Source organism: Scomber japonicus, chromosome 7 (genome assembly GCF_027409825.1).
Source record: "Scomber japonicus isolate fScoJap1 chromosome 7, fScoJap1.pri, whole genome shotgun sequence".
Classification (NCBI taxonomy): domain Eukaryota; kingdom Metazoa; phylum Chordata; class Actinopteri; order Scombriformes; family Scombridae; genus Scomber; species Scomber japonicus.
Genome location: NC_070584.1, coordinates 21130408 through 21202496, shown reverse-complemented (window position 1 = coordinate 21202496; position 72089 = coordinate 21130408). Strand labels below are relative to the sequence as shown.

At 39.2% G+C, this 72089-nt stretch overlaps 3 protein-coding genes across 3 annotated transcripts; all 3 read right to left on the bottom strand.

Annotated features, from left to right (window-relative positions):
* Nucleotides 1-29131: 29131 nt before the first annotated feature.
* Nucleotides 29132-37095, bottom strand: ankle1 (ankyrin repeat and LEM domain containing 1). The gene is made up of 9 exons (XM_053322988.1): nucleotides 37031-37095; nucleotides 36366-36518; nucleotides 35728-35833; nucleotides 35265-35388; nucleotides 31497-33866; nucleotides 31151-31319; nucleotides 30629-30791; nucleotides 30418-30550; nucleotides 29132-29490 (listed from the first exon to the last, which is right to left on the bottom strand). Exons 1-9 carry the CDS (start codon nucleotides 37093-37095, stop codon nucleotides 29324-29326), a joined length of 3450 nt encoding a protein of 1149 aa, XP_053178963.1. The 3' UTR covers nucleotides 29132-29323.
* A 1424-nt stretch (nucleotides 37096-38519) lies between these two features.
* Nucleotides 38520-45516, bottom strand: LOC128361454 (alkaline phosphatase-like). Its single transcript, XM_053321924.1, has 11 exons — nucleotides 45438-45516; nucleotides 44665-44781; nucleotides 43173-43288; nucleotides 42017-42191; nucleotides 41345-41517; nucleotides 40953-41078; nucleotides 40783-40852; nucleotides 40147-40285; nucleotides 39568-39758; nucleotides 39320-39436; nucleotides 38520-38788 (listed from the first exon to the last, which is right to left on the bottom strand). Exons 1-11 carry the CDS (start codon nucleotides 45511-45513, stop codon nucleotides 38520-38522), a joined length of 1569 nt encoding a protein of 522 aa, XP_053177899.1. The 5' UTR covers nucleotides 45514-45516.
* Nucleotides 45517-55587: 10071 nt separating this feature from the next.
* On the bottom strand, nucleotides 55588-66643 carry alpi.1 (alkaline phosphatase, intestinal, tandem duplicate 1). Its single transcript, XM_053321938.1, has 11 exons — nucleotides 66580-66643; nucleotides 65774-65899; nucleotides 63860-63975; nucleotides 62646-62820; nucleotides 61748-61920; nucleotides 58703-58837; nucleotides 58530-58605; nucleotides 57798-57932; nucleotides 57434-57625; nucleotides 57058-57174; nucleotides 55588-55856 (listed from the first exon to the last, which is right to left on the bottom strand). The coding sequence occupies exons 3-11, from the start codon at nucleotides 63971-63973 to the stop codon at nucleotides 55588-55590; spliced, it is 1386 nt and encodes a 461-aa protein (XP_053177913.1). The 5' UTR covers nucleotides 63974-63975; nucleotides 65774-65899; nucleotides 66580-66643.
* Between the last annotated feature and the right edge of the window lie 5446 nt (nucleotides 66644-72089).

The following is a 72089-nucleotide window of genomic DNA, read 5'->3' as shown; positions in this document are numbered from 1 at the left end:
ACCCCTCTGTTGTCCTCCATGGATGATGGCTTTTACCTCATTCTTCACTTACATGATTTAAAGAAAATAAAATCACCCCGGTTTTGGTTTGACAATGTGTCAGAGCTGGTGCGAGTGTTCGTCTCAGATTAGCTCTTTGTGCCGTGAGGAGAGAGGAAAGACGGGGTGAGGAGGGGGGGTTGGGGATGGGGGAACAATACCGCCGCGATCCAAGTTGAAAGAAATCATTTGCACAATTTTATGAAAGCGGTATTTGTCCGGTTGGATGGTTCTATCAAAGCTTAACAGCCACGGTGGAACGTGATTTAAATGACGGGGTGAGCTACAAAGCTGGCAAGATGTCGGGTTAGAGTCATTTCTCAGCTGAACGCTCTCCAGGTAAAATGCAGATAATGCGCTCTCGAGTTTTTCTTTCTCTTTCTTAAAGAAGTCTCATTTCTACAGACGGTTCTGAGATGACACCAGAGCTGTAGAGCCTCTGTTCTCAGAGCTAAGCTTGTACAACATTTATGTGAAGAAGATGAAAAGACATCATGACTACACTTCATGTCTTTAAATTCATCCCTGAAAAACAGCTTCACTAAAGCACTTAGTTTCTTGTACTTCTTAAAGTATTATCTTTTTTTATTTATTTATAACTTCACCCCAAACTATCTTCTCTTAAAAACTCCCAATTGTGACTTTTAAAACTTTAAATACCAGTTTTGTAAACTGGCATAGGATGAGAGTTCAGGTAAGTGAACAGAAGAAGTAATAAGAGGATGAGTGTGATTGCTGGGGTTGAAACATGCTGTTCACATGCAGATAAAAGGACATGATTTGCCTCAACCCATATCTGTTGTTGACTTAAGTTTCACAACCCCCGACAGTATTTCCTGGCGACTCACTTCTTTTCGAGCCATTTATACTTGAAAACGTCCTAAGGATAAACCACACATATTCACAGTTTTATTGTCAATGAGGGACCATTGGGCATAATGAAGTTCTGTGTCCCAGCGTGAGTTAGGGAGGCTCATGATTACAAATGCTCCTCTCATTGTCTCCCATCATCTCCTGCCTAATTGAAGACAATATAACGAGACAATGTGTTCCCGCTCATCATTCTGCATCAATGGCATGCTCTATGGAACGTGCCAGTCTGTTAAAAGTAGGGTGGTGTTGGGGAGGGGTTTTGTGTTCAGATACTGGAATGCGCTCGGGATTGTTTAATTTGGACCAAGAAGATGGACAATTATACTACAGCTCCCGGGGGAGCTGTTCATTTTGGTCAGCTTCCCCATTTCATGACCGCCCGCCCTTGTAAACGCTCCTGGATGTGTCTGGGTCATGCGTTAGGGGGTGGAGTGGGGTTTGTTGGCGGGAAGGGATTGGGTGGGGGTCTGCCTCTGGAGGGGTTGTCTCAGATGATTAGGACAGCCAAGTGGGGAGAGTCCCTCAGTGCCTGGCCTCCTTCACCTCCCTAATATGCTCTGAATAAGTCCCCCTCCGCTGTGCGTTTGTTGTGGGGTTTGGCGGGAGGGGAGGGGGGTGGGATTATGTCTGGCCATGGTTTAGGAGTGTTTGTCATCTGCCCCCTCGAGACCTGCACCGGCTCCTTTGTCTGAGCGTCAGGCGTCGGTACAATGTCAAACAACACAATGTGCCTATGCAATCAGGGCATCTTGGGTTAGAAACTGACACAGGATTTCATGTCTGGATTTTTTCTTTCTTCTTTTTCAGGACCATCACTTTAGGGTTGAGAAATTGGACAAGCAATCTATTCGTTATGCAAAAAAAAAAAAAACACCAGTCGCATAGATAGATAGATAGATAGATAGATACTTAATTCATGCAAATTTCAGCAGATGTTTTTTTTTTCTTTTTCATTCCAGTAAGTGACTTTGCTAGATGCAAGATGATTTTCTCAGAATATTATCAGATAGAAGCACATTGCATCTATGAGTTCTTATGTTATGAGTCGCCCAAAATCAAAACAAGGTCTCTGCCATTTTGCACTGTCGTTCAACAGTCGTGTAACGAGGAATCAATCACAGAGGTGAAAGAAATGCTCATTACAGTGACATCAGGAAACCACAATGCAATGTAGCCACAGCTTGCATCTATGATTGCTTAGTGTGAAATCCATCAAACTTCTTAACAGCTTTTTTCCAATTTGAACAATATATCAGTATGGCATTATTTGTTCCACTGTCTAACTTAATCTTGAACTTAAACAAAAAAACAGACGCAGTGGTGCAATGCAACTAATGTGCTCTCCTCCATATGTGAGGGCTGTTGAAAAGCATATTAAAAGATGTAGAAAAAATAACACTAACTGAAGCTAGTACCTTAAATCAAGGGTTAACACTTTCTTTAGTTTATTCATACAGTACTATTTCTGGTGCCTATATATACAGTCAGGAGTTATGTGTAATGGACTCAAATGTGTTTTCTTAGTTTGAAACAGTGCATCTCTGTATGAAATGTGGAAGAAAGATTCATTCATCATGTCCACACAATGGCTAACAAAGCGACTACTGAGCCCTGGCCAAATATCACAAGTTACACTGAAAACAAACAAAATAGTCTTGCTGTACACTGAGGAGGCATAATCGCCCAATGACTTGTAACAGTTTAAGGTTTGGTTGCTGTGGGAGAAATGGCTCCTGTGGCATTGGATTCAAGTCGTTGAGCCATTTGGAGCACCAGGAAATGACATGCATTCCTTCTGCGCAATAACAAAATAAACCAAAATCTAGCTTCCTACTATTTCTGCACAATTATGCCTAAAATGTCACTGTTAATTGCTTTGCTAAAAATCGTGTAATTGATTTGTGGTCTTGATTTTGTCGCACGTGAGGGACCATTTACTAAATTTTGACTTCAAATACAAGTGGACCATGTGTTTTTAAAATCAGAGATTACATTAAGAATAGCATGCCATTGTTCTTTGACTATGAGCATTTGTGGAAAATATTTATAACCAATTAAACTAAGTTATTCTTTAGTCTTTAAGATTTTTAAAAATGTATTTAGTGATTTGTGAGAGATAAATACAGACAAACTTCCACAATATATCCTGCCAGGAACAAAGGAACAAAGCTCTTCTAGCTGAACTATATTTTTCAGTTAATCTATGGTTATTAAGAAATGGGTTTTTTTTCTTAAGTTGAACTTGCCTCTAATTCTGACTCAAAGCTACATGGCAATGACTAATTGTATTACATATCTGTGTTACAGTTCACAGTACTTACAATGTGAATTATTCAAAGGCGTAGTCCTTCGTTTCAGATGAGTAAATACACCATATAGATGAGTATTGATGACACCCAAGGAGCTATTTTGGATCACTTAGACTTCTTAAGAGTGGCAGTTTTAGGTGTTTCCGTTACACCTCACATGTTCACAGAAACTCACAGGCTTTTTAATTGACAGAAAAGGTTTCAAACAATGAAAGTATCAGAAGTTCACTTGATCTGACTTGCAGGCTAGTCGTGGAAGTTTTTTTTTTTTTTTCTTTTTTTTTTTTACTTCTAAGTAGTTTCCATTTCATTTGACTGTGCCTGAAGGTAACCATTTATATAAAGATTTGTGAAAAAGCCCTTGAGATGTTTTTTTTTTTTTTTTTTTATAGCCGGGTTGAGTGTAGATAGACACATCAATACAGTGTGTGTGTGAGTGTGTGTTTGTGTTGGGAATGAGGAAGCAAGTAATTACATTCATATGTATAATTGAGTTTTTTCCTGGATTCGGGTGAAAGTCTCATCTGACCAACAGAAATCTGTTCTTTGGGGCTTTTTTCAGTCTGGTGTCTCATTGTGATATAGTTGTACCTTCAAAACAGCCTTACACGCAGTGAATTTTTGCAGATATTAAATACTTTTAAAATTAGTTACTTCACAAGGTGAGAAAATGATGGAATTTAATTAAAATTAGCTTGCACATAAGCACACACATGCAAAAACTCCATTGTCTTTCTTGGAGACGTGAAAGGAGTTGCTGTAGGATAGGGTTAACACACTGGCAAATATATCAGTCTATGGAAATTATATATCAAATTGTGCCTGACTTATTTCTGGTGGTACAAGATAGAAAATCTAGTGCAGATTATCTCTGTGTAGGCAGGAAGCCTTGAAGGTTGGCATCATGTCTGCCACATTCTCTCTGAGGGCATTCTAGCCTCCTTACATGCAGAAACGCACACACAGACACACACACTCATTCACACAAGCTACTGTTTTTCCTCACAGCACGGCAGGAGTCTGTCTTCATCTGTCCTATTGATTAATGAAGCAGACGCAGCAGGGTGTCCGAGAGAAGCAGGATTCTAGATCAAGGCTGTGAGCTGCATCATTGACACACGCATAAACATTCAAGCTCATGCACTCTCTCACTGTCATGTTCTCTCTGTGTCTGTCACAGCAGACACTGTAGACACAGGCAGCGATGACACACAAGTGTACACACATGCATACTGAGAGACATGACACACACAGCAGCACTGACAGACACGTGTCGTCATAGCTTGCAAATACAACATATCACACTTGCATACTTACATGCACACTCAGAATGAATTAGCATGGCTTGGCTACGTGGGTGCTTAAGCTGGAAAGGCGTTTCTATAAACATAATGTTTGTAGATTAGTTGGGGTTAATGATCCGATTGCCTTGGAGCTGCCACGGCGCCTCTGTGTGTGTATATGTGCACACATTTGTGTTTTTGGCTAAGGGGAAAAGGCACTGCTCTACTGTTCTGTCTCCCTCATTTCCAAATGAGACATGCCCCAGGCACCATTACAAGAGCAGAATTTATGCTATTAGGGAACTGGGTCTGCTGTGCTAGCAGTGGTACCAAAAAGAAATGACTAAAATTATGTATTGACTAACCTCAATGGGCAGGTCCAGTATTTTCTTTGCATAAATGAGAAATTACAAGTTGTGTATTTAAAGGCTATTTTTACACATTGCCTGTTGGAATATTGTGCACATTATTTCAGAACGATATAAAAAAAGCCAAGGAATACAGCTGGGGTTTTTTTTTTCCAAAGTTCTTTCAGAGCAAAAATAAAAATTCAGAGTTAGAGTTTTTTCTTCTCTTCCCCATCTTTGCTTTGCTGTTTAAAATTAGCTTTGCAAGTCCCAACCAGAAATAGCCCTCTGCAAACGACTTAATGCAACTCTTAGTCAAACTGGAGTCGGTGGGTTCAGTGAGGGTGTAGTCCCTCCAAACCTACCTTCCTCCTCCCCATAAACACACTGAGAAATCTCTCTCACGTAATGCTTTATGGACAGGAAGGTGCTGGAATGAAAGGCAGGAGAGAGAAAAATGAGTTGCAAGGAGCAAAAGACTGAAAAAATACTGTAAGACCCTTACTCTTTTTTTTTAAGCCCTCAAACATTTTTTCTCTTCTATCGCACCCTCCCTCCATCCTTCATACCCTCCCTTCCTCTCCTCCGGCGTTCCTGTCGAGGCATGCCTCCATCCCCGCCAACCAGCATCGTCCAGGGCAGGGCGAGGGGGCAAGAAGAAAGGAGGGGAGGGTGAGGGGTGCAAACAAAGAAGCACTGTTGCTGCCTCGCTGGGGTTTTGGGGAGGGTCTATACCGGGGTGGGGGTGGGTGGTTGCATGGGGGATGTACAGACGGAGAGAGAGTGTGACTGAGGAGGTTTATCATTAAGAATAGAGATTAAAATGAATGGGAGGAGAGCAGGGGTGTCTGCTCTGTTAATAAAGAGGACAAGCAGTGCCAGTCATTTTTTCACACACATCCAGACACACACATACACACACACACACACACACACACACACACACACACACACACACACACACAAAGTTGGCACAGTCTTACCAATGCTGCAGTCAGTGTGAGTGTGAGAGATAGGGGAGGGATGGGGGTGGTTTATTGTTTCCTGGCCATTGTATAATATTTGCTTAACCTGCGTGCTTTATCTGTGCAGCTGTATGCTACAAATGAGATGGTGAAAAGTGTTTGCGTGTGTGTGTGTGTGTGTGTGTGTATGTGTGATGGCGGCTGTCACAGCTGTTAGCAATTTCATGAGTGCACTGTAAGACCCCTACATACACATCCAGTACATATATACTATACACACACAACTGTCAACTGACAAAGCAGTCTGGCTACGATAAAATCATTCCACGAACAACATAATTACTTGTCAACTTACAGTCTATACAAACAAAAGATGAACGATTAAACTGACACAGTGAAAAGCCAAGGCAGGTATGCAAACTGTAAATGGCAACCATGTTGAAACATAATGATAATCATCATATTCCTCTTTTTTTTCTTTTTTGCAACTGGTTGCCAGTCAGTGCTTCCTAACCTCAACTTGAACCTCATTTTTTGGTTACATTGAGCAATCTTGGTCTACTTTGCAAATACAACACTGGCAGTTATTGGTGTTATCTCAGCATTGCTCAGGCATTTATAGCTGCAAAAAAGTTACCTAGCTCTTGCAATAGAATAGAATACAATACAACACAATATATCTTGACTTTAGACTTTAATGTAAGCAGATTCTACTATCAGTCATGAACAGCATCGATTTGCAATTTCTGGGCCTGCTCGTAGATTCTTTCCAAGCATAGAGTTAGGAACGTTTTTTTAAAGATAACAGAATTTTAAAGGCAATATCTGGAATCCCTTAAGGCTCAACTATATGAATGGAGTGTTTTATGTATTTATTTTTTTTGATAGAAATCTATCTGTGGGGTTAGTTACGCTCAAACAGTTTCTTAATCATTCACTTCCTCTCTCTGCCACTTTTCTGTTTCAGGTCATGAAAGGAGCTGGCACAAGAAGAAACCAAACTAGTACTTGCAGCATTAGCCTTCACCACAGAGGGAAGGAGAGGAAGCAGGAAACCCCCAGAGCAGAGTGCAACGAGGAAAAGACAAGAGTGATGAAAGAGAGGTAAGAAGGCCCACTTTGCCCCGGGGATATACATTGTCTTGTTTGTGTGTGTGTGTGGGTCTGTCTGTCTGTCTTCCGTTGCCCTTACACCTGGTTGCCTGACTCAGCTGTATACCTGGTGTGGGTCTGGTGTTTGCATTGGTGTATGTTTTTGTTATGAGTTTGAGTGTGTGCGTTTTTTCGTTATGTGTGTGTGTGTGTGTGTGTGTGTGTGTGTGTGTGTGTCTGTGTGTTTGTCCCTGGCATTGTGCCACAGCCGCCAGGTGAAGAACGTACCATCCTGTCTGAGTCACCTCCTGCATCCTCATCTTCTCTTTTGTCTTTATCTCTCCATCTTTTTGCTTTTTTCCCCACTATCATAATGTTTTCTCACTGAACACAGCCACGGAAGAACAGTTTGAAATTACATTTGTTTGAAAATTGTAATAAATAAATAAAATAATCAAGTGTTTTAATGAATTACATTTAGAATTTATTAAGAATATTTTTAAGTTTTTATCAACATTAAATACACATTGTGTGTCACTTTGCATTATTTTTATTGTATTGTATTGTATTTCATGTATTGCCCACTTGTGTTATCACAAATATGTAGCCCTTTCCTGTTTTCTGTCACAGCATTGAGAATCTGGTTTATGTTGTCAGGATTTTACCTTTTCACCACAGCAACCATTAGACTTTTAACAAAATCCAACATTTCAGGGACAGAAGAAAGAAAAACATTACTTTAGAGAGCAGCATAGCCAAAAGGTAAAACACAAGAGTGAAACTGGGAGAAGAGCCACTTTATTGTCTTAACTGTGTTTCAGCAGTTCCCAAAGTGAGCAGTCTCTCTGAGTAATCTTCTCACTCTCTCTGTGTGAGACTGAAAGCAGCAGTAAATAATTTTCCACCGTGCGGGCATGGTCAGAATGGCTTCCCTGTACATGGGTAGGGGGGGCGTTAAAAAGGAGAGGCAGCATGAGGGAAAGAAAATGTTGTTTTTCTCCGTTCTTGTCATCCTTCCTTCTGATGAGACTCTCCTCCACCTCAGCCTTCCACCCAGAGGTTATAATAGCAATGATGTGATTTTTCTCTGTCCAGGGTGTTAATAGCTTTGGACACAGAAGTTAGAATGTACTACATTGCATGTTATTATTTGTTTTGTTTTTTGAACATTCTAATATCCACAGTTCTTATATTACATTATTCCCATTATATCATAGTTTTGCAAAGTGGTAATGTTCATTCTTTCATCTATGGTTAATGGTTTTGCTGGGGTTTTTTTCATTTCCTACTTATGAAAATTGACTTTACTCTTCTTTTTTCACTCTTTAAAATACCAAATATAAAAACCTTAAATCAGATTTCGATTCACATACTATCATGATATAACAACGGTTTATAAGAGGCCAGTAAAAATGTCCATTTCCCTCTCTTTGTTTTACTTCTGTCCTGCACTCTATGCAATATTTTCAATATGAACAGCACCTCACAATCATCTTCCGCACAAGACAATAATTCCATTCATCTTATTTCTGTTCAGTTCAACTCAACTCACTTCATATCAGTCCAGTCAAACTCAATTCTCCCTTTTTGTTCCTCATGCTTTGTACTCTCGCTCACTTATTTTCAGTCTGATGGAGCCTTGCAATCTTCTGTCTTTTCTCACATTTTCAACTCCCTTCTGTTCTGTTTCTCAAGTGAGCATAGGTTCATGGTCTCCCATTTCCTTTTATGTAATGTATTCACACACAAGTACTCTCTCTATTAACATCTTTCCATCACTGTCTTTATTTCTTTAATTTAAGACAAACCAAACAACCCTCCAAGGGATTGTCCGGTGCCGATCATAATCCCTAGAAATTATTTAAATTATTACAAAGCTATTTTAAATCAAAGTAGTTTTGAACTCGTTTGAGAAAGAAGTGCAATGTCCTTCTTCTTTCATCATTGGATGGATGTCTTTCAACCAACTGGGATTGGCGGGATCACAAGTTGTCCAACTACACACAACCCCATTGTTTTAGGAACTGGTGAAATGATGCAGTGTAGTCTGGGGAAGAAAGAAAGGAAAAAGGTGGAGGATGTTGTAAGCAAATATCCAGACGTGTCAATGCTCCCCCCTCCTCCCTTTCCTCTCAAGTGTGTCAGCCTTTGCTTCGGTGGAAGAAGGTCTTTCAGGAGCAGCGAAGTCTGTCTAAGATGGCTTTAGAAGCTGCAGGACTCAAGAAGCAGTATCGTTTTCTTTTGGTGGCCATTTGTGTATGTGGAGGCGGGGTTGCATAGCTCACACCACAGTGTGTCACACAGTTTCATATTTCAAAAAATGCATTTGGCAGGCAAATGAGTCACTCCGTCAAGTCATATTGATTCACTGCAGGACTGGGGGACAGAGCGAGTAATTGTCACTTTCACGCTCAAGCAAAATAACCAGAAAATGATGGACGATGGTTTACAATGGTAAGGAGAGAAAAACATACTCAGCTGGCGAACGGGCATAAAAACCTGATGGACAGGTGTTGAAAATGGTAACATTTGTGTCCGCACAAAGGGGGAAGCGTGGGACAACACAGTGCTATTTCATCAAAGCCCTTTCCCCCCCATCAGCAGAGACACCCTACAACCACCAGGGGATTAAAGATTAGAATGAGAGCTTTTATTGCGTTTGAAGCCACAGCAATTTCAAAAGTACTGAAGGGATGGATGGTTGGAGGAATGGAAAAAAGATTGATGGATATGAGGTTAAAGAGACAGAAAAATAGAAAGAAAGAAAGAGGGAGGTGGGTAGTGAAGAAGCAAAGAAGGAAAGAAAAAGAAAATGAAAGTGATGTTGGTGTAGAAAATTTGAGTAAGCGTGAGAATAATGAGAGAGATCCAAAAATGGGAACGATAGAACTGGTAAATGGAGGTGTGTGTGTGTGTGTGTGTGTGTGTGTGGGGGGGGGGGGGGGGGGGTGCCTCTAATGTCTTTATAAGGCCATAAAATACTGCACTTCCTGGCCTCTCTCTAATTGCTGTGAGGGATGGGACCGGGGGGGGGAGACTCGACTCTACCTGCCTACTAAATGAGGCCTCTATATCCCTACTACCTGGCCTTGGGGGCTTTCTTTTGAATTTTTTGGGGGATTTCTGGGAAGCAATAATCAGTGTAAGACATTTGAGGAAGGTCTATGTTTGAAGATTCTTTGTTATTTTGCTTGGAATTAAAGTTGATGAAGAGATATGTGAAGAAAGGAGAGAGGAAAGTTACATTTTTATTGATCCCCAAAAAGTGAATGGAGTATGACAGAAAGGGATCTAAGAGAAAAATCTAGAAAGCTATTAAGCTAAAGTTAAAAATGTAATGGACTTGTATGCTATTTCTAATAATAAGCACTTGAACATAAAGCTAATGAACACACAGAAATGAAGAGGTAGAGAGAGAGAAAGAATTTTATTGACTCAGCAGGAAACATCCGTAGAAATGGCTATGCTTCCCCAAGGAGCTGTATGCTGAACTCTTAAAAACGTGAAAAGTAACGCTTGCCATCATTGGAAAAGAAAACATTTTCATTTCATAAACTGCTTGTCTAAGGGACCCTGCCCCAACCTCTAGCCCTCAAATAAGCACAGAAACTAACAGACAGAGCCTTCAGAGGGAGAGATTTTTTTGACAGTCTGGAAGTGTGTGTGTGTGTGTGTGTGTGAAGAATGCACCCAGTACAGTGCAGATCTACACTACCTGTGCAATTTTTTTTTATAAAGCTGTATTCAAAATTTTTTGATTAAGTGTTTTTGTATAGTGTAATGTTATTAGGGCTTGCCTAACTGTATGCCTAACTTAATAAGGAAACATAAACAGGACGATAAGTCCAAACTTCTCAATTAAAATATTGTTATTTATGTACAACATTTTGTTGTAACACACCACACAGAATGCCACCCCTCTCTACCTTCCTCTCCTTTCCCACACAAAGAAGAGTTCACTTAATTGTCCATTCTGCCTTCCTGAGCTATGACAAAGTCCAAAATGTGGCCTGTAATAGAGTAGGTAAGGCTTGTTCTTAGCGTAGCCGATTGACTGAAATGCTTTTACCTATGTCGTAATGCATATAATAAAATGAAATGAATCAAATACAATGTTGAAAAGACAATATAGGGGAATCACATAATAAAATGGGCTTTTAAAAAATGATTAATTATTAAAAAGTTAATCACCACAACCATGAACATACAGTCATAAATGTGCACAAAAAATATAAAGCTGATGGGTGCAGTAGTATGTGAGATTATCTATGGACAGATAACGCACACAAGGACACATACACATGACCAAATGCATGATCTCCTTCCAGGCTTATACTTGGCGGCGATAACTATGCCCAACATATCTGGTGATGTGAATGAAAGAGCCATTGATCTTAATATTTATTCAAGAGGAGACTGCATCAATTTGAAAACAGTGACTTATCAAACGCCTTGAGCAAAATCCAAATAATTTATAGTTAGGGTGACTAGAAGTCCAGTTTTTCTTGTAATATTTGATGACATTTTTCATCAAATACCCAAATGAATTGACAACAATGCAAAATACAAGTGTAAACTAGTAATGCGTTAATTAATTTTAAATTATTTGTATTTTCATACAAATCATTTTAAGAATTATTGAATATTATTTGATGACTGAATATTTAACATTTGGCTTTAACATCATTCTGCACTACATCCCACACACTATTTCTTTCTATCACGTCACCCTATAAACTATAAATGAAAAGTAATTTCAGGCATTTTGTTTTCCAAAATATGAATTCCGATTGTACATTTTTTTCATTTTTTGACAGTGACTTATCCTAAGTTTCCGAGCCGTGCGCCTAACTTTTGCTTATTTTGATGATGAGGGTACAGGGGTGTGTTGTGTCTCAACTTGCCGTGCCACAGAAGCTGTATAACAGTTGCCTATTTTGTGCGGGGTTTTATCAGTGGGTGAGAGAATGAAAAGGAGTCAAATGCAGCCCCCTAAGCTTTCCATAATGCGTCCCGAGAGGAGACAAAGGCCTGCATTCACTGCTGGGTGTCGATAAGACCTATCATTAGTCTGCCATTGGAGGTATTACCGACACACACAAACACACTTTATATACACACACACATACACGAAGCAGTAGTACTTATTCCTGTACCCATTCTCTTTTTCCACATACACAGGCATATAAATATTAGTATGCGTGCCAGAGGAGTGAAAGAGGCAGCCAGGCTCGACTTGAATTGAATAAGTGGACCCCCTGCCGCCTTCCCATCACAGTAGAATTCACTCAGTCTCACATGACAGTGGTGTCCATGCGTAGCTATAACGTGTGTGTGTGTGTGTGTGTGTGTGTGTGTGTGTGTGTGTGTGTGTTCATGTGTATAAAACAGTGTATAGCTGCAACGATAACTCTAAGCAGCTGATGCCACAACCGACTCATGATAAATAATTCACAGTACCATGGAACTGATGTTTATATACTGTATACTCTGAATGGTCATTAAGGATGAAGAATCTTTAGATTAAGAAATGAATCTATTGAAAACATTTAAGATTGAACTTAAGCTTAATCTTTTAAACATTAATATAATATCATTGTTAAATTAATGGTGTTTTATTTCTTTAAAAGGGCAACCATTGTACAAATGACTAATGGATTTGCATTAATGCCATATTATTGCTTTATTGGTACTTGCTTTTTGTGCTGAAAGAACAGCACCTCTGTAAAATGTTGTGTATAGTAAATCCACCCAGCCGACAAAATCTAACCATGTGGTTAAATGAGGATGAAAGGGTTGTGGAAGCCGCCAGCCATCTTGATGATAGTCCTGCTTGTTTATAGTAATAATACTAATGTCTCAGAATTAATGTGATATTGACTTATTGATGATAAACTTCTACACATCATACATTCATTTAACAAGACAGTGGTAAAATTGGGTGCAAGAATAGGAGGATGCTTTGGTTTCCTATTACCGTTTTCCTGTACGTGTGTATATGTGAGTGTGTGTGTGTACAGTTCGGGTAGAGCGACGGCACTGCTGTCTAGTTCTTAAGTAGATGATGAACCGTAGCTCGAATTCCCATTGCCTCTCATTAGCTCAGCCCCCTGAGAATATATGAGGTTACTTACCTTCCCGGCCAAACGCCAAGCGTCGGCTCAGGGTCATTAGCCTCGCTGCTTGGAACAAATGGCCTTCGATAGCATCTCAGCTAAAATACAACAGAAGTTGATTAACCCCTTGATCCTTGGAGGATAGCATATTGAAAACATTAGGGAAGAAGGAATGGACAGGGATGATAATCATTTATCATTTTTGGCCTTTTCCATCTTAAATTAGAAATTTTTTGCTTGCCTTTTTTTGTTGTCTTTTCGTCTTTTTTTTTTTGTCTTTTTTTTTTTAACAGTTGTTTTTGAGAGTCCTCATCTTTTTAGTGTCTTGGAATCTCATTGCACTTCAGCTAAACATCACAGTTGTTTGCCTGAAAACAAAAACCACAGAGAGAGAAGTGGGCAGAGGATCAAAGCCCAGGGAGGATTTGTCTGGCAGATAGTCATTGGGGTCCTGTCTGTGTAGACTCATTCTCTCTGTGTGTCTTCATGTTGCTATGTCTCTGTACATGCACAGTGCTAGCTTGCCCCCTCACATTGCCAGCTTGAAAATTACAGATTGTGAAAAAGAACAGTGCAGTCACAACAACCTCCTCCCTGGAGCAGACGCCTCTGTATTCCAATGTTTGTGCGTGTGTGTGTGTGTGTGTGTGTGTGTGTGTGTACACGTGCTGTGTTGTCTTTTCCACCCTTTCATCTAAGTGTTGTGCAGGTTTTTATATTACTGGTATTTTATCCCACCTCCTTTGATATGGTAAATGATTCACCCACTTGAATTTAACATGCTACAGATTTTGTTATCAGGGACTCTGCGGGAACTTTTAAAGACTGCAATGATTTACAAGTCTTATGTACAGGAGGAGATAATCCAACAACAAACAATATAAAATCAGATTGTTTTTGTAACCTCTGTGAAAATAACTCCACACAGTACCAAATACATTTGTTTCCATCTAAGGTCAGCGTGTTCACCAAAAAGTTCTTTCCATAAGGCCTCGGTTAGGTTTGTGGCCTGATGGTTGGGGGGGTGGCTCAGATGTCTGTTTTGAGCAGAAAGACACGCCCAGAGGATGGATATAATTAAGACTAGTTTTTTCTTTTTTTGTGAGTAAAGAGGGTGTGTGAGTAACTGCTCTGGGTTGTCTAGCTCTACATGTCTCTACTAGTTTAATTACAAACAGCCACAATATGGTAGGAACACAGACACATCCTGACAAAGCACAAAGATCGGCACCTAGAGTGCATACAGACATAAACAGTGTAGAAATAGAAGAGTGCAGCCATGTCTCCTGTTTCCTACTCTGGTGCCCCTGTTGGTTGTTTGGACAAGACGTAGCAGATTTTTTCCTGAATTGATTAAAGCAGATGGCAGACATACCTGACATTCACAGATGTGCACTTGAAATGATTCTGTACTTGACAAAGAACAACTGTGAGCCTGTGCCCTCTGCTTTTCATCACAGAGCTAACTTTAGTATCTTGTAACATCAGGTCATCATGCATGTCGTTTCATGGCAAGCCTATATTTAAACATTGAACAGAAGCCAGATGAGGCAAAAAAGGGTTTACATTTATGTACATATAAATAACCATAAAGACTTGATTTTTTCTTTTATGAAATTACACAAACTTTTCCCCAGAAAGCATCTATTTATCGAGCATCTCAGATTTCAACCCTCAGTGGCCTGGTGAAAGTTGAACTGTTGGTCTTTGCCTGTTGAGCTGCGGGACCACAAGTAGTCCCCTTACTTAAATTGCAAAGAGAGTGTTCATTAATAACTTGAAGCTAGGTTTATTTGCTTGACCCTGCAGCAGTCAGAAGAGAAAAATGTCACCCGGATCACTAGAAATAACCTTTTAGAGTCTCATATAGCAGCATACAGTTTGAAAACTCTCAATCAAGTGAAAGGATCCAAATACAAGGATATGCAGTCGTTAATATTATATTAACAGCACCATTTGTCTTATGTATTTGTTAGTGCAAAGCGAGTGTGAGCTGGCTCACACAGATTATTTTGACACGTTTTGTTGCAAACTAATTTATACAAGGTTTCCTTACTTTGTGGAAAAAGAACAAAAACTGCATGGTCAGTCAATCCCACAACAAGGGCTTTTCAAGCAGTCAATCCTGATTAATAGCATCTCCTCGTTAACACATAAACACCCCGTGTATCATCAGACGCTGAAAAAGTCCCTTAATTTGCAACTTCTTTTTTCTCCTTTTCCGTGAATTGGTTCATTTAGCTGGCAGAGAGAACACAGATCTTTATTGTTGCATTTTGTTTTGAGGGGGCCTAAACACATGGGTGGTCCTAGGATTTTTTTTTAACGTACTGAGCAGCATGGATCAGTTAATGAGAGTATAAATTGGTGACTCCGTGCCAGGACCCTAATGACGGAGGTGCCCTCCCTGGTCTCGGGGAGTCTGCTTACTGGAGCAGAGAGAGAAAGAGATTGGAGTGGGAGAGAGAAAAGAAAAAAAACTATGAGATATGGAGAAGTGGCAGAGAACTAATGCAAAAGGGTTAAAATAACATGGTTATTTGAAAAGGAAAATGCCATATAGAAGAACAGTAACTGAAGGATACATTAGCAAGGCAAGACAGAAATAGTAAATTGCATGTATATTCTGGCAGATGGAGGCAATTGAACAGAGGGTAACTTTCGAAAGAGAACTGTAAGGGGGTGCAGGTCTTAAGCGGCATAAAAGGTTTAATTTCTCCTTCGGCTATGGCAAGCTGCTTTCCTGCGCTGCCCCGTTTCACTGTATTTAACATCAAAGTGAAGTAAGAACAATTGAGGCAATTTTTCATCTGGCCAAGGTCAATCATTGTTCTCTGTGGATGTAGATCTGGCTGAGAGGAATTCAGAGGAACCATATTTCACTGGCAAGTCTATTTTAGCAAGCCACCTTTGGACACTTTATATTGTTTTTTTTGGGTGGGGGGGGTGTATGTTTGTTTTCATTTGTAACTAGATTTTAAGGATTGATATATAATTTCAAGTCCATTTATTACAGCAGTGGTGTTATTTGTATAGTGTGGGATTCATTAAAGCCCTGTCTTTAATAATACATGTACTGCATGTAACATGAAAGAAAGCAGATTGATATGAGAGTAAAAAAGATTCCTTCTAAATATAATAAAATGTCAAGTTTGAAGTGGAGCCTCTGCACACAAATTTGTAGTTTAGGATCGGGGTCCTGGTCCTGGACTATAGTTAAGATCCAAAACTCCACTCCTGATGTTTACACAAACCAAAAATGGAACGAGTTAGGCCATATATAGCATGCTTAAACACTGCGCATGAACTGTAGATATATTTAGTAAAAAGCACTTGTACTTACCACATCTAACCATGACCTCTCACTGGAGTCTTTGCCAAGGAGCAAATGGCTCTTGAACTAAAGAAGACATGAGTAAGAAAGGAAGAAACGATAGTGTGCTCAAAAAAATCTATAATATGGTTAAAGTGGCTTTAAAACATTTATGAATATGTCTTTAACGGGAACATTAATGTAGTCATTGGCCACAAATGAAGCTGGAGCTTTCAGAGTACACAGTGTGACTCATTACTGGTCACAATGGGAGACTGAATAGCATTTGAATCAAATAAAACATCAGGGGATGTAGAGTATAACAATGACTGTCCAAAGTCAAGACTGAAAACTCTGTGATGTGATTCAGTACTCCCCTTCCTCCTCCACCCTCTCCTAGTACAACTACTACTATAATATTTATTTATTTATTTTTTAACCTGTGTTGGAAGTTGCATTTCAATTGGGACTGTCTTTTCACACTAGTCACTCTCAACTTCCCAACAGAGATCTACAGTAATAATCTTTTTATCTGCATTTTGATTTTCCAAACATTCACAAGTGATCCTTTTGAAATGTGGCAGTAAACCCAATTATTAGGAGGACCATGAGTGGCTTACACGGTTTTATAGTGGATTCATTAGTCAATTGACAGAAAATGAACAGGCAACTATTTTATTGTATTGTAATATTGGCTGGATTTCTTTTGTTCTTGGATGGTTGGTCGAGCAAAACAAGCAAGTTTTCACTATTTTCTGACCATTTATACAATGATTGATTAATCGATTAACCAGGAAAATAACTGGCAGATTTATTGGAAGAGAATAATACATAAAATTGCAGTATTAGTTCTATTTTCTATCTTTCTTTTCCTCCAATGTTCTTGTAGAGAAGAACAATATCAAAAAGAGCTTTTCAAAGAACAGTCAGGCTTTATACACATGAAAGGACAATATTATCATACTGATGACCTAATGGTATTTTTATGTCAAATACATGTTTTCCTGTTTGCTAATTATGTTTATGTATAGAATACCAGGACAGTTACATAGTCACCCCCCGCTGCATCTCCAGGTTGTACATATTTTTTTTCTCCCTTTCCATCTGGTCAACTTAAGATGTTTATACTCAGAAATTCCTTTTGATGATTCATTCTGTCTCAGTGCACATCACTCCTAGCCTCATCATGTCATGGGCATGTCAGACACCCAGGGCTATATAATTCATTACAGTCAATGCCGTCATTATCCTGAAATTCCTTTATTGTGTTTAGGGTAGCACATAAAAGTACATCAGTGACATTTCAGCCTTATTAGAAGAGACATAGTAGTCATTGCAACACACAATCACCAGTGTGTTTTATCCACATCTGATTTTACAGACTGCTAAATACTTCAAAGGCTGATTCCATATGTTTGCTTTAGTGGTTATCTATTCTTACTATTTTTTCCCCCCTTTAAACCACTAGCCTACGTCTAACGTTTTTTTTTTTTTTTTTTTTTTGAAGCTGAATCATGTGTTAATGTACACACAAGCTGACTCCTTGTCATTGTTTCTCAAGACCACCCAGAGTGTTTATAGAAATTGGGTTGTGAGTGGGCTCGTTGTACATTTAAAATCATGTGTGAGTTCTTTATAGGAGATGAAGTGCAGACTTATTACAGCTAATTGTGTTACACACATCAGTTGGTGCTGTTGATTAATTTAAGTGAATAATTTAAGACACATATATCACCACTACAAAATTGTTTTGAAAGGGAAGTTTTATAAATCAAGTTGTGTGAAAAGAAAACCAATAAAAAACATTTAGCTGCTTACAAGGGGTGTGTGTGTGTGTGTGTGTGTGTGTGTGTGTGTGTGTATAATCTGTGTATGTGAAGTCCTTCCTGTCTGTGTTTGTGTCTGTGTGTGTGCTTATTTCTGATCCATGCGCTTTGCCTGCACGTCACAGAGTGCATATTTTCTGTGGGTTTGTGTTGTATGACATTTTAATAACATGGTTTACCAAACAACACCTGAATTTATCCTGTGCTTTCTTCTCCTCTGTTTGTTTTCTGCCCAGGTCCAGACATGAAGGAGGCACGCACTCACACACACACACATACAACGGCACCTAGAGTCTGTCTGCGGTCTACCACCACCCTGCCACACACACACATGCCTTTTACGGTAAGAATCAGAGACCACCGAGTCAGGAGGATAATAATGGTGTGAATGCGAGAAACAAACTCATCCAGTGCTGTTCTCTGAATAATTCAAAGACAAATTGATGACTTGTCTTTTTAATTGCTCTAAATTCAGCAATTTAACACAGGGGAAGCAGAAAATATGTTTAGCCTTTCCTTTAACAGGAGATTTATGTTAAATTTAAATGATAAAATCTCCTTTTTAAAACAAAACTTTTCAGTTATTCAGTCATTTTGAATAAGGGGTGATTATATATTGTGCTGTCTTGCATGCTGTGCCCTTTGTAGTGTGTCTGCCTCCAATTTTTTTTCTATTTTCATCAGTCAAAACCAATCTCCACAAGTCAAGTTTAACAGCTGCACCACATATCCCACAAACACCCATATTCAACCCCCTGAAAGCACCATGTGCCCCTCCCAGGCTTCCCAGCATCCTGCACCCTCCCTCCAAAAAAACATGCGTGCTGAAATTACAGTGTGTGTGAGCCGGCATTGTGGGAAACCCCTCCCTCCCTCTTTGCTCTATTTGCCCTTCTGGTCCCTCCTTATTTCTCTCTCATTCCGTTAGTGTTTTAGATGCGTGCGGGCGGGGTGTATTTTGTTACTAAAGTTAATTTGCATCTACAATAACAGTGACTGAAGTTCAGTGAGGTTAACAAGGTATTAATTCAGTCCTAAATAAGATTGGCCACTTTGTGTTGGTTCATTTATTCGTTGGCTTTCGCAAATTACATTTAAGATGATACTGTTTGTCCTCATAGGATAGCTGAAAGGGAAGGTGTGTGTGTGTGTGTGTGTGTGTGAGTGTTTTATGACCTCTTTTGAACACAGCAGCTTATAAGTCAACAAAACTCCAAATTGTTTGCATTGATCGTGTTCAGTGTGTCTCCAGGTTATCACACTGAGACATGCTATCATAATGGATATAACTCTGGTATTTCATCATATGCACACTTCAGGTTTAAACACCTGATGACTTGCAGGTCTTTCCCACGAAAATGTCTCCCGCAGCTTTTGTTTGGAATAAACAAAAAAAGAATGGGGTTGATATCATGATGCAAGAAAAAAAAGACAAAAGAGCACCACCCAGAAAGGCTTAAACTTCATCAACATAAAATCATGTGAAGGTGTCATGATGAAACGGGTACTGTTTGAAAAGTATAATGAGAACATGGCAGCATTGCTGTTCATACACAAAGACATGAGCAAAATGAATAAATACATAATTAAAAAGAGGGGAGGTTGGAGGATTGCGGCTTCAAAGCTACTTAAATCAGAAAGCAGCACCATCCTCTTGGTTTCTAGCTCCAGGTTAACTGACGGCACCACCCTCACTGCGACCGTGTTACTAACCAGCTGTTATGACACACTCCATCAGTTTGGCTTTGCCTGCGCGGGGCTAGCTTGGTTAACAGTTGGACGAGGAGCGGAATGGAAGTGTGTGTGTGTGTGTGTGTGTGTGTGTGCGTGTGTGTGAATGTATGTGCCGGCTATTAAAACACTTGAGAATCAGAGAGGGAAGGACTCGTACAGCTAATGGATTGTGTCTATCGATGTTCCCATTTAACAGCACACTGTAAACGATAGGGCAATGATTGTGTTGAAGACGGAAGGAGGTGGAGGAGGAGTGGAAAGCGGTTTGGCTCGGCGATGATAATGACAAGGAAGGTTATTATTTGACGCCCCGCGGAGTCTCTCTCTCTACTTAGTGTTTGCGTGTGTGTGTGTGTCTGAATGAGTGAGAGAGAGAGAAAGAGAGAGAGAGGCACTGTTTTCTCTACCTCTCCCGCTTCTGTCACTACCAGGCTATGGGCTATTATTCACTTCTCGCTTTTTCTCCCCAGTCTGCTCCTCTCTCATGGCATTACTCACTAGTGCTAGTCTACATCCAATTGTGGCCGTCTCTCTCTCTCTCTCTTTCACATCCACCTCAATTTCTCTTCAATGGCTCTCCCTTTTTTAAATGTGCAGCGAAAATACCGTTAAATAAAACAGTAGAATATGTCTAAGACAGAATAATGCAGCAAAGGTGGCAACATAAATTACGGTTATAAAATATTGATTTACTCTCCAGTAAATATTTTTTCCCAGCTGTGTGTGTGTGTGTGTCTGTCCTGTCAGTTCCAATCAGTGTGTGTGTGATGAATATGAATACAGTCAGTTTCCCTGCAGGTTTGGCAGGAGATCACCTCCAGCTGGACTCAGACCACGACTCAAGTGTGTCTGTGTGTGTTTTCAGAGCGTGGTTGTGCACGTCAGCCTGTATCTGTCAACGCCGTGACAACCTGAGGATGAAATAACAAAAAGTATACAACATAATATGCCGCTTGGCACACAGTGCTGCCAGATACTCTCAACACAGAGGAATGCATCCAGTTCCCTCATTGGTCAACCCAGTGGGGATCAAACTCCTCACTTAGGAATATTGCCTTATTCTAATTGTTGAGATGTGCATAGAGCCTATACAGATAGAAATGTATTCCTGTTGTGTTTGTGTGTTTCCCAGAAGATTAACTGTGCTTAAATTTGTAAAAAAAAAATAAAAATAAAAATCATCAGTGTAGTAAAAGTCCATTTATCATTCTCTGTGTGTTTGTGTCTGTAATCGCAGGGCAGCAGATAAAGAAGGAGATGCCATTCCAGCTGTGAGGAGATGGAAGAAGTCAACACACACACACACATACACACAAACAGACCCGGAGGTGCATGTGCAGGTGAGCATTAAGTCAGGCAGCTAAACAGATCACGTCGCGGTATGATATCTGCAGACAGGCAGACAGAGGAGGCCGGTCTGTACCTGCAGGCAGAGAGCAACAACTCACAGCACCCTCGCCAGGAATTTCCCCCCCTCCTGAGAGAGAGAGAGAGACAGACCGACAGACAGACAGAGAGAGAAAGAGAAAGAGAGACAGGTACTGAAGATGAAGAACAGACAGTAAATGGGTTTTCTACTGAAGTGTTTATTGTGAAAACTGAAAGTGGTTTGACAAATCATCTTCACAATTATTACCTTCAGTGTCACAAAAGATTTCCTTTACTCTGACATGTAGCTACATTTTTAGTGTTGATAAAAGAAAAACATTTAACATCCAAATCATACTGTACCATAAAAAGTACATTACAAACTATGTGCTTAAAATTTCACCAATTAGATGGTGACATTAAATGATAATTCCTCTGTCCTCATATTTTGTTTATTTCTTTTTTTCTCCCTTTATCCGACCTCTTATTTTATTTCTTGTCACAGGATAAGAAATTTTCCAATAGTATTAATTTTCATTGAGTTATTTTATGTCTTTGTATTTCATTTCATTTTCGGTTAGTTTTCAAATAACGTGGATTAGTATTTACCTTTTGGAGATGCTTTTTTTTTAAACTCTTTTTTCCCCCAAGGTCTTTTATATTATAGAATAACAAAAATATTTTTATGTTTTCACTCATGCTTTTTTTCTGGCAAAGGTTCAACTTTTTCATGCCTAAAATTCTCAGAATACACATAAAGCTAACACTTTAAAACAGAGAGATTAACAAAAAGGCAGGGTGATGAAGTGCAGTGAAAAGATATTAATCCTGATTAGAGGAGTAGTGGAAAAACTGCCTCAAAATGTCCCAGCCTCCGCTTACCCACATTTTAAGTTCAACATACTCCCTTAACCTCAGTTGATGAAAGGATATACTTTGACATTAAAATAGAGCAGCACATTCACACGCTACTGTAATATCGAGCACAGATGGTTCTTTTGTTATTTCAGAGTAATTCGATCATCTGTATGATTTGTCTTTCTGGAATTACTATTGTGTTATGACATGGTCTGCAGTACTAATTGTGAAACTTTGACAGTATTTGTTACAGAAACTTGTTCGGCTAGTTTGCTATTGCGAGCACATCTAAATGCAGCTTTGACATCTTAATTTTTTTAACCAGTTTTTATGGCTGCTTGTCATTCATAATCCGCTAAGCATATGTGTTCTTAATCAGTGGCATCCTGTATCACATTCATAGTAATTCCCTGCTGGGAATGATGTTGGCCTCTGAGAAGCTCCATTGCACCAACTTGAATTTTATACAATTGCTCTAGAGCACCTCAACAGTATTTACTAAATAAAGGAGAGCTATCGATTCATTTCTCTTGAACATATATCAATTCACACCACTGATCCTCAAAGTCACAAACCTGCTTCTCTTCCCTTCAATCTGACCTTGTCCTTGAAGTGAAATTGTTTCACACATTAGACAGATTGTGCCATGTTCTGTGATTAGCTGTGCTTTCTTCGCTTTTTTTTTTCTTCTTTTTTTTTAAGCTCTATATTCAGCTGAAGAACGCCTCCTGAAATTTTTACAAGTCACAGCTCTTCCCACACAAACCACCGCATCCACTTATCTAAAAATGATTCAGTGGTTAAATGTCAGAGCTGTCCATGCCATTAAGGCCAGCATGTTTGAAGGAAGGACACCCTTGCCTACCCTCTCCCCCCTCCCTCCTCTGTCTCTTCTTATTCGTCTCTCTCTCAATCTCCCTTTGCCTTCCTCTCTCCTGTTAGCTCCCTCATCATCTACCCCCCCCCCCCCCCCCCCCCCATCATCCACCCAGGCTGGTTTGAGGGCTGATGTGCAGAACTTGTCATTCAGATTAGGGCCACATTGTCAGCTCAGGGCCATTCTCTCTCTCTAGTTGTGTGTCCCGGATCTTTCTTCCCACTATCACCCTTGTCCTGCGGCCAGAGAAGACCTTATAAAGCAACATTCCTTCTCATCCACTTCTGTCAATTCCAACACTGTCACTCAAATCACTTTTCGAGAGAGTGGAGAGGCCGAGTTAGCAATGTCCCTTGCAGCAAGGACTGTGCTTTTTGGTCCAAGCCTCGGTTGGTGACGTGTCAGCAGCAAGCAAACTGTTTCATGATTTGAGGTATTTTGAGTTAGGATTTTTCCTTTTTTCACAAGTGACAAGCTTCTCAGACGAATCTAACTGAGATGCACAGGAAATGACAAAGTAGGAGCAGCTTTTGAAAGCCAAAGGAGAGAAAAGAAGTAGCACACTCATTGCTGTCACATCTTTAAGTTTTTAGATGTTAATACTCATTGTGGTATTGTTCAATAGTAAAGACCACCAGAGTGTTTGCTTTTTTTTTTAACTCCGTCATCTGTGTGAAATGAGTATTTGGCAGATGAGAAGTCCACCACATCATCTTAGTTACGACTTATCCTGCTCTGTTTAAGGGTCCCAACACCATTATCATCCAACCACATCTTGACTCACTGCCACAGTTTTATTGTCACATTGTATCTAATTGCTACAGCAGCTCTGTGGCATTTGATTTTTGTCCTTCTCACAAACTGCTCTTTTCTTTCTCAGGATGAGCAACTATGATTCAGCAGTCTGCAATAAAACCTTTCATGCAAGATGGCGCATAGTTTCTTTACTGGTATCAGTGCAAGAAGGAAAAGGAAAAAAAAAACACCCTAGTTTTAGCCACAGCGCCACATCATAGCGAAAACAACAGGCGCTATTGATCTCGGGTGAGTCGACAGTTTCATACTTGTCTTCCTCATCCTCTACCTTGCATGTAGCTCTAGAGGCATGCTGGTGCCTCTCTGGAAGCCATGCCGTTGTTTATTAAAACCTGCTATGAGTCAGGAGTTTCAAGATTACTTCACTCTTGTGAGTGCTCTTGTGAGTGCTACACACAGTCAAAGAAATTGTTCCCATACATTTGAAGTCAGTCTTTGGAGTCATAATGACCATGTGTCACAGAAGTTAATAGTGCATAAAACACATGGCAATGGCACCATTTTGAGTCAAGCCTGATTTAAGAATAGGTGCACCTGATATACATCTCAGCATGTGTGTTCTTCCATATTAATCTGTTTTTCTGTGTAATCCTCAGGTACAGTAAGTAATCTACCAAAACCAGATGCAAAGAATGCATTGCAAAAAGGAGCTTGTTGTAAATTTGAATATTCATCAATACTAAAAAACTATTCAGAATGATTATTAAATCTAGACATGTATAGATATTTGATAAGCCAAAAAGATGGAGGAGATGGCATCTTCAAAGTATGCTAAAACAAGTCTGACTTTTTGAGTGTCCTTCCCTCTCAGGGAACAAAGGGACCTAGAGAGAGAGATAGTTAGCAGAAAAGACATGCTCCCTCTGCATCTCTAAGCAGACTGTCATCCCTGGTCACCATCAGGTCTGTGCTCGCCCCAGTGAACATTCAACGCTGTCGGTGAGTTTCAGCTAAATTGAAAAAACCATCGACCGTTGATTGTACCCTGTGGCCAGCCTTTGTCACTCAGTGTCTCAAAAAAGAAAGAAAAAGAAGAACAATACACTCAGAAACCTGCACATAGGCATGGCCAATGACTCCTTGAACCATCACAAGAAGAAAACTGCATCCCTCCTCAAGAAACAAACATCCTAAAAAAAAGTGGGGGGAATACTCTTCATAAAAGCTTCAAAAAACCACAGCAAAGGTCACAATCAACATTCATTGCTGTCGGTGGGTTTAACTGTGTGGTAGAGCTCACTGAACGATGAATGCAACTGTGTCCCAGATTTCAGCCGACCATCACAAGGAATAGCGTCACAATATGCTGATGATGGCATTATTTGTTTCTCTGCCTGCCTACCCCAATCGCCTGAATCGTCAATGTGAATTGACAGGCAGCTCAGATTGTATCTCTGTCACGCTGATTGCAGTGGGTAAGTCCGACTTTAGCTACAGCTTCAAAAATGACCTTTTGAAGAAAATTAAAGAATGTGCAGCTTGTATTGCATCTAGTGTCTCATGAATGTTTCAGTTACTGTAAATATTACTGGGATGGGGGCAAGAGTTTGTTGAAGATAAACATGTATATTCACCTTTCATCACAAAATGGTTTTGAAATATATATATATAGAATTTACTCATGAATAGTCATACTTGAATATCTTTCATATGATAACGTCATTTTGTAACAAACATTCATATTATGCAGAATAAAATGTTTTGTTTGAGTCACTGAGTTGTACTGTGTATTCATGATTGTTATAAAACCTTTGCTGGTTGGTCTGTTGTTTTTTATTAAATAAAGTTCATCAGTTGATCCCTAAGTGATGTTGCTCTTTCAGGTTACTTCCTTTACTTTGGTTGGAGCAGATATGAAGGTCATGAGATTGGATGTAACACAGAGTCAAAGCCAATTCCTTCAAGCTTTCAGGAAAAAATAAATACATTTAAAAATTAAAATATACTAATGTAACATGCCAGTGATCTTATTCATATTTCAAGCCAGTCACGACTCTGGCACTGAAATTTTTTTGGTAGATATAGTTTTGATGAATTGTTACATTTAACATTTTGTATAAAGATGAATGTATTCCCATCCGTCTCAAATTTTACAGCAAGGAACTTCAACAAAGGTATTTTATGTTGTTTGCATTGATTTTTCACATTTAAAACATTTCTCAATATAAACTATTGTTTACGAGGGAATAATGCATAACATACACATACTGTTAGTAGTCTGAAAATACTGTAAATGGTCCTGTGTATTTTTGTCCATTTTGATTATGTAAACCAAAAAGAAAAGTAGTTTGATTCAATAGATTAGTGACCAAGTTACATGCATACAAACAATAATAGTAGTTATGACATATACATGCACAACCTGAACAAGCCCTCTGAGCATCAGAAGTAGTTCAAATAAAAACACGTTGCAACAATGACTGCAATCGCTACAAAAACTGTAAGTGAACCTTACGCTTTTTTTCCTTGCCTCTTCATTTGTGCAAATTAATTTGGCCTCAATTTAGATTAGACTACTATGTGATCACAAGACTCCATATAAAAATATAAATGAATCAAATTTATATTAAAGTTCATGAGGGAGCATATAATGTAAATATAATAAGGTTTTTTCTGTAAAAGAAGATAAGTCGACTGCTTATCCAGCCGACCTAATTTAAAAAATACATATTTGACAAATTCTGTAATTACAGTTAATTAAACCTTAATCATTTGTATTATTTGTAGGAAAATATACTATATCTAGAGTGTGATTCTTCTTTGTGTGCACATCATTTTTCTTTTTCATTTGCATGATTAAAAAATAATCACAGTGACAGTTGGTTCTTCAATTTGTCCCTCTTTAACCCCTGATTGGAGATTCTGTGGTAGTTTCTGAAGGTCGCTGTCCCACCCATTAAGGAAAGTACCAGCACTGTATTACATTGAAAACTGCAGGGTGCTCATTCTGAGTTATAACCAATGTTTGACCAGCAGAGATACAGAGCAGTACAGGTGCAAAGGGGGAAAACCCAACTTTGTGTGGTCTTTTAGTTTCATTTACGCAACATATTATTGTAATCTGCAGCTTTCAAAAAAGCTGTGCAATACAGCAATGGAGATGTGCAAGATCAGCATTACTTTATGTTTTAATGTAATGTTATTTTCAGACTGTCTATATTGTACAATATTTATTCTACACATTTAACACCATTATCTCAAATTGTGAAATGTGTGCATAGGAGAGCAAATATGAAGATGAGATACGCAGCCCTGCTTGGGTAATTTAATGTCTCAGTAAGGTCACTGAGCCTCAGGGATGATGTTGACAAGAGTAGAGGACATTTGTGGTGTTTGTTGTAGAAACTATGATGATGCTCGGAAGAAAGCACTGGCTAACCACTAACAAGAAGCTGTAGACCTATGAAACTAAAATGAGTCATTATAACAGTAATTGAAGACCAATTCCTAAAATTAGATGTGCACCATTTTATCAAGAAAGAGAAGACTTACTAGCACACTATGAAAACCTGAATTTTGTAAGACTGATGCAACTGAAACTCTAAACTCAAAATGGTAGATGTGCACAAATGTGTTTACTCATTGACTCTCATATATTACAATACATTAATAGCAGTGAAAATAAATGTTCTTTAATCTCTTCTGTAAAAGGGGGTTTTAGACCCAATGCTTATGATAGTAAAACCAAACACTAATTTGAACATATCTTGTAGGAAAAAGGCTGCATGACTGCATTAGGAGAATAACTGAACAGAAAAAAAATAATGACTTCCTTTGTCCACTAGAGGGACACAACAGAACAGACATGACAAGAAATCACAAAGACCAGTTCAGGTTCATGTCACTTGTATTTTTTTCCACTACGTATACATGAATGCAAAGAAAAGGAGCTACAGAGAGAAAGATACAGCAGTAATAGCAGTATGTGATCATAAATGAAAAGAGCGCCACATTATTACATAGTTACACATAACTGATATGTCTTCTCTTCAATGGACAGGGCAATCATGAGACCATGTCAAACAGATTATAATCGAGGGGTGGTATACCTATTAATTTTTACACTGTACTATTCAATTATGTAATATTAATTTCAGTTAATGCAACAGGTAGTGTTTTACTCCACTCCATGATGATCTCATGTGTATATTCCTTTAACCCGGGGACGGAGAATGTAAAAAAATATATGCATATTTCTAAAACACAAGTTGTTTGCAACAGTTAGTATTAATGCATTTTTGTGATTAAAAAATAAAAAAAAGAGAGATGTACAGCTTCCATACAACTGATTAAGTATAATACCCTAAGGACACAATGGATGTTTTTAAAGTTTAGGTTATTAATGTAGAAAGGGGACTGAGAATGTATGCCAGTAGAAAAAATTACTTTGGCCTGATATCTTAGCATCTTAGCTGCTGATGTACTACAAACTGAGTTCCTACATAACTGCTGATTACACTGGCCTATCACTATCATATCATCAGCTTGCCTGCTAAGCATTTTTCTTTTACAGAAACAAAATGTCATAAAAAAATCAAATGGAAATCCAGCCATGTAAACAAATCATATAACATCAAACATTAAGTTTCTAAAACCATACACTTTATTATCCATGAATTCTATCATGATGAGTACCTCTGCTGATATTCATCTCCATCTGTTTTTTTTTTACACTACAAAAACAGTGATTAACTACCAGAGGCCAGATGTATAAACGATGAGTCCGTACAAATAACACGCGTATGCCATTTCCATCACATAAAGTGGTTTATAAAAATAGAATGTGTGCACCTCACACATACCTCAGACACGATTCACTCATTTTTTTTCCCCCTGAAGCAAGCCGCAGTATGAGTTGGAGAGAAAACTATAAATTGCTCCCTGCAATGTGGAACTAACTAATGTGATAATGCTGCATAAGACATTTGAATATTGTTGTGTATCAATTTGGAAAAGTCATTAGTAGTACAGAAGAAGAAAAATGTCCCACTGTGAATAATGTTTTTGAAAAATGATGTGCTTATTTTTCATGACATCTGTAACATATGCAGTTTCACAGTTTTGTTTTTCACATTATGTTATTCACTCACTGACTTTTCTGTGTGTGGAAAACTTAATTCATACAGGATGACATGATTCCACTTTAATTTTTAGTGGAATCAGCTTTTAGAAAAATCTAGACAGATTATAATCAATATATACAAAGAAATGAGGAAATCAGTCAGCTTTTCTGAATTGAAACATAAGACACTTGAATGAAAAAAGCACAAAGATATTAACTGACAAGCTCAAAGGTATGTGACTGTTACCAGAAGATATGTGACAAACTGTATATTGTGATGGGAAAGAGAAATTATATCAAGGACTGTTGTTGATGTTGTATACCATCACCCAACTCTTAAGTGCAAAATTGTTTGACCACGAATGGCTTTGGATTCCAAACTAGTGGTGTTCTCCCAGAGTTGGTTCTGTGTTGTACTTTAAGCCCCCCGTTCCAGTGGGGGCTGTTACTGTCTGATGTCTGCTGGTCTGAGCTGTCTCTCACCTTCAGCAAGGAAGATCTGCATGGCTCGGTAAAGTAGGTGGATACCTAGCTCACGCTTCCTCTTTACCTGCCAGTTGGACACCACACCATAGTAATCTCCCCGCTTCTGATTGGTGAGCATCTTTAACCCTGGGACATGATTGGAGAATGAAGTGGGTTATTGACAGGCTGAACGACAACATTTCCAACCACTTGATTGTTTAGTTTGTGCTTTTTTAGTTGTGTTCACAGCATTATTAACTCTACTAGCACTGTGAAGAAGAAAATAATCTAAAGTAAATAAAAGGAAGGACCAGTGAGATCAAAACAGACTCTAATTAAAAATATAACAGCCAAATTCAATATCATAAATGTTGACTAGAAAAATGACTAGATTGTACCTTATCAAAAATGAACAGAAACTATTGCAGGTACTTTTAAGTTGCCAGTGGTCACATGTTTGATGTTAGTCGTACTGAAGTTATGATATTATATCCAGTAATAAAGGCTTTAACATTTAATAATTACAGAAGTAAGGTAGCTACATATCGTATATCCAGTAAAATTACATGTGAGGAACAGTTGACAAGATAATAAAATGAGTGTGTATACTCTATGGATCATATGGATTGAACCAATACAAGTTTGGCCACAGCTTGTCTTTTCAAAAAGTCCTTATATTGGTTAAGTCAAATGAAATTTATATATATAGGCCATTAATATAATTCACAAATGTGTAAGTATACAACACCATTTATCCTTGTTCACAACCACATTACAACATCACATGCCCTGCATCTTACTTTCAAGCCCCCTGTTTATTACAACTATGAAAATACACTTATACAGTAATATTATGGCTCTGCTCACTCTCCTTAGACTAAAGCTACAACCTAAAAAAACTGAATCATATAAATATATATCTAATAAATGAGGAATGGTATCATAAAATAAGCGTTGAGACGGTGAATACCCAAATTAAAAGCAGATGGGTACTGAGTTTACACGTTATATTCATGAGTTTTCCAGTGGGATAGACAGAGAGAACTGGTTGAATTTCACCCCCCTTCTACTCACCCATGGCCTCCACCATGCAGGCCTCTCTTGTGTATGCCTCCACTGGAATGACGTTCTGGAAGCAGTGCAGTGAGATGACGCCCTGCTTGGAGTTCCATACCTGAAGGATGTGCTGCACTTTGCTACACAGTTTCTGTCACAGAGGAGAAACGGAAAAAAGTGTTTCAAATACAATTTCTACATCTAATTTAATTTAATTGATCTAACTTACCTTAGAGGTTTTGTCCCCTGTGTAGTACTCCAAAGCCTCATACAAGTGGCTGTAGGGACGGGAGCGTTTCCCCTTGCCCACATAAAATATAGCGTGGACAAATGTCTGGAAACACTCCTGTGGAGTCATAGTCTGACTCCTGAATGGGAGGTTGACAGTGACTCTGAGAGAGCAGAAAATTAAAGATCCAATTATGACACAATTATTACTTAATATTTTGTAGATTTTTTGTCCATGCATCTACTAACTTACAAGTCATTTAACTTGTTTTTTTAATGTAGTTTTAGCTCTGTGTACCAGATAGGATTTTTCTACACCTTTATTTATTCATGGATTTTCACTGAAGAGTAAGCCTCTCTGATCACATTCGTACAGTTACACATTCACACTTGAAAGCTGCATCATCTAAATCTGGCAAGTTTTGGCCAACTTTTTTGCAAAGCCCATGTCTTCTTGGAGAGCTGGCAACACTGCCCAGAGGAGAGCAAAAACTAACACAAAGCAACAAAACAGACAGCAAACCTTGGGTCAAGCAGAAGGTAGTTGAAGCTGGACTTGATAATACCCTCCCTCCACTTTCTGTTCTGATCTGGTTGGTCAAACTGCTGGCATAAAGCCTGCTCGTCAGCCCAGCAATCAGGCAGCTTGAAAGTCTGCAGGACCAGATTCAGTTCTGGACTATAACCGAAATCTGCAGGAATTTAAAATAAAAAAAGAATACAAGAAAATGACTTGCTGTTTCAGTGACAGTGGTGATATCTAAACAACACAAGAGAGCTTTAATACCAAAGAGTTCAATTTTCCATTTTTTGCTACTTCATAAGAATGAAATTTAGGTACAACAATCCAAAAATCACACAATCATTACCTGTGTGTGATTGGTCTGACTGCTTCTGGTCATGTGGTGATTGGGAATTTGACTCCTGCAACCGGCGGCACAGCCTTCGCATGTATGTTGGCCTGGTACGGCTGTTGATGGGACCTGGTTTCTCCCCCAGCTCCAATAGCCTCTGTCTCAACTCCTTGTCAGTGATCCCTTTGGTCTCTAGCAATAACCTGTCCCATCCCTCATCTCTTTCCACATTTTGTAATGTCTCCTGTGGTTTCTCATTCTCCTTTCCTTTGTTCTGCTTCATGTCGGTCTGCATGGATCGCCAGTCATAAACGATGGTCTCCTCATTGCTAGTAGTACTCATGCTGGAGCTGAGGGAGGTGTTAACTGTAGGTGGGACATGAATCTCAAGAAGCTTGTGGCCTTGTTCTGTATCAGTGTAGAGGTACTCCACTGGTTCATCCACATCCTGAATGACTGGACGCCCTCCAGGGGTGTAAGATAGGTTAGCCAGGTGCTGTGGCCTACGGCAGCTCGACATCCGGCTCATGCTGTATCTGGGGGTACATCCGGTGCCTGGGGTGCAAGGAAGGTCAGAGTCTTCTTTAGATCTTCTTGGGGAAAAATAGCTGGAGCTGGATGAAGATGACACAGAGTCTGACTGAGAACTACAGTCCTCAGTGATCCAGACATCTTTGTTTTTCAGACAGTCCACATCAGGGGCATCATCTATATTTCCCCTTTTTGTTGCCTCATCTGTACTTGTCAGATCATCAGTCACAAAATCACTGCCCTCAGGGAGATCCATGCCTTCTTTTCGCATAGCCAGTATAATCTCTGCAAGGTTTCTTTCATAAGTATCCATTGAAGAGTCCTGATTTTTTTCCAGTATGACTGTATCACATAGAGTCTGTGATTCAACAGCACTACCAGTGACACTCCTAGGTAGGATGAAGGTATCAGCTTGGCTGTTGCTAACACTTGAACTGGCTTTAAGGGTGCTGGACTGTGTGTCCTGGCCATCAGTAGGCAAGGAATCTCCCCCAGTGCTGCTCCCTGAGTAGGATGGTGTTACACATGGTGCATGTGGTGAACTGTAAAAGGCATCGCTGGTCTGACACCTGAGTGTCTGACGCTGTGATCGAACCGGAGTAGGCAATGTCTCCTCAAACAGGGAAGATGTGAAGAAGAGGCTCTCAGGCGTTTTGCTTGTTCTCAGTGAGCAGCGACTCAACCTTGAACGTGTCCTGCCTGTTACAAAAGGACTTGGTGTAAATGTATGGTTGAAGTTTTCCTGAGTTGCTTCAGCTGCATCGATCATTGGGGTTTCTGCCTTTGGTACATGATTTTTTGGGTGTTTTCCTTCAGACAAGACCAGGTTTTCAAGAATACCTGGTAAATGCTCAACACTTTCAAGTTCTGAATTTATCTGAGGTTCAGACTGAGCAGTCTTTTTGGGAGATACAACACTAACAGATATTTCCTCTACCACAGGGAGTAAGAGTTGCCTGGGGTGTATGGAAGCCTCCAGGGCGCTGGTGTAATGGTCACTCTCACAGCTACTATAATGACTACTGCTGGTCCCACTGCTGCTGCTGCCCCCACAGGAACCCACTAGATGCCCTGGTATATTCCCCTGAGGCTCTTTTACATTTTCATCCTCTTCTTCATCATCACTGTCTTGAAAAGCACAGTGATTAATGATGACCGTTTTCTCCATGTCCTCTTCTGCGCTCTCACTGCTCCCCCTGCCAAAAACAAAAACATGGTCCGGTGATGTGACATCGATGCCCTGCTCGGGTAAAACAGTGGCCAATCGTTCTGGAACCAGGAAGTCAGAGTACTCAGATAGGTCAAAAGGTAATACGCTAGTGCCAACAGCAGGCGGCTCTTTTGGATATTCAGGACTAAAAACAGGGAAATATTCATCTACATCCCTGAAGCTTACACTCTTACGGATTGCTCGCCTAGATGGTAATGCAGGGGGAGTGTTTCTTTTGGAGGGATAGATTCTGCCGTCGTTTGAAACAGTATTTACATTTGCTTTAGATATGAACAAACCATCATCAATACACAAATCCTCCTCCTTAAGAGTTGATGATACAGGTGCAGGCCCCACGCCAGACATGAGGGTGCTTGACAGTATGGAGGGACCTTCAGATGTCCAGTGTGACAATGTGTTCCAGCCCTCGTTGTGATGCTGTTTAGTGTCCATATTAGATAGTCTGTTATATGACATTCCTCTGCAACTTGGCCTTCCATTAATGCTAGATAGGTTGAAGAATGATGAGCGCCTTGTGCTGCTCAATGGGGCTTCGCCAAAGTCACTTATCATAGATGAGTGGGAACTGAAGCTGTAGTCTGATTCAGTATAGCTGGACATGTCCGCTTGGTCTGAATACACAGCTGTGGAAGAAAAAATGATATAAATTAACACAGTTCATACCAAATTAAAAGGTTACCTTACCACTAGCCAGTAGAGCTGTGCCATATCATACTGACCACGATCATATCACGATATGAATGATAGAGTGGTGCAATGACATATAACGCAGTTACGCTTCCTAGCGCACGTGCTGTAACGAGCTGGCAAAGACAAACATAAATACATAAAGTCTCCCTTGAATAAAGCCTGCTGTCACATGAAAGGAACATTTGTTGTCGTGTCAGATGTTACTTGGTCTATATGCAGCCACAAAGTGGTGTCATTCACTCAGCCGCACCTGCAAAGCATCACGCGTCGCCATGGCAACATACTGCGGACTCTGTAAAAGACATCACACAGCGTCTCATAGCACCTTTCTTCTTAAACAGATATTTAGAATTCATGTTTGCCTTTTTTTCCCTCAAAAAAAGTTAATGTTAAAAATCCCTGCAATCACTGATAAAACGCTGTTCAGTATTTTTTGCTATATTATCATAATATTGTTATCAAAAATGTCCTTAAAATAACGTGATATCATTTTGAGGTTATATATCGCCCACCCCTACTAGCCAGATACTTGGAAGATGTAACTGTAAACCATCTGATTGAGTTGTTGCACTGCCAGAAAACATCTAAGATCTATACTGGTAGTTCGCAGAAGTTTTAAGGAAGTTAAAGCTTAAGAATAGTATATGATCAATGTAATGATTGTGGTATTAAAATCATATGATAATCTGCTGACATATGAACCAGGATTTCTGCCATTGTGTTTCAAGCTGGGCCTGGGTTGAGTTGAGCTGAGAGTGAGACAGAGTGAGTGAGTGAGTGAGTGAGTGAGAGAGGCAGAGACGGAATGTGACAATGAGGCTGGCGACCAGAGCAGAGAGTATGAAATTAACAGTATAGCTATTAACAGTGAAGCTTGTGTACAGTTTAGGCTATTTGTCAGTGAATACATGCTTCAATTCCTCAAGACCCAAGTCTTGTCTACTATTCCTTGTTTCTGCCAAAAACAAGCATTGAGACCTGGGGAGACATGAGAGCAGCTGCTTGCTAACAGTTATGTGTGTTTATAACAGAGAGCAAGAGGAAGAACAGATGTCTCACTCCACCACTCTGTGCCGAGTTTCTGCTGCTGAAGACGGTCACAGAGCGGACAGTTTATAATTGTAGGATCAGTCGTCTGAAGTATTGATAAAATGCTTAATATTTTACAAATTAGGTTAGTGGTTAGTGGTTAGTACTGATTTAAATGTTTTCCAAAAGCAAAAATCTTTTTCTTCAAGTTTTCTTCTATTATGAAAACAACACTAGTTTGACAAATTAATTTTGTACACTAGTAAGCTTTTCTACCAAAAATTACAAATAATTTTTCTTACAGTATTGGAATTGAGGCAAGTCGTCGTCCTCTGCGTCCACACAGCTGGTCTGGTGGTCCTGAAGAAGCTGGGCACATTTTTGATTCTCCTGTTGCTGTGCAAGATGCCCAGGTGTATTTCCTTCCTGCATGAATGAAGAACATGGCAGGAGTAAACCAAACTGAAGCAAATATTCAATGGCAGATATTAGGAGATTTCTTACTGCAGTTCTGGCTATTTTTTTTTAATATTCATTCATCTGTAATGCAGAGCCACTGCAAGAAGTTTCTAATGACTGTTAACAAAAAATGGCTTTTTTAAACTATAGAATGTTATCTTAGATTAAAGTGCAAAATATGTATGTGCAGGTGTCTGTGTATGTAAATATGAAATCATTTTCTATGCTCTGTTCAGGAGACTGACATCTGCACCTTGCACTTCCCTGGAAAAGTAATAATAAAGTTTTTTTTTAAACCCTCCTTACATTATCTTTAAGGCTGGGATTCCCTCCATTCATCAAGAGCAGCCTCAGGTTTTGATAACATCCCCACAGTGCAGCAATATGGACTGGAGTCAGCCCATCAGATGATCTGGGAGAAAAACAAAAAAATACGGTAACACTTTACTTGAATGGGTGTTCATAAGACTGACATGACACTGTCATAACCATGACATGACACCTGTCATAAACATTAATGAGAGCTTATGACAGTTGTCATTAAGTGTCATTCGGTAAATTATGACACTTTTGATGCAAAGTTAAAGTTAAAGTAACCCTAACCCTAACCCAATGTCAACTTTGCATCAAAAGTGTCATAATTTACCGAATGACACTTAATGACAACTGTCATAAGCTCTCATTAATGTTTATGACAGGTGTCATGTCATGGTTATAACAGTGTCATGTCAGTCTTATGAACACCCATTCAAGTAAAGTGTTACCAAAAATACAACCGCACTATCATTAAATCAATTAAACTGCTGTACCAGGTTATGTCTCAATATAAGGTTTAAATGTGGGGTGAAAGTTGAAAATCTAATGCTATATATATGGACAATAATTATGTGAACAAAAATTACCTACCAAGGTGATTTTTCATGCCACTGTGTTAATAACCATACCTGATATTAGGGTCAGCTCCATGTTGCAGCAACATTTTCAAGCAGCGGTTGTTCTTCTCAGTCTCTTTGCCGACAGCCAAGTGTATTGCAGCTACCCCCTTACTACCAACCAAGTCAGGACGTGCACCTTGTGAGAGAAGCTGCTGCACAGATCTGATGAAGAGGTAAGATCTGTTAAAATCTGTCATATGTTGCGTTGCAGGAGACACGGGTATGATCAGTATTACTGTATTGTTAAAAAATACGTCTTTAAGTCAGCACTGTTGTGGGTCTGGTTGTCTCTCAGTACTCCTACATAGATCATAAGTCAGGTCAGATATATTTAATTTATATGGCTCAAAATCTTTGTTTTCCTTGGAGGGCTTCACAACCATGCAAGATGATACCCTCCATCCTTAGACCCAAAACAAGGTCAAACTGATGGCAGTTACATTAATAAAACAACTTCAGAAACTACCAGAAAATGACTTTTTCGTTCATCAAACACACTTCAGTTACCTCACAGTTATATTTTAAAGCTAACTTAGTTACAATCGTGTAAGGTGACTGGTAGCCACCTAAAGATCTAAATCTAGAGGGGACAATATCCAGCCTGGTCGTTTCCTGTAGTCGCATGTTTCTCAGCAGGGGCATGTCTGGGCAAAACAAAGAGAAAGACTGCTCACCTGGGTTGTCCATCCTTCACAGCTTTACACAGTTGACTCTCCAGCCCCCTCGTCTTTCGATCCATGGTCAAAAGTTATGCGTTTATAAAATCTCTATCAGCAACAGCATTTTAGCTTATATCAGTGCAGTATGGTATATAGACAAACAAACACGGCTGGCAAGCTAAAAGCTAACGTTCATAAAGTCTGAGAAGCTGCATACTAGTTATTGCTTGCACACATGAAACTACGGTTTTCTACGCGGTTAGAGAGCGGTTGTTTCACACAATCCTTAGTTATGAATCCTTAGTGTTTGCCTTCTAACTCAAAACACTTTTTTTTAATCCACGTAACCTTCATTTTCGAGGAGGCTGCGTGACCATTTCGCTTAAACTTCCCTCCAACCAAACAAAACTCCCCGGAAGTCCCACCCACAGCCATCTCTGATTGGACAATGCTTTCATTTTAACCAATTAGACGAGACTTTATGTATCCTACCAATGATCCTACCTCGTTTTTGTTGTTCGTTGCTGCTGTGGTTAATACATTAAAAAGTATATCTTTATATATATCTATTGTTTCAAACAGTGAGAATAGACAAGCAGTGAAAACGTATTTCATCTGTGTGTCTTTTGACGTTTTCACTTGTCCCTTTGTTATGTACTTTGCCCATGGCTGTATTTCTATTTTTATTTGTTCCTTCATTGTAAATGTTATGTTTTTTTCTCTGTTTATAATTCTGACCCTATACTGTCTTGTCCTGCACATTTGTTTGTGCTTTGTGCTCTAATAAAGATTGCTCGAAGAAACTTTTGTTTGCTCTTTCTACCCAATGTTTGAACAAAATGAGTTACTCCTTTTGTTGTTCAATAACACTGATAACAGCTAATATGAAAAATTTGTGGTTCAAATGCAGCACCATTTCAGAGACATTTTCAACATTTGCCTTCAGTGATTAAAGGAAGTTCAAAGGTGTGCCCAGATGCCACATAGAACCTGAGTGCATGTCATGAGGAAACAAAAATAAACATTTTTATCCTGGTGTCAAACTGTTTCTCCATGTTTTGTATTCATAAATTAAGTGTAAAGTGAGAAAGGGGCATGGATAGAGTAAGAAGGCACAAGGTGCTATTTCAAGAGTGGAGAAAGATTGGGATATAGGACAAGGATGAACCCACAATACTTTTGCTAAAACAAATGAAAATTAAGTGGAAATGTGAGTTAGTTAAAAGAAAACATCAGAGGCCAGTAGGAGAAAAAAAAGAACAAATTTGTTTGACACATAGATACATTTACTTGCTGTAATGACTCTTATACACAGCAGAACATATGACATTCTGAAATATTACATATTGTTTGGCCATAATTTATATAAACAAATAATCTTACATTTTACAAGGGTATCTGAACAAGTAGCTACAATTTACTCAAAATGGCAGTGATTTGGTTCAAACCAAAACATCAGATAGCAAAGTTATCCCAAAGTCCTCTAAGGGCTGTCAGCTCAGGCTCATACAGAACAGAGGGAGAGAAAAAGGAGGCCCATCAGGAGGAGAAGCAGGCTGGGGTGGATCAATCTGGCGTGGTTGGGTGGGAGTTTGCAGTCCACATAGGGCTCCAAACAGGCAGCGTAAGCCATGGCGTGGGCAATGTAGCTCTGCTCCTGGACCCCGTGGAAGAGGTGTGACATGGGACCTTTTGCAAAGATGGCTACATCTTCTATGCCATGGGTCTCTGAACCAAGAGGTACAGGTGCCTGCTGGCGGTATTCATTATCCGCTGAGGGAGAATGAGAAGGAGGACTGAATTAGCTTTAATCCAGAGTTAAGTGCCACATTAAACATTAAATATAGAGGCCTGCTAGAACAACATGGAAACCACACAATGCCAACCAGGGTAGCTAACAGCAAAGCACTGAGGCACTCAACAAAAAACTTATTGCAGTCTACTACTGCATTATGTAGTAAGTGATCAGTCACAAGTTGGCAGTATTTACAGTCTGCATCCCCATAGGATCATAAGACAGTCTTATTAACACTTGTTTAAAATAGTACATTGCAGACAAACAAGTATTCAGTACATTTCATTACTGAGGATAAAAATCATAAATGGATTACATTTTTTATAAATGACAAAAGTTAAGTAGTCTTGTTATATGATAACCCAGATGAGATGAGCAGATGGAGGTTCACTGTCTGGCCCCAAGTCAGAACAATCATTACTTCTTTACAATAGATATCCTCTTACACCACAAGATGGAGCTACTATATAACTGTGCTCCCTCTAGAGTGATAATCATAGAAAACTTACATGAAACTGAGTCATTTACATCTGGGCGAGTGCCATTTGCAATCTGGTATCCTGGCCCATTTCCATACACAGCAGTGGTAAAGTTTTTGTTGTCATCTGCTACTTCACGAGACACGCCTGTAAATCACAGACCAAATTAATATCAGCAACTTGTTTATTATTTTCAGACATGGAAGATCAGATGATGATCACGGTTTCTGAGAAAACATCCCTCTGCATATGTTTTATCAAAGAGTGTGTCATTTTACCGAAAACAGAGTTTCCTCTGGCAGAATATCCTCCAAAGGCAAAGACATGGGAGTGGTCTGCAGTGACCACAGTCATGGTGTCCAGCTCACTGGTGAGTTCAGCTGCTCTCCCAATAGCCCGGTCAAACTCGACAGTTTCATAGAGCGCTCTTTTGGCGTTCCCTCTATGGTGACCATGATCAATTCTCCCGCTTGAGGTCCAAAAGAAAGTCATCGACAAATAAGTAGAAGTTCTACATCTTGTACATTTTAATAACACAACATTTGTATGTATCTATAGTAACAAATACTTAAATGTACTATAATCATATTGTAATTTGGACAATTAATTTTTGCAATCTCAATAATTATGCCACAGTGGAAAATGTTCCAGAAGTAAGATTTCCACTATTTGAAAAATGTTATCCAAAATAATGACCTGACATTAAAATAAATCCACATTCAGCAGTTTTAAAGTTCTTACAATTAAATTATGGTGTTTGAGAGCCTATGAATGAATTGATGACTAAGTAAACAGTGGGTTTACACTAATATAACATTGCTAAGATATTTTATTGGCTATACAGAAAACAATCACACTCATCTTCCACAAAGAGGTAAAATCCTTTCTCGTTCTTGCTGAGAATCTTGACTGCTTTCTCCATCATCTCAGTGAGGGATGGGTCCGTGGATGCATCACGCTCCAACTCATAGCGACAGTCCCTGGGCTCAAAGAGACCTAAGTGCAGAGACAATAACAGGCCTCAGTTTGAGGTAGAAACAGTAACTTCTAGGATGTTGATGCAAACTTTTAAGTGCCAATGCCATGATTAAATTTACACAATGTAAACTCTTGAGTGAAAAATATCTCATTGCTCAAAATATAAATCTGTAAGCTCCTAATGTAAAAAGCATCCTTTCCACCTAATTGAGACCATCAGATTCACCCAATCAAAAGTAATAGTTGTCACAGATTAATTTTCTTTCAATTGACAAATCATTTCAGCACAGCCTTTATGCAATAGCTCAGCTGTTCACATACAGTCATTATTTTACTTATTTTTTATTTGAGTGAGATTAATGCTTATAATGAAACATTATGCAGAGAAAGGCAACTGCAAGCTACATTTTAAATGCTGTGTTGTTAGTCTTTACTGTATCCAGAGTAACAAACTGCTGATCATGTTTTTAGACCTTGCACCATGTGTAACTGTTAAACAGAACTATTCTTCTTACCCATCAGGAAGTCCGTATTTGAAGGATTGACAGCATCAAAATCTGCTTTGTTCCAAACATATTTAGCATTCTGTAGGCCATGAATAGAAAAAAGGACACGTTTTTTTGTTTGTAGCGACAGGGGAAGGGGTTGGAAACATGTGATCACAAATGTGTAATCGACCATTTACCTTTTTATTTTTCAGCCACTCTTGAACAAGATCCTGTCCATCAATTCGGGATCCTTTAACGGTTGGATACTCTGGGTCCTGCACGGTTGTGGGAAACATGTACTGACGACCTCCACCCAGAATGACCTTGATTGAGAGACACATTAACAGTTTATGTATATTTGATAGATTATAGCAAACTTTCTGACATCCTTACTATGATCCTATACTGCCTCTTCATCCAAGAGTCACCACCCAGTTCACTGACTAAAGAGACTTATAATATATAACATACAGTATATAATAACAATATTGTATATTTTAATCAAATATTTTGTATCAGTTATATACAAATTCCATTGCAAGTGTGCTCTGGTGTTTAGATGCAAAAATAATTTTATATTAAGGCTTACATTTATCTCTGTGTTATTAATCAGCTGATATGCAATATCACGGCAGCCATTTTGGACTGCTTCAGCGGGGAGATCAGAGTCATCATACCAGCCTCTGTCAGCACTGTGAGCATAGTTTGCAGAAGGAGAGGCATGCTGCACTCGGGTGGTGGTGACAATTCCAACTGATTTTCCTAAAACATAGAAAGTGGAGGTCATCATTTCAACATTTTTACATTTTATATATCTTGGAATGATCATTTCTTGATGACGGTGACCATTACTCTCAACTATTACAATTAAACTGTTACAAAATTCCAGTTGACTTTCTAGGACACATTGACATGCATACTTACCTGATTGAGATCAAAACAACATTTAAAAAATCCAGAAATTATCCACAGGACATGCAAACTATTAATTCAAAGTTTTGCAGTTCACTTGATAATAATTAAGTGTATCTCTTCTTGTCTATCAGATGTATTTTCTCTGACCATTATATTCATGTTCATAAAATGCATTTAGGGTGAAAAGGCCATACGTTCTTTGACAGCGGCCTTACATGCACAAACAAACAGAAACATACTATGTGTATACAGAATAGTAGTGTTCTGAGTATATCTCCTGAATAAATAACATACAGAATCAAACATAGACATCTAAATAAAACCACTATAAGGAGCCTAAGCTTACCTGCTCTCTTGGCACGGTGCAGAACAGATTCAACTTCATTACCAAAGGTGGTACTACAGTTGTACCTCGTGGTGGAAGCACTGACACCCAAGGTGCCATAATTGGCCTTCACTCCACATAAGTATGCTGTGGCTGTGCCAGCACTGTCTGGCATCTGCTGGTCCACGTTATATGTCTGCCGGGGCCAAACAGAATCACAATTTATCAGATGTTCTCATCCTCTCACTGTAATGGTTTAAATTTCAAGTTATAGAAGTTATATTCTTGGACTTACAGTAGCAGTCAGATGTTTGGACTTTGTCATTCAAGTGACATGAAAGGTGTCCAAACTTTTGACTGCCAGTGTATATGAAGGGGTGCTATTATGACATGAGCAATATATTTTTTCAATATGTTTGTTAATCGTTCCTCATCTTGTAAAAAAGAAATAATAATAATTTCATACAATTTGATTTAAACAGGTTAGCTAAGTGTTACAGGCCAACAAGAGTAATGGCCAAGCTGAAATTATTTTTTACTTATTGATTATAACCTATTGATTAGACCTTGAAATACCCAGTAATCACTAATATCAAAATTATCAGGAACATATGCAAACATACAAGTATATGATTAGCTTTTTATGGCTGTACAAGCAGCTCAAACACTTCTACGTGACGTCAACGATGAAAGCACGTAGTCTTATCTCTGAACTACAGGACTCAAATTGCTACCACTGCTAGCCAGATAACATTGTGTTGGTTTTATGGAACTGTTTAAAGATAATGACGACAGAAGAGCACGTGTAAACAGTGTTTTACAGAGCTGACAGCATACATACGTCACAAATCAAGTCACATGATCAAAATTCAATAAGAAGAGTAAAGTGAAAATAAACTAATTGTTTGTACTTCATAATAATATGTGGGTGTAAAAAAAGGTGTGTCAATGATTGAGAAAGAAAATTGTGATCCTAATTCCAGTGGCTGTACACAAGGATGATACAGTTTGCACAGTCTTTACAATCATGATTAGTATGTGTCCATTATCCTCACATAACACTGCATCAGTAAATGTAATTATACATACATAACACATAAGTGCATGTGTGTGTGGTAACAGTTTAAATCCACATTCCTACAGAGCAGTGTGAATGTGTTAGTCAGAGTGGGCTGACCTTAGACAGCGCCAGGTGAGGGAAGGTATCCATAACCAGACTGGTCTCCTCTCCAGATTTTCCTGCCAATTGGCCTTTGAGGATACGGGCAGCGGTCACTGTCGGTACACCCATACCTGGAAGCAGGTGGAAGCACACCTGAATGTGAGATAACATCAGCCAAGAAAGCATAGACTTGCCATTGTTCTGAGAAACTCATAAAGCTCAGCCGAAGTGAGAGTTTAAAGGGCGGTGAAGGACATTCAAGTTATTCACAATCACAAATGGTGGAGAAAATGCAGAGTGAAAACATTAATATTCCACATTGCTTCTCTTCCACAAACTTGATTATGTTTTCTTATATTTCATTATCCTCTTGTCCAACATTTCTTATCAAAGCTTGTGCTATCATAGGGAATTGTCAATCCATTACCGGATATTGCTGATTCAGGTTGAATGAAGCTTCAGCTAATTTTCTGTTTTCACCTTACTTGTTGTGTAACATAAACATTATATCATCCCTGGGTATAAGATTTCTTAAGAATCACTTAAGTTACTAGTCATATGTCATTCATTCATAGAAGAGTAATGTCACTTAGTCTCATGCCATAAACGTTGCAATTTGTTTTCATGAACATGTCACTGATGGGTTGAGTCAATGTTACTGATCAATCCCAAACACTGATAAAATCTTAAACCAGTTCTTATCAGTATGCGCTGCATGTGGGTGTTGGCTGCTGTAAATGCACAGATCCACTCATCCATAAATTTACAATTCGTGCAATGAGTTGCCAAACTAATCTTTGTTCATTGAGTGCAGGGACAATAAAGCATGTCATCTTACATGTTGGATCACAGAAGGAAGTGAACTGTGAGTACTTTATCCATTTGTGAGGTTTGGGCTCATGGCTAATAGGTTTAAGGCTTTCCTCACCCAGAATATGACTTGTTTTGTTTTTATTTCTCCTAATTTAGTGAGGAAAGAGAGATTTTATACACACTTGCATCTTCCAGATCTAACAACCAATGATGCCACCAGTACATTTCAGCTTTAAGGGGGGGGGGGGGGGGGCAAACTAATTGAATTGTACCAGTTCCTGAAATTCCAACAATGCATGATGGACTTGACTGAACTCTTTGCTGTGATTTAACTTATTGTGTTCAGATCAGCTAAGGACACAGAAGGAAAAAGCTACAAATGTAGTGTAGACTGTGGTTTACCCTCAGTTCATTTTGTTATGCTTGGATTTCCACACAGAATTAACTGCTGGCTATCATGTGTCAACATCCATCTCCTTCTACTCGTAAAACCATACTTTTTGGGGTCACACATAGTTGGTGTACATTGCATGCTCCCTCTCTCAGTGAGGAAACACCACAATGATAATGAGACTCACACTTAAGCTCCATGGACTTCTTCTCACCTGAACAAACAGACTGAACTAAAGGGAGGAATGTTACTTTATTCAAAGAAATGACTTAAATGGTGGGAAAGCTCCATTCTCAGACTCACCGTCCCCCAGGAAGAGGATGAGGTTCTTGGCTAGGTGGATATTAGGCTCAACATTCAGGGCAGTGTGAAGAGCCTGCCTCCCTTTGTTGTTCCAGTAGCTGGCATGGAGCTCTTCCTCTGTGGAGAAGAAATAGTCAGTGTAAGTGTCATCCACATCCAGAAGTAGCTCATTACTGCAAATACACTTCTACTCTGTAAATCTACATGAGCCACATGGCTGATGCTTTTATTCTGAGTGATTTGCAATGACAGGAATATTAACATCAATTATTCAATCTCTCTCATTAAAAGCAAATTAATTAATGACACAGTGAACAAAGTTATAAAGTCCAGGCACTTTTCCCAGGATACTGGAATTCATGCAAAACAAATATGCAAGTGAAACAGTGAAAGAGAAATATGAAAAATGAGAGCCTGTGTTCAGTCAATACATTAATGTCTGCGTAAATTATTAACGTTTTGGTTTATTTTATGACATATGTGAAAGCCGTTGTAGCAAATGGGCATCTTGTTAAAATTAGTAAATATTTTAGAGGAAGAAAGTATATTTTCCTGCAGCTTCAATGGAGTCCTCTGTTTCATCAAGACAATATTTTAATCTTGTCACACATTTTACTTCTAATTCAAAGTTGATATGTAATATGTGTTTCAGTCTGTGTTGTCTCTGAAATCCAGTTTTTCAATTGCAATGTGACTGAAATCTGAAAAAGAACATGTTTCAGTTTCTGCAGTTAATTCTTGTCCATCAGCACCAATATGTAATAGAACCTTACCTGGAACAGACAAAGCCCACTGCACTGAAATCAAACTCAGTAATCCAGTAAAAATGATCTTGTGTTTCCAGGCCATTGCGTTGACTGTATGTGGGTTTACAAAAAAATAACTGCTGAATAGCTTGTCCACATACTCAGGTCTCTTTATAGCTGAAGCCAAGGAGCAAAGGTCACATGGAGGAGCCTTACAACATGAGACCAAAGGCAGTAAACTGCTCTAATGGTAATTTCAACTTCTTTGTAAGATACCAAACCGGTCAGGTTATGTGTTCTACCTCTATCTCTGACCAACCTTTGACACCCATTTTAAATTGTGTTGACTAGACCTCTAAACTTCACACCTCAGGGGGTCGGTGCTGATACCTGCTAAAGACAAAAGAGTGTAAAAGCACACCATAGGTAAGAGGCCGACCCCACAGCAGACAAAGGATGTAAAACACACCCCAGGGTGTTTTCATGTCACAACGCATGAATTTCACCATCAGTCAAATGTTCAAGGGATAATTCACTCCTTATCTATTCACCACACGGTCTAGCTTGTTGTGGTTGGTCTCAATAACTCAGCCCCCTAGTACGGTGGCCGAGACCCGCCATGGCTGCAAATAAAAGTAACGCTGCAAACAAAAAGAAAAGATGCTGCAAATAAAAAGAAACGCTGCTGCATATAAAAGAAACACTGCAAATAAAAAGACACACTGCAGCAAATAAAAAATGCTACAAATAAAAACAAACGCCGCTGCAAATAAAAGAAACACCGCAGCAAACAAAAGAAACACCGCAGCAAATAAAAAAGCCACAACGGAAGTGGATTACCGGGGACTGTTTTTGCCGAAACACCAGAAGAAGAAACAACAACAGGACTACGAATTGGAAAATGAACTAGAAAGTAACTGAAAATGATGTTTAATGTCGCTACATGTACTTTTTAATGTGTTATTTGGTCAGGCCATGTAGCTCCAGGTTTGAAGTTGAACTGGAGAATGCCGGTGTATTGTTAGCTTTGGCTAACACAGCTGTATAGTTCCGGGGCCTGTTTCAGGAAGCAGGTTTAACTAACTCTGAGTTAAAACCTTAACTTTAGGTTGACTAACTCTGAGCTGTCAAACTCAGAGTTTTCAGTTTCAGAACAAGTGTTAACAGTTAGTTCAATCAACTCTGAGTCAAAGTAACTCTGAGTGAAGCTTGTGCATAAGGGGAAACCAAGCCCTCATCAATGGAGCACGGATAACATGATTCACCATGACAACAGGAGAAACAAAGGGCTCAGTCCTGCTACTTCTCTCCAAAGGAGTTAGAAACATTAATGAATACATGCAGATGATGAGTACCGGTATATTTAAGAAAAGACAGTCAACAGTGAGTATTAATGAAAAAAAAAAGAGAGAAACATTTTGTCTCGAGTGGTCGACTTATTCAACATTTATATTCTGTGTATGTGTGTGTGCGTGACACATTTAACATTCATGCAGACCCCAACAGGTACAAAACGTAGGCCTACTTGGCAGCAACTGAATATGAAATATAAATATAGCTCAAACAAGTAAGGTATTGATTACAATTGTGGTGTTGTTTAGCCTGCCCTACCTCATTAAACATCATTTAAATGCTACATATTTCAGTAGTTGATGAAATCTTCTAAGCAAAAAAGAGTCAATTTTTCAGCCATCCCAACACTGCCAGTATTTAATATTGTCTATTTGAAAGCAACACCTATGCCTTTATACATATAAACACTACAAAAGTGTAAACGTTTCAGTGCAATAGTCAAATTTATGTTTTATGTTTGGGCACTTTCACCTTAATTTAACAGTAGCTGGTATAGAGAGAGAGAGAGAGAGAAAGTTCCTCACTGGTATCGAACCAGCAACACTGTCACTATGAAGCATGCGCAGTAACCACTTGGCTATCAATCACCTTCAAATGCTGCGTTTGTGACAGCCGGACAGATGGTTGCCTTGGAAACATGAACTTGAACGGAGAACTTATTCTGAACTGAGAGTATGTCCATGTGGTGTCGTACAGACGATACAAGGGCTGAGAATATTGTTCAGATAAATTATCGATTGTACAGAAAAATGGAAACATTCAAACAGAACATCATCAGAGAATGATAAAACATCCTAGCGGGTCCGATCACCCTCTGACGGAGATTTGTGCTTCAATATTAACTGACTCTTTAAGAAACAAACCATGTCTGACACCTCCTTCAGTCTGCGGGCTTCAACTGAAAAGGAGGAGAAACTCAGGGTTAGTTGAAGAAAACCTGCCAGCGAGCAGGTTAGGTTCACGGAGTATGTTGCCAGGGTAACTAACTCAGAGTTAAGCTGAACTGGCTTTGTGAAACCGAAAAACCAGAGTTTCCCTCATCTCAAGGTTAACTAACTCAGAGTTTTCACTAAACCTGTTTTCTGAAACAGGCCCCCGGCAGCTTATTACTGCCATTGTTGTTGTTGCTTGTACGTGTAGGTCAGGAAAAGACGTAAAAGGGACCGTGTATGGTTTGTTCCGTGTTGGACTAAATACATGGACATATTGAGGAAAGTATTTCGATTTTATGGAAACGGATTTCATATTTCACAAGAATGGATACTTGGCGAGCTGTACAAAAGGTCCTGTGTCATAAGATGATGGTTGACAGTTTGTCACCGGCAACGTGAGGAACATCCTCAAAGCCGCATAAACATTAGGGATGACTAACTGCAGGCCAAACTTCAATATGGTTTCAGCATGTTTGAGGGTGACTTGTCTGTTTCAGCCAACATGAGGATGGGGATCGGAACTGCAGACACTTAAAACACGCTGTTCCGCCTACGGGACGGGTCGGAGGTTGGGAGGTAGCCACAAGTTCTTCTGAATGTTTTAAACACCAACCCTTAGACATATATATTGTTGTATACATTGTTAGAAAGCTTAGATTGCCCTGATTCATTCAAGACCACTCATGAATGATATGGTTGTTCACAGCCGTAATAGTATTAGCGATTGGCTCGACTAGACACTCAGCTAAAGTAAAAACAGCTATAATCTCTACATACCTTCAAAGTCTTCCCTTTATCCACAACGATCATCTTATGACACAGGACTTTTTGTACAGCTCGCCAAGTATCCATTCTTGTGAAATATGAAATCCGTTTCCATAAAATCGAAATACTTTCCTCAATATGTCCATGTATTTAGTCCAACACGTAACGTAACACACACGGAACAAACCATATACGGTCCCTTTTACGTCTTTTCCTGACCTACACGTACAAGCTACAACAACAACGACAGTAATAAGCTGCCGGAACTATACAGCCGTGTTAGCCAAACATGGCCTGACCAAATAACACATTAAAAAGTACATGTAGCGACATTAAACACTATCATTTTCACTTACTTTCTAGTTCGTTTTCCAATTCGTAGTCCTGTTGTTTCTTCTTCCGGTGTTTCGGCAAAAACAGTCCCCGGTAATTCACTTCCGTTGTGGCTTTTTTATTTGCATCGGTTTTTTTATTATTTGCTGCGGTGTTTCTTTTGTTTGCTGCGGTGTTTCTTTTATTTGCAGCGGCGTTTGCTTTTATTTGTAGCGTTTTTTATTTGCTGCGGTGTGTCTTTTTATTTGCAGCGTTTCTTTTTATTTGCAGCAGCGTTTGTTTTTGTTTGCAGCAGCGTTTGTTTTTGTTTGCAGCGTTACTTTTATTTGCAGCTATGGCGGGTCTCGGTAAGCAGTTCTTTCTTCTAGTCCAGCAAATAACTGGTGCCACTCTGGAACCAGTTTTTCTGGCCCAGAGCCAGTTTTTTGTCTGTGTGAACAGGAAAACCTGTTCCAAATGTAGCAAATTATGGATATTAAAAGATATTAAAAATAGCTCTCCTAATCAGGGGCACCACCTTCCTAAGAAGGAAAAGATTTTTACTTAATTGGTTGTTTGATTAGCCAATTAATAAATCAATAAATCATAATAATTAATAAATAAATACATTTCTGAATCAGTCAAATATCTAAAGTTCATGGCTCAACGGTTCAATAGATCCCCTGTATCACTTCAAACTAAGAAAACGTGTAAGTTTTACTAAGTCCAATTTAACTAGTTCACTGTTTGATAACTTTCTGGAGAGATCTCGGCGTTGGCCACATGTCAAAATCATCAAAAATGTCAAAACAGGCTGAATGCAAAATTTAATGACGTGTTTACTTAAAGGGCCTTTTCTCTGTACGTTGCTGGCGAAAGTTACAAGATTAGCCTACAAAACTTAAGAAAACTTAGATAAAGAATAACTAAAGAATTAAAAGAATAAGATAAGGTGACTACGTTAAGAATGTGTGAGGTGAAGAAAAGAGACGATGGACAAAGCAAAACCTGAAACAATGCAAAGTCCATCCAGGTCAGCAAAGCCCAGGTCAGCAAAGTCTGTTTCAGATGGGCAAAGCCAGTTTTGGATGGATGCAGCTGTTTTTTTCTCCCTGGGGAGGGCTTTTGTATCAGCCAATCAGATTCATCACAGCTACTCTGAGGATCTAATTCCCAGCTTTTTACCATGAAACTTTTCATCATCATCATTCATTCAGTATTTAATCCTGATTATAAAATGCATACTATAACCTATTTACACAGAACACAGGATGTATTATTCTGGCATTGATATGACCTCAGCTTGATTCATCAAGCTCCCATTCATTAAAACCTGAAAAGGATTATGATCAAGCATAACACATTGTTATTCTACTTATTCCATGATAGATACTTGATTATCACCATAATGTAAGCATAACATCAGTGTAACACTTTCTCACATTAAGTAAACATTCTCATACCAACATTTGTGTTTATGAAAGGAGAAGTTATAATCACAGTTCTTCAAATACACATTTATCTGTGATCAACACCAGACCTTAGAAATGTATGTCTGTATAAAACAGTAGCTCAATACAAAAATATAATCTAGAAAAACTGAATGTTGTTAGATGATGTTTAATATTATGTTTGTTTAATTCAGCTGAATATAAAATTAGCACATATTTGCTCCACAGTTGTTACAATCCAACTGTGTATGAATGTTTTACATTTCACATTACTGTAGCCATCACATCACAGTATTCTGTTATCTAGTAACAATGACATAAGACTAATAATGGGTCTGTATTTATTATTTTTAAGGGCACTCCCACACACATCTGATGTCAGCTCCAGAAACCTCCCAGCCTCTCATCCTGTAGCCCTGCTCCTCAGACCTGGACCCTGCTCTGCTCAGCACTCCTCTGGATGCTTCTCTAGACTTGCTCGGCTCCAGCTCTGCTCCTCACAGCAGTTCCACGGCCCCAGCTCGTTTTCAGCCTTTTCCCCTGTTCAATATCCCATTTTTATTCTCCTCAATGAATGTCTTTTCCTTCAGTCGTGCCTCCTCGCCTCTGTGTCACATACTTAGAATAACTAGCTTCAACTAACAACTGAGTATCTAACTATGTAGGACTTTACACAATTTACAAATATGTTTGTGTAAATTGTTCTTATTTCTGATATCGTAATTGTTTTGTTGATAATAATACATAGATTAAGTAATTTTACTCTGCAATGATAAATTGAAAAATGTTATTACAAACACCCATGTGTTAGTTTCCATATTTATTTGAAATTGTCACCAAACAGGAGGAAAAAATATATTGAAACCTACAAAGTGAATTAGAAAAACTTATAAAATTAGGGAAATACAGTCTGGGTGACAGATCTCCACACACAGCAGCTTGGTATCACTACACTTCTGTCTTGTGCTTCATGTTGGAGGGAATCTGCATCTCTGGCAGAAACACCAGGCTGGCTGACCCTGGACAGGGTGAGGTGATGCTGTAGGTCTCCAGGTGATGAAGACAGTAGGTTGAACATCATGCTTGGGTCTCTCATCAGACAGTGCAGGAGCTGATGAGACTGCTCAAGGTCCAGGTCCTGAATTATCTCCTGAAATGAGAAAATGGTTAACATTTCATTAGTGTTCATGAGTAAGATTTTATAATGACCAGATGCAGTTTTCACATTATATGTAGATCCAGTGTCAGTTCAGAGGTAATGCTGTCACACTGATGTAATCTGGATTTATTTCACAGGATAGGGGTATTTATGGAGGGAATTTATGAAATAATACAAGCAATCATACTTATGAACATTTCATTAGTGTTCATAAGTATGATTTTATAATGACCAGATGCAGTTGCAAAGCAACATACTTACTCAGCTGTAAGTCTGTGAGCCTGCAGCGTCTACTCACCTGTAGCTCACCTGGTTTCAGGCTCATTGAACTGGTTGGTTCACTCTGACCTCTGCCTCTCCCGGGTCGTCTGGCAGACTTTGTTCCTCTCTATTATGATGAGTCGTAGGGTTGACAGACGTTTGTCTGCCCAAAAAGCTCTCTCAGGTTGATGAAAGATGGAGGAAAAGTCCAATTTAACTAGTTCACTGTTTGATAACTTTCTGGAGAGATCTCAGCGTTGGCCACATGTCAAAATCATCAAAAATGTCAAAACAGGCTGAATGCAAAACTTAATGACGTGTTTAGCTGGCTGACCCTGGACAGGGTGGGGTGATGCTGTAGGTCTCCAGGTGATGAAGACAGTAGGTTGAACATCATGCTTGGGTCTCTCATCAGACAGTGCAGGAGCTGATGAGACTGCTCAATTTCCAGGTCCTGATTTATCTCCTGAAATGAGAAAATGGTTAACATTTCATTAGTGTTCATGAGTAAGATTTTATAATGACCAGATGCAGTTTTCACATTATATGTAGATCCAGTGTCAGTTCAGAGGTAATGCTGTCACACTGATGTAATCTGGATTTATTTCACAGGATAGGGGTATTTATGGAGGGAATTTATGAAATAATACAAGCAAGCAAAGCAACATACTTACTCAGCTGTAAGTCTGTGAGCCTGCAGCGTCTGCTCACCTGTAGCTCTCCTGGTTTCAGGCTCATTGAACTGGTTGGTTCACTCTGACCTCTGCCTCTTCCTCCCCCGCCAGGAACAGATTTACACCATGATAGTAATGACACATAAATAACATCATACTACCTGTAAACTTGGTATAAATGTGTTATTTACTACAGGAGACATATATCACGTTATTTCCCTCTAAATAACACGCCACTGTGTGACGTCACTCGTCCCGTTGATCTGCTCTTTTCTCTTCTTACATCATAACAGGATGAAACTAACTGATATTAATAATATAAATAATGTCAGAGTAGGCTGCTGTATGACGCTTTCTTCCTAGATCTTTTAATATTCTCAATAAACCACATCACTAACATGACTCACATCACTTCACAGTAGAATAGAGGTTAATTACTGTGAAGCTAGTGACGTTAGTAACAATGTCATACATAGACTAAGCTACTCCTATAGTATTTGGTCTCAACACTGTTAAATACTGCCAGGCTTATTATCACACTATCTCCTAAAACACATGCCACCTGTAGGCCTACTATCAGAGCAATAAATGCTGCTTCCCAAACTCGGAACACGGCTGAAGAGAATCTTTGGTAGGGACCTTTAACGGCAGATACACCTGCACATCATCAGCAAAGCAGTGAAAAGGAATACCGTGCTTACTAAAAATTGACCCCAGGGGTAGCATATACAGAGAGAACAGTAGAGGGCCCAGAACTGACCCCTGGGGGACCCCACAGGTCAGAGGGGCCACTGTGAAGGAAAACTGGCCCATGTGCGCAGAGAAGGATCTCTCAGAGAGGTACGATTTAAACCAATTCAAAGCAGTGCCTTTGACGCCTACACAGTGTTCAAGGCATGACAGAAGAATTATATGATCTACTGTGTCAAATGCCGCTGTCAGGTCAAGAAGAATTAAAAAAGCAGAGTTACCAGAATCAAGGTTTAACAAAAGATCATTAAAAACTTTTAAAAGAGCAGCTTCAGTGCTTTTCAAACTTTCAAACAAGATTCTGAGTCTGCCTCCTATCACCTCCCTAGCTACTCAGGTCAGGCTACATCGTCACATTATTATCTAAATATATTGTCTGTTTTTATCAGTTCCATGTTCCTGAAGTGCCAAGGCAGCTGTATAACAGTACACCCGGGTAAATATTTACCGGTGGAATCTTTTGAAACTCATTTTTTAATAGACACCATAAATCATCAAACAATACCATGATGATGATTATGATGAAGGTTTATGATGTCTTACGTGTTTTATTATAACATTTTATGATGTATTATTATATTTATAACAGCTTTAAAAACAGATAATGTTAAATGTTAAAATGGTTTTCTAACAAAGCAACCACAATTTGAAATTGCGGCATTATAACATTAATAACATTTGAATCCGTGTGTGCAGATGCAGTTTGTGTTTTTTTCTGCACTGTGGTTAAAAATCCTCTTACTAACTGGTTGTGTGATTCAGAGAGGCCATCACAAGGTCACAGTGTTTTGTTTTTGTCTGTATCAGCATTTGGATGTATTACAGCAAAGATCTTATCAGACAAGCAAGACCTCTGAAAGACTGAATGGAGTGTGAGTTGGACACTATTGGAGCTGCATTCATTCATCACAAATCATCATTCATTCTGTTGCTAGCATAAAATATGTACACTCAATGACCTTTTCTCCAAAAGGTCAATGCCAAAGATTTTGCTATCACTGGAAATTTTGTTGAGAATTTTGGCCAGGGTTTTATGTAACAATGTGATATTGTTACAGAAAGGTCACAGAGAAAATCCTTATATAAGCTGTATCTTACGTCACTGGATGAACTGATGGAACAATGCATGATATTTGGGTTATATTTTCTTTTCTTCCTCTGTCTATCAATGCCTTGGTCTATTGTCATATCACAATTTGTTGTATATATTTAAAGGGTTTTCTTTGTGTGGGAATGTTGGGTCTCTTTAAAATTAAACTTGAAGAGTATGGTTTAGACCTGCTCTATGTGTAAAGTGCCTTGAGATGACTTTGTTGTTATTTGGCGCTATACAAATAAAGATTGATTGATTGATTGACTTATTTGTATTTTAATTCTCGGATACCAAAAATACCACTATATACCATTTAAAAGTGCTAGATATATACTTTTGTGTCAATCATGTGCCCCAGTGAAGACATAGAAACCAAATGCTTGGTCCTTTTTTTAAATGAAATGCTTGCATTAGATCTAAGTGTGAGGATCCCTAACAAGTGTTTATATTACACATTTCTTTCTTTATTAATCAACCTCCTTTGTAGGAGGCCTCCCAAGAAACAGAACAGTTGACTACAAGATGTGTTAACCCATAAATAAGGTGTTAGCTAAAACAACTAATAACAAACACATTTTTCTTAAAACCTTATATTAGTAACATTTGCAAAAACACAATATAAAAATACATTGACAATATTTGCATATAAAATACATTCATATAGGACACTCCAAATCAATGACATATCAAGTGACAGACAAACAGATTTACTTTTTTGAAACCAATGAGGTCAAGACAGAATCTAAAAATCTTAAAAGCTACATGTTCTACTGAAAGACTCACAAAGAGGTACAGCAGCTTTCTGAGTTCTTGTAAGGTCTGTTGGTGTCGCAGTTTGGCATGGCACAAGGGCTACTACTTCTGATTTTTCTGTAATCCTTCAGTCATATATTCAATCCACACATTAGCCAAGATGTAGATCAACAGCTGTGTGTCCACAAGACAACCATGAGCCCTCAGTTTGATTGTCTGTTTCAAGTTATTCTAGGTAAAGCCTCAGATTGATGTGTAAATAGGAAAATGCAGCTCCTTGCAAATGTTTGATAGGTCTGAGTGATGAGTACTACCAGAGATTGTAAGTAACTTCAGATGAGGACAAAAATCTAACTAGCTAATGAAATAACTACTTTGTGCAAGGTAGTAGTCATGTTGCTATTGCAGGTTGAAAAGAGTGTTTCATAAAATAAGGAATAGTTGCATGAAATGTTTTTAAAGCACTGCTTATGTCCATGTTTGCATATGAACTAGCTCACAATGCCTGAATGGTGATTTGAATTTGAAAATAACATATTATGCATGTATGTGTATCCCTGCAGTCTGACTTAACAGCCTGTGTGCATACAGTGAGTGTGTGCATGTAATGTACAAATGTTCTGCTGCATGCATACAATGTATTTGTTTGTGTGTGTGTGTGTGTGTATGGGGGGTCATCTGAACAGCCAGAGAAGGCCAATTATGCCAAACAGGAGGCTTGATGGTGTGTTCACACAGCTGGTGGACACGTAGGGGTGAGGAGGGCAGTTCCTGTAGGGCTCCAAGCAAGCAGCATAGGCCATGACATGTGCCACGTAGTTCTGCTCTTTCACCCCGTGGAACAGGTGAGCCATTGGGCCTTTGGCATAGATGGCAACATCTTCCCCGCCGTGCGTCTCGGCATCGAGCGGGACGGCAGCCTGCTGCATGTATTCCTCATCATCTGGACAGAAGTGAGTAGAGTGGAGCATGTAACCAAAACAGTTTGAGGCAACTTTTGACTTAGATGATTAACTGTTAACAAAAAACAGATGTTTGTATAAACTATGTCACCATCCACATGAACTATATTCTTTATCCAACTATGTCACCCCAAACCCAGCAGAGCTACTGAGACATTATAAATATTACTCACAGCATTGGACCACACAAATAAAGCAGAAAATGGGATACCCTGCCTTTGCCACTCTGAAAAATATCTGCTTCTTAGCTTGGCTATCATAACAGAGTGCATTGAACTCATTCAGTTTGTGATGGAAATGTCACCCACTTCACATTTTACTACATTACATTACATTCACCCTATAGTAATTTATGCTGCTGTTTTGCCGATTGTGTTCTGCAAATCTTCTGTAGGGAGGTAAATGAAATCCTTTGAATGAAAACACAAGATTTACAGCTTAAATTATCTAAAGAGAAGATCTAATATTATGAATAACCTTTACACATGAAACTAATGAATAGTCCTGGAACATAAATATGACCATGAAATGTTTTTTAATGATGTGAAAAGACCGTGGGCCAGGGTCTTTAAGTTTAGAGGACAAATCATTGAAAAGCTAATTGTCTCAATTTATTAAAAAATGCAGCCATTGTGTTTTGACCTCATAGCCTTAATCAGAATGTAGAGGTTGACTTTTGCAGTGCCATATATGTCTACAGAAGTTTTAGAAATGAATCCCTAACATGTAATTACATTTTCCAAGACACAACTACTGGCTCCAAAACCATAAAATAAAGTCAGTCCATTCAGACAGACAAAATTGGGGGTTTAAAAAGGTAATTCATTCCAGGAAAGAGTATTTCCACCTTTAAGTATATACACTGATGCAATGACTACAGCAAATAGTGCAGAACAGGAGGAGGAGGAACTGGATCATTGCTTGTCCAGTGTTCCACAAAGAAATACAAATAGCTTTTTAAGTCAAGTTACATGTAAACAATGAGGCCATTGCATAAAACAGAAAAGAGCACAGTGCAGTAAATGCCATAAACATCATATTTCATCTTTGTTTTCCGAGAAAAACAGAGGCATGAGTCAAAAACACAGGCATGAGTCAGCCATAACCACATCAGTTCACACAGTCTTTCTACACATCATCACAGACAAATGCCGCATCTGAAAGACATTAGTGTGTACTCACAATAATCCACCATTGAGATGTTCCCTCTGGTTCCATTTATATGGATGTAACCAGGGCCATTGGCATACAGGATGCTGGTGAAGGGCATTTTGTCATCAGCTTTCTTTGGTGCCAGACCTGAATGACGAAAAAAGGTGAGCAATAATAATACACTGGTCATATATTTCTATATTTTGACGTCAAGTATTCAAACTAACTAACTAACTACCTAACTAACAAAAAACAAGAAAAATCTTAAACTTTTAATATTTTCATGCTTAATTATTTCCTTAAAATGGCTATGGTTTACTTAAATCTTTAATTTCATGTTGCTGAGTATAATTTTCATGCAAATGTCCATCTGGCAAACAGACAGGGTTTGTTTTGTGGATCATACCAAAGATTGGATTTCCTCGAGGTGTGTTACCACCAAAGGTGAAGACATGAGAGTGGTCAGCAGTGACAATAGTCAGTGTATCTGATTCTTTGGTTAGTTGTGCAGCACGATGAACTGCTTGGTCGAACATCACAGTTTCTGTCAGTGCCAGTTTGGCAATGCCGTCATGGTGACCATGATCAATTCTCCCTCGTAATAAAAGACAACAGAATAGATACAATATTAATCTTGGTTTCATTTGTCGAGCTGCCAATTTTGTTATGCTTTGTGCTTAATGATCAGATCTATTTTCTATTATTCTTTATGTTGTTTTAATCCATCATTCATCAAAAGAAAGAAGATGTTACGTGCTGTTGGTACTCATCTTCCACAAACAGGAAATATCCTTTGGGATTCTTGCTGAGAATTTGAATGGCCTTCTCTGTCATCTCCACAATGGAGGGGTCACGTGTGTCATTCCGGAAAACCTCAAATCTCATGTCCTTTGGTTCAAACAGACCTGGAAACAAAGATGAAGGCCAAATGAAAGAAGATAATAGGAATGTCTTATTACCATTATTATTATTATTATTGTGCACTTATAGACTGAGAAAGCTTGTTCTGTTTACCTGTGACCTATATTCCTACTCCTATTCCTATTCCTATCCTGATCTGACCTGTTCCTACATATTTTATACGTAGGAACACTTTTAAATGTATGAATATAAAACAATATTGATTGTGTGTTGCAGGCAGTTGCATCTGTACTACACTCTGCTTTGTCACAGTAAGGAACGTGCCCTTAGGTCCTTATCACTGTGGAGAGGAGTAATAATCCCAGGTAATTATGAATTTACAGCCCACCACCATGATTACCACACATGGCTATAAAGATTAAATGACCTTACTGGAAGGTTTCGCAACTTAGATAAGAAATTTAGTTACAAGAATAAAAAAATCTGCAGAACGTGGACACAGTGGTGCAGAAAATGTGTATATGTGTGTGTGTAGTACACATTGTGTATGTTGCACATTCATTGCTATCTATATGGGTTTGCTCTATTAGTCTTATTTGTATGGGGTATGGTGCCAGTGTGTGCTGCAGCAAATTACCCACCCATGAGTCGATCAGTAGTTTTAACATTTATCTCATCAAACTCCTTCCTGTGCCAAACATAGTGTGACTTCTTGTTCTGAAAAACAAACCAGGAGACACATGAATCTCTGACTACTTAACTTAAAAACAGGAGGGAACTGACTAAATAATAGAGCAATGTTCAATAATCTTACTGGTTTAGCCTTCAGCCACACGTCAATGAGGTTCCTCTTGTCTTTGCGCTCCCCTTTGCGAGAGTTGGAGGTTGGGTACTCAGGGTCTGGAGTGCCTTTTGGGGTCATGTACATCCTCCCTCCCCCCAAAATCACCTTAAAGGGACACCAGACAGAGTGGAGTCATAATATGGAGAGGTTGTATTGCACGAGCAATACACCTTTCACCGTACTGCTACTCTTCTACTATTGGGTGTCATCACATTATCTCATATAAATAGTTTTATGACTGGGTGGGTTTGAGATCAGCAAGGTAAATGGTTAAAGAAGACAACAATGCTATCCTAAACAAAGAGCAAGCAAACACTGACATCTATAAAATCAACTTGGTGGCCTCTTAATCGGTTCTATTGTCTCGTGGGAGACCAATTCTTCGTATAGCACATGAATGCACGACAGCAATGGCTAGCTATTCACAAAGAGAAGTCTACTGTGCATGTTACCAGCCACATGGCTTAAAATGCAAGGATATATTGATGCAAAAGATGCTATAAACATTTTATGATGCATGATGATGTTTGTTGTATGTACAGTAGGCTTATTTGTATCAAGTCAAAATGCTATCAGCATACTAGATACCCTGTTGAAATCACAGGATAACGCCCAGTGTTACATCTATAAATCTAGACCACATACAGTCCAGTGTCCATGCCAAAAGAAAAATGATACAATGACATGACATGCTATACAATGACAAATTTAACTAAATGTGCATAAAAGTTCAAGCCAGAAATCATAGCAATGTGTAGCATGAAAACTTTTCATTTTCACATATCACATCAGTATTCTATGAATCTGGTATCCATTGGATACCACTGTCTGTAGCAATGTCCTTTGAATGCAATATAATTGTATTGAAGATGACAACACTGTGGCCAGCCCAATGGTGGAGCTTCTGTTTCACACAGTTTTTTTCTTACAACCTCATATTTATTTAAATATTTAACTATCTCAATAGGGTTGGGTAGGGACTCTATAGGGTTGCCATGCTCTCCCACAGCAAAACTAAGATGTCATAGTTCATTTTGCACAGGAAGCACAAAATTGAGATATTGAGGCAGGCCAGAAAGCTGAAAGAGTCCAAGGTTTACTTGAATGAACATCTTACAAAAGAAGAATGCAGATACTGCATGGACAAGAAACAGCAAAGTGATAATCTGGCTAACCGGAACACCAGCAGAAGCCAAAGTTTTCATAAGAGAACTCAAAGACTTAGACCAATATAGATAAGGAATGATAAACTCATGCCAATCTGTGCTCATGCCATTAAGTATTACCATTTGGAGACTTGACTGTGGATTTTATGGTCATTGGTTCAGATTGCGTGGGAGAGCATGTAAGACAGACTGCACAATGGTAGGCCATGTTGAAAATTATACTGACCACTTCTACAGTAACATCAACAATTGTGAGTACTACAGAGATCAACAATTCAGCAGTTATGTGAAAATGAAGGGTGCTCTATCAATGAAACACCTCAACGGTAAGCCTTTAAAGAAACCACCCTATAATAAAGGCTTAGTGTAATTGCTGTATCTCAGGATTGGCCTGATAATGAGATAATTTATGATCTGGAACTGGAGGTATATGAACTGTTCATGATTAATAGGACCAATAAAAAAAAGCTACAGGAGTTACCCTGTATGTTGATGTCAAGCTTTAACATGCAACATGGTTAAATGTCTGTTAAATACTAGAGGAAATATCCTGGAATGTTTTACTATCAAAATTGATGTTGGAGAAACTAAAAACATAATCATGTGTATATGTATACACAATCTACCTTGACACATTCAAGTAGCTGGTATGTTTGACAAATTGAAAGACAAAAAGGTGCAACTTATACGTGGTGATTTTAAATTTGATTTGTTAAACCCAAATGGATATAAAAGGACTACAGGCTTTATTAACAAAGCCTATTTCCTGTATTTATCAAAGCGCTGTAAAATAGCAGATACTGCTACACTGATAGACAACATATTCACAAATAAAAATGAAAGGGAAAATAGTAGGAGGCCTACTCATAAATAGTATAAATGACCTCCTTCCTAATTTTGCAATGTTTCTTTCTTTTTTTTAGATAAGAAATTAACATGAGTCTAACACTTGTAAAATGATTTGGCACAGAACACCCACACACCCTCAAGCTGGACCTAAACAAAACTGGAACAATGTTTATGCTTAATGATGATCCTAACAAAGCTTGTGAGGCTTTTCTGTCCACATTAATTGTGCTATATGAAAATAAATAAATATGGGGACAACCCATGGCTTACCACATGGACAGAGAATACATGTAAACAGAACAACATATTATATAGGAGATTTATAAAACATAACAAAAGTAGCAGAAAACGTCAGAGCATCAGTATCATATATGTTATAACGTTTCACCTTGTAATGTGAAACGTTAAATTTTACGGTATAACGTGAAACTCCTTATGTTATAACTTGAAACTTTTCATGTTATAACATGAAACTACTCATTTAGAAGTGAGGCTCTATCTATTAGTAGCTTAACCATTCATGCATGCATCGCTAACTATACCTGTAACAATTTGGCTACAATTATGCTCACTTATTATACACAGTCCAACCATATACTTCTTCCCTGCACCTAGTATGTCAGTCCTGTCTTCTACAGCTGCCTTGTAATGTCTTAAAACCATTTAACCAGATCAAAGTCCATGTGGTCCCCTGGCACTTTGCAAATAAAATGAGTCATATTCTCATAAAATCTGTCATTTGTTTCCAAGCAATATACTTTATATGAAGAGTTAGTATCCAAATTGCCCCCAGCCCATCTGAAAACAAAACAGACATCAAAGACCATACTGCTATCATAAATAGGGATACTTGTGTTGTTGTGCTGTCAATCATAAAACACTAAAACAGTCAGTGACAGTACAGTATCTTTTCATTTATGTTAATCGGATTAATCAAACATCTTATTTTGGTGGTAATAATAATCATAAAGACTAAAAAAGAAGAAAAATTATTACATACATCAATGTCAACATTGGTGACCAGCTGGGTGGCAATGTCAACACAGCCCTGACGCACTGCGTTATAAGGAAGATCAGCATCACTGTACCAGCTCCGGCTGACGGAATGCGCATAGGCAGCGGCTGGTGAGGCATGCTGGACACGAGTGGTGGTTACAATACCAACTGATTTTCCTGGACAACATAGAGATACAAACAAATCAGAGATAAAACTATTTGTGAGTAAATATACACAATGTGGAGGAATTTCGTATAACAATTATTCAAAGCATCAAACCACAGATGACAAAGGGACCTTAAATATGGAGATTAGGAATTTACAGTGCTTATTCAAACTTCTCTTGGGGAGAGACTGCTGACTTGTCTGGAAGAAATAATGACACTGGCTCAGTTCTCAATGGGTGTAGCACGGTGCCAAAGTCTTTTCTGGCTATGTAATGAAGCCCAATAAAAGAGGTAGCGCGAGGTTTCACTACACAGCTTATTGCTCCCTGGGAAAGCTTAAGTTTGCTTGGTACCATGGCAAAGCATGGGTGATAAAAGTAAATAAATGCCCTTTATACATAGATTTTATTTTAATTTTGGCAAATTTTCAATGTCTCAATACCAAAATAATTGGTTCAATTAACATGAAATTGTCCATGGAAAACGGCAAGATATCAACATTACCACAAGTATAAAAATGAAGTCTCTCAATGTGAAATGATTAGACTTGTATAGCTTGTGTAGCAGAGAATATGCTTATCACATGATTGTTTTATTCCTCATATTTTAGTTTAAGGCTGATATGGTCAGTGCATATCTTGAGAGTATAGAGTATAGTTCAAACTACAGTAGTTGAGCTTTCAATTACCATGCAGGCACACCCACTACTTAGCCAGGCCATTCATTGTCTTTACCTTGTGCTTTTGCACGTCGTAGTACTGAGTAGACCTCGTTACCAAAGGTGGTGTTGCACTCATAGGCCACTGCGTTAGCGCTGAGTCCAACTGTTTTAGCGTTGGCTTTCACCCCACAATGGTAGGCTGTAGCTGTGCTAGCACTGTCTGCTACCTGTTTATCCACACTGTAGGTCTTTGGAGAAGAAACACAAACACTATTAAAGATGGAAAAAGACATTAACAGCACATAGCTTGATAATAATAGGAGTTGTTTGCACAGAGTTCAGCCACTGACAGTGCACATATGGTATAAAGGGATGGAGAGATGAGACACTTGAGACAGATATAAGTAATATTTCTCAAGACCCCCTTTTAAAATAGCCATTTTCCTGTTTGTTTCTTGTTGCTGAGCTGAGTTCTCACTTAATAAGTGGGAAGTGGAAACAGTGGCAGTTTCTCCACTCATTAGCTATGAACAACCTAGTTTGTTATTTTATTCCAGACAAAAAACTGTTGCCACTTTTATAAATGTAAAAATCCATCAATTCCTCAACGAAGGCAGTCGAAAAGGTATTTCCCAGAACACCTACAAGACCAGAAAATATTAAATCTATCTTGAGTATAGTTAGAAAACAGAAACAGCAAAGAAATATATTTAATCACACTCTCACTTAAGAAACAATAACTGGGGGACTATGCTTGGCCAATAGGCTGAATCTCACCTTTATTCAATTTTAATTCTATGTTCACTTCTCCCAACACATTGTCAGCATTTTTCCGTTAAAGTGTTGGTTTTAGCTTAATCTCTTAAAAGTCTTTTCACACAAAATTTGCGGATGTAAGCCATAGTGGGATGGTATGCAGCAAGATGCAACGTGTTAAGAAAACAATGACTGGGAAAAATGGACACACACCCTAAGCCACTGACCCACCCTTCACTATTTTTGAGGTATTCATCTATGATGCATGGCTGTCTGTGTGTCACTCGCTCCTGTTTGTCACAATGCAGTGGTTTACCAAAAACAGCCACATGGCATTAAGCCTCATAAGAGCAGACAGTATGACTCCTTTCTTAGAAATGATGGATGATTCATAAAACACACCTGCAATTATCTCATGAAACACAAATGGCTTTGTCAAATTGGAAATTGCATTGTAGTCAACAGTTGGGATAATTTGTGGATGAAAAATTACTCATGACCCACAGGTCAGCACCGGAGTTGTGTTGTCACCTTAGAAAGGGCCACATACGGAAAGGTGTCCATGGTCAGCATCGTCTCCTCCCCAGCCTTGCCCTCCATCTGACCTTGCAGAATTCGGGCTGCAGACACTGTGGACACACCCATCCCTGGGAGAGGATGATTGACAGGTCATTGATATGATTGAACTTTCGTTAGCATCACTATCCCACTGACATACTGAATGACGTAATGAGATACAATTCAAGCATCTATGTCATGAATGTACCCACAATATGTTCTTGAATGTTTTGCTGACCCCACAGAGCCCTGCTGTCTGTCCAGTCTGTGAAAATTAAATAAAAAAATCCAGACCACAAATATTTAAATATGTTTGAAAAGCTCTGTCTCTTACTGTCAGACTGAGGTAAAAATTTGGATTTGGTAATTCTGTATGTCAACACAGTCAAAGCATGTCAAGGCCATTAATCACTAACTGAATCCGCAAATGGACACAGCATTTAAGGCAGTGGTTTTCTAGCAGAACAGCATTTTCAAACAAAATCTTCACACAGACCAACGCTGACTGTTTTCGGGCAAGTATTCAGACCACTATTTGTATAATGTCTGACATAAAAACATGCACAAAGTTACTGGAATGTCACTACTCAGCATATTTTTCATAAAACAATCAAGGGATTGGTTTTATTTCTTCCTGTGGTCCACTATTGAATTTAACCTGAAAGGAAATTTAAGGAGGTTTAATACTGATCCGATTGGAGAAGTCCTCCAGCTGGCAATTTAGCTTTAGTAGACAGTACAGTCACTGCATACCAGATGACAACGCTAAAGGAGAAGGCATCCAGGAGATCTACAGAATGGCAGCCACCTCCTGCACTGATTGGAATTGTCACCTTAAATGCCACCTCACATTCTAAACTCCTAAAAATATAAAGTTCAACAAGTCCTCATCCCTAAACAACAGAATATGTTGCTTTTTAATGCCATGCAATCTAAGTATTTATTTGGAGCTGAGTGTAAGTCCAATATTCACTTTTTGCCCTGTTTTGGTCTTTGCCAACTCCTGAGGGAAATATTTGGTTTTTCAGTTGCTAAATGTTCCATTATGTTCAACAACCATTTGCTAAATTCATCTGTCTGATGTTTGGTGGAGGGCAGTTAGTACATTCTGGGTTTTTCAAAGCTATTTTGCTGAAAACAGCTGCCTGCTGCACTAACAAGGAGATTGTTGATTGGTGACAGTGGTGAATGTGACCCAAAACAATTACATTGAACCCAAATAGTGAGCTGGAAAATGTTGAAATTCTCAGTAGAGCTGAAAAGTTAGGTCATGATCATCCTTACTTTCCTTGACTAAGGGGCAATTGGTGGTGCAGCAGTGAAACATGGGATAGAAATACACAAAAGCACACAAACACATCATATATATACAGAGACATCAAAGAAAGACAAAAGAATACAGTTTAAAACTATTTTTGAAATTGTTTTAAATGTTCCAATTGTAAAATTGTAAGAACTCCAGGAGTCGCCACCCCAGTGTCATAGTCATGCCTTAAATATTACAAGAGTCAAACTACTTCTGATTTTCTAGAGAAGGCAGTCATTACTCACAATGGCAGCAGTTTGTCCAGTCAGCATAAGCTTGGTCCATTTTAAGTGTTTCAACAAATGACCAAAGATGTTATTTTCCCGATGAGAATAGCAACGTTTCACTGCATATACGAGACCATCAGTCTCTTGAAATTTTGATACCTTCGTGCAGTATTACTCACTCACAGCTCACTATCCAAACGACTTAATTTTGAGCACCACAAGAGCTGAGCAATGTCCTGCATTTCATATTAAGCTCTATTTGTCACTAGGGTTGATTACAGTGGCTTTTTCTGTTCCAACTACAACCACAACAGATTTGCTGGAATGCATTCAGTAATGACAACATGACCCTACCGTCGCCGAGGAACAGGATGATGTTCTTGGCCTGATGCTCCTGAGGGCGGAGTTTCAGCGCAGCATCCAGTGTTGCCCTTGCCTGAGCATCCCAATAGGATGGCTCTTTCTCACGTTCGTTCAGCTCTGCACCTTTGAAACACACACCCATATATGAAGAATGAGATGACTGTAGATGGGTATGAACAGATTTTGCAGGTAGGGAATATTTCATGTGTGTGATATTTCAGTTCAGTATGCATGTGAACATGTGTGGTGTTGTGATGTGTGGAATGGTGAAGCTCCACTACAGACAAACTTCAAGTGAATTCAAGTGTGTCAGTGGGCGCCTGTATACTCATGCATCTCTCTCTGCCTTTTCCCGACACTTTGAAAAGTGGTTTCTCAAGAGATGTCAAAATGACAAAAACAGCCTAAAAAACACTTTGGGTTCTGTCTGTTCATGTCCACTGAGAGGCTCACAGTGAGGAAAGTCAAAAAGGAACATTCCTCCGGTCACACAAAACAACGGAAAGACAAACAGTCTATCCCACACTTTACACAAACAGGTAGACACAAAAATATACTTACACACACTTTTGTTCATCTACAGACTTCTCATTACACATACACACCTCAATTTGTGCTCATGAGCCAATGTGGTCGAAGCTCTTAGGCACAGTCTGTCCTCAAACACAAACACACACTCACCCTTTCCCAGGTTGAGGTTACCTGCTTGACTCTCTCTGCGCGTCCATTTGTCTGCCCACACAGTGCTACTAATATCCCAACCACAGTGAGCAATAATAACTCTGTCGTCTCCTCACCTTGGCTTTCCGTAGCGACCCAATGTACAGCCAGCAGGATGGGACCCAGAAGGATGAGCAGGAGATTGGGGGCCCTGCGCTGTGGTGTCTGCATCTCTAATCCGAGTGACCCAGAGGCTGGAGAGGTTGACACAGCCGGCTTTCAGCGCAAAACACAGCAACCAAAAGGCAGAGGCACAAGCAGAGAGTGTGTGTGGCTGCTAATACCTCCGGCCCTGCCTTTTTAAAGCCCTGCTGGGTGTGTAGTAAGGAAGGGCCCACGCCAGCTCATAGGCTTAGAGCCACAAAAAGGGGAAGCGAGAATGTGGGAGAAGGAGGAACAGTCGGGGGAGAGAGAGAGGGGGGGGGCAGAGAGAGAGAGAGAGAGAGAGAGAGAGAGAGAGAGGGGGGCAGAGAGAGAGAGAGAGAGAGAGAGAGAGAGAGAGAAGAGCAAGGACCACACAAGAGCACTGTAGCATCACCGCCCCTCTCCTCACTATCATTCCTGAAAATTCACCACCGTTTGATTGTTTTAAAACATTACTTCAATTTAGTTCTCCCTCTTTTCCCTGGCTCCCCCACTCTGTATTGTGTATGATAAAAATGTGGAAGGTCCTTTGATGTGCAAAATGTAGGTCTTTATATGCAGCAGTTTTTAACAGGAAGAGAAAAAAAGTGGCTAACCAGTTTGTGTTGGCATCCATCAAGATACGAATCACAACCATTTCTTTCCATTTCTTTCCCCCCATCCCCTGGAAAAAACAGTCTAAGGGAAGCAAGAGAACACGCTCCAACGTATTCCAACGTAATATCATGATTGAGTCTTGATGTGCTCTGCTTTTCATGTCAGGAAAATGGTCAAATTTCCATTTCCCCCCTCCGTATTTTTGCATTCAAAAGACCCCAATATTTTCTCTCTCTCACCAAGTCAACTTGGCTGGGTTTTCCATGGGAAGTGAAGCAGGGTTAGAATTTTTCTTCTGTGAGGTAGTGGAGACTGCCCACAGAATGAAAATGTCTCTCTTCGATGCAAACACAACAGTTAATGTGTGAAATGAGGTGAGTTGGTCCAACTTTGCTCCACATGGCCAGAAGAATCAAATTCCCGGACGAACGACTCTTGCCTCATGAAGCCGCAAGGCTGAATCTCGTTACAATGAAAAGCTCTGGAAGACCTCTGCTTTCTGCCAACCACTCACCCATTGCCAGCAGGGGTTTGGAGTTAGTCACATGTGCCTAATCAAGACTGCTATAAAATCATAGCAGCAATCTGGGTAAGGAGGCCTCACATGATGTAGCCCACACCACATGAACTGGAAATACCAGCAGCAGTTGCAAGGATGTGTAGGATACCTCACAGAGCCATGTCTGTCTGTTCATTTGTTATGGGTGTGTCCCTGAGAGAAAATCTACCTTTATATGTGAAAGTCAAATTAGTTTCCTGCAAGACAAGTGTAAACATATGGTGGCTGTTTTAAGTCTCAGCATGGATTATCAATCCACCAAAAGATACTTAGGTGCTTTTGTTGGCTAATTATATGGCGGGCTTGAATGCCCGTGGGAAGGACGTGAACTCATGGGAATTTTCGAAGACTCATGTAAACTAAGCAAAGCCCGACAACAGTATAAGAAATCTACTCCTAATTCATACATTACATACTGTATGCTGTACTGATGTCAGACATTTAGTCAGACATTTGGTCTACTCTCTTATATTTCGTACATGATTGACATTGCTTTAAAAATACAATCATTAGTTCATGTTTATGCTGTCTAAAACATCCGAAAGGTATATGTCTAACTTGGACAAGAAAACCATGTTTCATCTTTTTTATTGCCCAAAATTCAATAATCATACTACAGTTTATTGAAATAAATCACAGACCACATGCAGGACAGCTATGGAGATATACTGTATGCAGCTAAAACAATATTTTCTTGGCCTCTGATGTAGAGAGAGAGTGTATAGGATATGTATAGTGCAGCAGAGCAGATGGTGACTTGTGTACACTATCGAGATCATGAAACAGAGGAAACTGTACAGTGGGGGGCTCTTCATCATGTGATGTCTTAGATGTCCTGTTCTGTTTTGCCTTTACCAGTAAAAAGCACCTGTTCATAATTCTCTTAATTATATCTGATCCATTATGTGTAATGAGGAATGTGCTCTATGCTCTGTCCTGTGAGTTTGCTTTTCTCAGGTGATGCTATTTTTGTTTAATCGAGATTTTTCTAAAAGGCACACAATCATATCCTTTAAATATGTTGAATATCAGTTGGGCAGCACCTCCTTCTCTTACACTGAGATACAGAGAAGCACCTGCAGTACACTCAACTGACTAGAGGTTATGGATGCTCCTATATGTGCATATCGGTATAACATTAAGGTCACCTTGAGTTGTATGTTGTTCCCCTCTCTTGCTTTCCCTCTCTCTCTGAAATATCAAATGAAGGTAAAATGCCCAAAAAACAAAAAAAATGTTTATAAGCATACATATAGTAAAATTGGATTCATTACATCTACCCCAAGAAGATTTTAATTTAAGTTGTTGCCCTCTATGGCTATGTAAAAAACCTGCCCAAGTTTTACAGTTATACACGCGCACACACACACACACACACACACACACACACACACACACACACACACACAGAGACATACACACACACACACACACACACACACACACACACACACACGCACACACCCCTACATACAGTATGCACTCTTTCATCCAGCATCTGGAGTCTGTGTCTGACTCCCGTTACAGTAAATTCTAAATATTATACTCCCCTCTGCTTCCCTCCCCTCTGCTCTTCACATGTCAGTCTCCTTTAACCTATAGATTCTGTTAATTACAGTGGTTAGCCAGCTTTTGCGTCTAGATTACAATTTATGAGGGGAAATGTTTAGGTTCAGGTTGTTGAAGTGAGGATATACGTGTGGGTATTGCCAGACCACACAGCCACAATTTCAAAGACAGAACCAAATCCTTTTTCCATGTCTTTTAAAAGATGACTTTTAAAAGCAATTTTTGAGATATGACAAAGATATGGGGAAGAAAGATTGTGCCATGGTTATTGAGGATGAAAAGTTGTAGATGCTTTAGATGGTATCTTAGGGTAGGGAGAGAGTCAGACATCCAGTAGGGAAAGAAAAAGAGGGAAGAGACAGACTGCTGGATCATAAAAAAAATAAAAACAGACACAGCGCTGGTGGAACAATTAAAACAAGACTGCGATGATGCCTGTGATCTATTTTGGCCTCGTCACAAATATGAACCCCTCCCTTTTCTTCCCTCAAACACAATTGCACAGTGACATCTAGATCAATTTAAGGCACCATAAATGATGCAATGTCTTTTATGTGAAATGTTGGTGACTGAGATCTCATCCCAGAACTGTTGGAAGAAAACGTTTTACTGCTGGTATGAAACTCAAGTGGGGGACAATTAGAAGTGAAGCATCAAGAGACCCAAGTCCCAACTCAAGAAAGCTCACAGCAGCTATGGCAAGAGACTGCTACCTCAACATCAAACAGTCTGACAGCTTTGAGAAGTGGCCCCACTTAGTTTTTAATTGGACTCGTAAAGGAAATATAGAGTTTATATGTGTGTGTGTGTATGTGCGTGTGTGTGTGTGCGTGCATGCAAGCTTGCGAAATGGTGAGCAAGGATAGAATTTGTCGGCATGGGAGAGATGGAAAGAATATGTTTATGTTTGTGTGTGTATGTCTCTCTCTCTCTCTGTCACTGTGTGTGTGTGTGTGTGTGTGTGTGTGTGTGTGTGTCTGTGTGTTAATACAAATATGTCTGCTTGTGACTGTCTCTATGTCATAATTGTCCATGGTTTGTTATGTCTGACTTCAGAACTAGAAAAAAGTAAATTGCAGAGAACCCATATACAGGCTTATAGTTCCCATTTTACTGTGAGCATTGAAGAATATATTGCATTTGACATCATATAAAAATAAAATGCTTTCATGGGCACATGGGTGACCACATCAAATCTTTGCGTATGGCTTGTGGTTTGCTAACCTTCACCCCATTTTCTCGTTCTCTTAGCAACATGACAAATACAAAATACTGACTCACCTTCACTTTCACATCCAGTGAGGAGAAGAAAGCTTATCAATAGTATCATCTTGTCTCTGAGCTTTAAAATGTCTTCAGCAGTCTCTTTTTCCTACACTGTTCTGGTTATTTCTCTTGTCCTTTCTTGCACCTCTTCTTCTTCTGCTTCTCTAATATTCTTGGAGCTTCAATGCCTAGCGATTACAATCAGAAAAACAAAAAGTTATTTTTCTTCCACCACAACCATTTTGTATCCTCTGCTTGCATCTTTTGTTGGAGACAGAGGCAGAGGAGGAGTGTAAAACGCACTTATTTGGACACACACACATATTTGCACCACCAGCAGTACTCACCTTTTTACTAGTATGCATCAGTTATATCTATCAAATCAGAGAGCAGGCCCGTTTCCCTCCCCATACTGCACATCTTTTACCTGCACAATATATTGAATCAATGTGTTTTTCTCTCTCTGTCCTTTGTGGACACATGTCTGTCAGCAGCTCACACAGGTTCAGGCTTTGTAGTTTGCTGCAGGAAATGTCTGAATTGGTTTCAGTGGACTCAAAGTGGGACAAAGGGTTTATGGAATGCTGAGAAATAAACAAGTGCATAGATACTGTACATTTCAAAGCCAGGCATGTGAAAACAAATGTATACCAATGAACTAAATGCTGACTGAACAGCAAGATTATGCGGGAAGACTAAAACTGCGGAAATCCAGAGAGACGCATTTGTATTCAGGATGGTTGAGCACAATCTGATGGGAGAAAACAGGAGTTTTAATCAACACACACAACCGTGCTATACCTGGCTCACATTCCTCACCTCCCACTCAACTAAGCACTCTGCTTACCCTAGATCTCCACCACATCAAAGCGCCCTCATTACAGAAACCATCACACATGCAGAGAAAGATTCAGGATGGGAGAACAAGAGAGCTGAGAGGGAGAAAGGGAGAAAAGGAGGTGGGAAGATGGAGGGGGTGAAGGAGAGTAACCACACTCCTACCACATACAGAAGTGCAAATTAATTCCAGCTGCTGTTTGTCTCACCTGGCAAGACCTTGAACAAGACCAGGCAGGCAACAAAAAAACATGATAGTAGTTATTAAAGAACAATGTGCAAAAATATTACCAAAGTAGTTTTTATTTCAGCCCGAGTCAAAGTAAATGAAGGCCAAGAAGATGAATGTTAATAAATCAAGAAGTCCAATCAGTGTGGTGGAATTGCATTAAGTCTTGCTCATCTTCCTCATGGCATTATATTGTGCCCCTGAGAGTCAAAATGTAGCATTTCACAAAACACAACAACATTTCACTGACATTTCAATGACATTTTACAAAACAAAAAAGGTAGGAACAGCAATTCTTGTATGTGCATGGACAGAAAGACCTCAAGCCAATCAAGTTCGGTCTGTGATAGCCTACTATGGGTTTTGCTACTGGGCCTTGGTCTTCA

Excerpts from the sequence above, each read along its gene's own strand:
- LOC128361454 (XM_053321924.1), bottom strand. The coding sequence starts at position 45,513 with ATGGCCTGGAAACACAAGATCATTTTTACTGGATTACTGAGTTTGATT. Across the intron at positions 41,518-42,016 it reads GCACCGTGCCAAGAGAGCAG|GAAAATCAGTTGGAATTGTC; the intron begins GTAAGCTTAGGC and ends TCTATGTTTTAG. Across the intron at positions 40,853-40,952 it reads AGTGGCTGAAAAATAAAAAG|AATGCTAAATATGTTTGGAA; the intron begins GTAAATGGTCGA and ends CATGGCCTACAG.
- alpi.1 (XM_053321938.1), bottom strand. The coding sequence starts at position 63,973 with ATGGGTGTGTCCACAGTGTCTGCAGCCCGAATTCTGCAAGGTCAGATG. Across the intron at positions 61,921-62,645 it reads ACGACGTGCAAAAGCACAAG|GAAAATCAGTTGGTATTGTA; the intron begins GTAAAGACAATG and ends TATGTTGTCCAG. Across the intron at positions 58,838-61,747 it reads TCACCAATGTTGACATTGAT|GTGATTTTGGGGGGAGGGAG; the intron begins GTATGTAATAAT and ends TGTCCCTTTAAG.
- ankle1 (XM_053322988.1), bottom strand. The coding sequence starts at position 37,095 with ATGGATCGAAAGACGAGGGGGCTGGAGAGTCAACTGTGTAAAGCTGTG. Across the intron at positions 36,519-37,030 it reads GTGAAGGATGGACAACCCAG|ATCTGTGCAGCAGCTTCTCT; the intron begins GTGAGCAGTCTT and ends CCTCTTCATCAG. Across the intron at positions 29,491-30,417 it reads CTGCATGGTGGAGGCCATGG|GGTTAAAGATGCTCACCAAT; the intron begins GTGAGTAGAAGG and ends ATCATGTCCCAG.